Source organism: Magnolia sinica, chromosome 10 (genome assembly GCF_029962835.1).
Source record: "Magnolia sinica isolate HGM2019 chromosome 10, MsV1, whole genome shotgun sequence".
NCBI lineage: Eukaryota > Viridiplantae > Streptophyta > Magnoliopsida > Magnoliales > Magnoliaceae > Magnolia > Magnolia sinica.
Genome location: NC_080582.1, coordinates 71,264,942 through 71,337,030, shown reverse-complemented (window position 1 = coordinate 71,337,030; position 72,089 = coordinate 71,264,942). Strand labels below are relative to the sequence as shown.

Below are 72,089 nucleotides of genomic sequence, written 5' to 3'. Positions count from 1 at the left end.
GAAGAATTGGATAGTAGCTCATGCTCGAAAAATGAATCTCCTCTCCCATGGTAAATAACGATAGTAAAGAAATGTATCTGATGTTGTTGTAAACTTATAAGTTTGTAATTAGAATATTTTTCCTTTTTATTTTGTAAGTTTTTTTTTTTTCGTGTTATTGATTGAATGTTATGTACAAGTACAACCTTAAACTCGAAAGCTCGACCTCAATTTCGAACTCATTTCAAAAACTCAATTCAAACTTGAACTCGAACTCAAACTCAAACTCAGTTCAAACTCGGCTCGAACTAGACCAAGCTGAGTCAACCTCAAGCTGGGGGTGCCTACTGATCGAATCAAGCTTAGCTGAGCCCAACTCGACTCGGTTTGACTCGATGTCCAGCCTATTAACGATGACCATTCCGCTACCTACATTTTCCAATCATTCAACTCACTTGAGTTTTAGATCTGCCTCATTTTTCGGACCATGGTCTAACATGATCTGGAAAAATGGATGGACACAGTGAATTTCTCACAAACATCATGGTGAACCCCATCTAACTTCTAGTCACACAGCTCCTATGAATGGCACAATCCAATCATTTAATTTAACGGACATGGATTTTCTTAAAAGACTTCCCAAACAAGTTCTTGTGTTGGGATGCTAGGTGGGGCTCACGATGATGCTTGTGAGAAATCCACCCCATTTATCCATATTTAGTGCTCATTTCAAGTCATGAGACCAAAAATGAGGTGGATCCAAGGCTCAAGTGGGGCACACAAAAGGAAACCTTGGGAATTCAATGACCATTGTTGCAATATTCGCATTACCACAAAAGTTATTTATTTATTTATTTATTTATTTTAAATCCGGCTAAGTTTTTTGTGTTTACAGTTCATCTTAGTCAGAATGACTTTATAAACAGTTTGGATGACATATAAACAACAAGGTGGAGCCATGAAGGTTTTAACTGAACACATTTCCCTCTTGTGTGGCTGATCTCCTGAGTTTTGGATTCGCCTCATTTTTTGTTGCATGGCCTAAATTGAGTTCGCAGAATGGATGAATGGTATGGTTGATCTCACCTAACATCCTAGGGCAAGAACTTCCTTGAGAAAGGCTTTTAAAAGAAATACTTTGAGCTTGGTCTTGGACCAGGCTGGGCTCGGGCTGAACTATTTTAGCTCATTATGGGCTTGACTAGTTTTGGGCTTCCATAAAAAAAAAAAAAAAAAAAAAATGTGGGCAGCTTGGCCTGGCATAAGCCGGCCTGTTGAGAGGCCTAACTGAGGCCATTTGCACTAAAGAGACCAAGAACCACTGACCTATCTTAATGAATACAGACCCGAAGTCATCATTATCTAACTTAAAATTTTTCATGTGTTGGACGCTCCATGATCTGAACTGATTCCTTCTTGGAAAATAAATTATCACGTCCTCTCTCAACCATTTAAAAGAACCCTTGGGAGCCTCTTGGGTCCACAGCAGTTTTGGATGATGTTATCCTTTCATCTAAGTCTATGTGACCTTATGAACAAGTTGGAGTTGGAAATAAATATCACTCTGGCCCTAGGAAGGTTTCAATGGCGGGCATATTTTTCAGAACTTACTGTAGTGTGGTCCACTTGAGCTCTTGATCTGTCTCTTTTTGGGCACATTCTAAAAAATGACCTGTAAAAAGGGATGGACAGCATCGATAAAACACATACACAAAACCACTGCCAGGACCGTCCGTCTCTAACTAGGTCCTGGTGGGACGCAGTTTGGATAGTGATTCTGCAACCAGGCTAGTGGTCGGTGCTATGTGGACCCCACCATGATATATGTATTTTATCGATGCCATCCATCCATTTTGAAAGATAATTTTGGGGCTTGATATAAAAAATGAGGGAGATCTAAATCTCAGGTCGACCACACTATGGGAAAACAATTTTGATTGAATATCCACCATTAAAAACCTCCTAGGGCCCACTGTAATGGTTATTTGACATCTAACCTATGGATTAGGTCATACAGACTTGGATGAAAGGTAAAAAAAAATATACATCCACTTGATCCAAAACTTTTGAGTTCCCAAGAAGTTTTTAATGGTGGGCATTCAATCAACACTGATCCACATGAGATTTAGATCAACCTCATTTTTTAGCTCATACCATAAAATGATATGTAAGAATGGGTGGATGGCATGGATGAAACACACAGATCATGGTGGGGTCCACTGAGCACTGACCACTAGCCATTGGCTAGTGGTAGGGTGAGTAGCCAATCCGTTCCCATTCTGGTGTTGTAGATCTAGGGGTGTACATCGAGTCGAACCAAGTCGAGCTAGCCTCAGCTCAACTCGGCTCAGCCATTGGCTGACCTCAGCTCAAACTCGACTTGGCCCTTGAGCCTGACTGGCCAGCTCAACTCGGTTCAGTCAACAACTCAGGCCAATCAGGGCCGAGTTCGAGCCCAAATCAAGCCAAGTTTGCCATTAAGGCATTTCCACAAACACCTTGACTGCACCTTCAAAATTCCTCTGTATATGAAACAAAAACAATGGTTTTATAAGTATTTTATCAAACACCTTCTAAGCAATATAAAAACCAAGAAAAACCAAGAAAAAAGGGTATTTATTTCCTGTACCCACTTTCCTTGCCACCAGCCACACTTCGTTGAGTCATTTTATCACACACTTGGTGAGCGACATCAATGGCAAAATAACTGAGTCACCGAACTGGTTTGATTCGAGCTGGATTCAAGTTGAATTCGATCCGAGTCGAGTCGAGCTGAGGCCTGCTCGAACTCGGCTCGACTCATTTTCGAGCTAAAAAAAATCAACCAAGTTGAATCGAGCTTTTTCAAGTCGAGTCGAGCTAGCTCGTTTCGTATACACCCCTAGTAGCTCCCAATCCCGGTCCCAGTATACCCTCATCGCTGGCAATCACGTCGATCAACTTAGACACCCAGGCTGCACCGAACTAGCACCCTGCACGTGATGATCTCGGGCTCAACTATTATGTTATTAGTCAACTTGGTGGGCCCCACGTTCACAAAAGCCAACGAATTGAGACCCGAAACGAAACAGATGCGAGTATGAAGCCAGAACGTCTCCCTTCTGTCGAACCGACTGCTCCTAAAGTACAAAGAATATTGTAACCATGATGTATTGGAGCCGAATCACATAGCACACGTATATGAGAATATGACCGTTCATCTGTTGGACCTTACGCATGGGACAGCAAACACGAATTTGACTTTGGGGAGGGACTTAACCTCCTGATTGGGGGATAAACCACATGCATCATAGATCCAGTAAAGCTACCCACATGCCGGGATGGAGCTCTGTGGGGCCACCGTGATTTATATATTTTATCTATGCATGTCCATCCGTTCATCCGTTTCGCCATATCATTTTAGGGCATGAGCCAAAAAAAAATAAAAAGGACAGAGATCTAAGGTCTCAAGTAGACCACATATACCATAAAAAGTAGTGACAGTGACAACCATTGATGAAACGATCAGGCCATTGTGATATTTATTTGCCATCCAACTTGTTTATATTATTAGTTTTGGACCGATTGAAAAACACAAATATCAGCATGAATAAAATTTCTACTGCTTAAGGAAGGTTTTTACTGATGAGATTTTGAGCCCAGATTTTAATCCCCATTGGCTCAGACAGATAACGTAGATAAAACACATAAAACACATACATCATAGTAGGCCTGTCCAGATGCTGTACGCCATCCCTGTTCAATTGAGTTGTTTTTATAGCTGAGCAATGCATTTTAGAATGACTAGCATTAATTTTAAAATACCTAGAAGCAAGTCGATTGGAAGCCCATATAGCATACTGAGTAAACTATGTGGGGCCCACCTTGAATGTTTGTGTTTTATCAACATTACCCTTTCCTCTTTCTAAATCATTTCAGGGCATGAGCTTAAAATTGAAGCTTTCCTAAGCTCAAGTGGACCATATATTTTTTTGTACATGCACTTATGTCCCTCACTCACATATGAAATCACACTAGATTGGCTTTTTCTTTTTTTATATACCATAATGGGAACTTTAACTATGACATTGTGTTGAAATTCTCGTGAGTCAACTAAAGAGGAATTAGAAAGGAAACGCACAAGTGGACCTTACTACAGGAAAAAAAATGGGAATATGATATCTAGTATTGAAGCTGTTGATGCAAAATTTTAGTTCACCCTTGCCGAGCTCCGAGCACTCATGTCGAGCCTTATAAGCCTGCACAGGAGAAGAACAAAGGAGACCTTGAATAGAGCAGGGGACCCTCCGATGCCAAAGTCAGGCTAGGAATCTGGGTCTAAGTAGTGTAGCTGGGGGCTTAAGGTGTGAAATATTGCGTACCTGTTTATGCCAATGAGTCTCCTATTTATACATTTTCCTTTAGATGAACGTGCCCGTCAATCTCGACACGATCCTTGTTGTTGAACGAGAATGGAGAGTGCACTGATGTTGACCGTTAGCAGTAGATCGTGTGCCGAATATCACTCCAGACATGCGTTACTAGAGTTGATTCCTAAGCATAATTATTGAGCGTTCCTTTGTCTGAGCCGACCCTCACAATCCGACCCCACGATCAGGTTGGCTTTAGTCATTTACTGGTAAGGGTTTGATTGCGATGATCGGACAAGGCATGTAATAGCTTCTTCATGATTCCAGGTAAGTGTCAAGGCTCTACAATAGAACTTGGGAACTCAGCCTAAATTGTTATGACAAGGTCGGTGCGGACGAACTATTATCAATTTGAGGCCTTGCTCGGCTCATCGGCCTCTGTTGAGTTCGGCTCGGATTTTTCCATAACAGAAGCCCCCTACTCTCTAGGTCCGAACTCGTACTTAGGGAGTAAATGCCTGAGAAAATGAACCATCGTTCCCTTCATGATGGTAAGTCGGCAAGATTGAAATGAACAGCCGTAATCATGGCTCTTCCCTTTATGATGGGTACGAGCCTGTGATTGATGAACATGTGGCGATGATTAAGGATTTGAATTGCTTAGGCGAACAGGGCGCTGCTGCGTGGACATTGGGAGGTGGATGGTCGCCTGCACATTGAATGTTATTCAGTGCTCAGCTCGGAAGGTGTCAGTTCAGACGAATGGTTTGCCACTACGTATACAGCAGGGCTCGGCATCATGTCGTTTCAGCTTCAGAGATAGCTGTCCATCATGATTACAACCGGCCGACTAAGGCTATAAAACTTGCCTTCTACTTCCATTTGGATCCTCCTGCATTTCATTTTCTCAGAGAGTTTGTGTTGTCAACCCTCCTCCAGAGAGCGATTTCCTTTGAGTTTTCTCCTTCACAAACCCTTTTTCAATTTCCTCTAGTCTCATTATGTTGAACGGGTCAGACGAGGTTCAAGCAGTAGGAGATGAATCTGAGTTAGAAAGTACGGACTCCGAGCGCAGGGGCTCGGAAGGTCCCTTTGAGGTGATACCCCTCCAACCTCCAGAAAAGAATGCCACGGGGCCTAAAGCGAAGGGTCGCACCAAAGGATCAAAGAGAATACTTTGGAATCTAGCTGGAAGGGCCATGGTCAGGCCTTTGGGAGGCCGGTCTGGGGTGGTAGTCCCCGAGGGCTCAATCTTGGTTGAGTCCCAGATGGCCCAAATCCGTGTCGAGTATCAAATCCTCGACTCTGTGCACATTAGGGCTCCTTCCCCCCTCGACTCTCTAGGAGATCCAGCTGATGGAGAAGTGGTTATCTTCATCAGCGTCCTCCAGTATGGGCTCTAGTTTCCCACTCATCCCTTCGTGCGTGTGATGACCGCATGTCTAAACCTAACGCCGGGTCAACTGGTTCCTAATGCCTGGCAAATCCTGGTCTCCTCATACATCATTTGGTGTCAACTTAAGAACCAGGACTTGACGCCTAACAAGTTTATGTCTATATACCAAGCTAAGCACGACTCAGTCGAGCCGTGCTGGTATTATTTTTCAGCAAGGGCCCAATGTACCCTGGGCCTCATAGCCAGACTCCCTTCTTCCAATAAGGATTGGAAGGGTAAATAGTTCTGGGCCTCAGGAGAGTGGGAGGTGTCTACTTCTGAGCTTGGCAATCTGCGAATCAGAGTGCCCACTAAAATTTTCAATCCAAGTTGAGTCCTCTGAGATCCGTGTTGCACTTTATATTCCTGGCTTGTGCTTTATTCTGATCTATGTCTTCTATTTATAAATTATCTAAAAGATCCTCCCGAGCTGACCTCCTTCTTCCGAGCTCAAGTTGTTAGGGCTCTGGTGTTTAAAGAGGAGCAGCGTGTCTGGCATAGTATCATCAATCTGGACAACCTTCTATAATCCGAATTTTGTAGATTCAAGCCTCTTCCCACTACCCTAGGTGAGTCTCGCGGTTTCAGATATAACCTTGATTTTCCTTGTAGACATATTTCTGAGCTAACCTCCTTTGGTCAGGTATGGCTGAGGCTTCGGGGTCTAAGAGGAAAAGGGCGACAGTGCCGCGTCCCCCTCTTAGTATAATAATGGCTTATGAGCCACGTGTGAAGATCACAGCTAAGAAGAAGAAGACCACCCCTGCTGCGGAGACTACCCCTGTTGCGGCCGAACCCGCCACAATCCCTGCCTCAGCACCCGAGGCTCTTCCAGTTACTCCATCTAACCCACCCGGGATCGAGAAGGAGGTGGTCGGAGAGACAACCGGTATGAGTGTCTCCCAGGATAGAGACGTCTTGGACGAACCTATCAACGTCAATGTCAGCCTTACTGGTGCTGAGGTTGATTTCCTGGCTGGCAAGACGGATGTCCTGGTCGGGAATGCAGCTATACTCGAGGTCGAGCCTCACGCCTCAGCTACTAGCGGCGTCGAGGGGGCCGCTGACCCAATTCCTCCCTCGGGGTCAGCGGTGTTTGCGCCCGGTTATCACATGTCTCTCCTGAACGACTAGGCAGCCAAGCACGCGACCAAGACGTCGATCGCCAATACTCTCTCTCGCCTTCTTGAGTTGTTCGTCAATGACTACGCCTTGGTCTGCTATAAGGTAAGCTTTCAAAGTAACATGTTGGCTTCGAATGTCACCTTTTATTTTCTAATCCCTTCTCTCTCTTTTTTAGGCGTTGTCGATGTTTCTCTTAATCTGGGAGAGATTAAAGGCGATGACCAGGATAGAGAAGGAGAAGGCCGAGCTGGAAGGGCTCCTTAAGGCCTCAACCGCGAAGCAAGAGAAGTTGAAAGGCCTGGTGGGAGAAGGCCAACTGAGGGAGCTGATGCTTCAAGGGGAGGTCAATGGGCTTCAGTCTCGTTTGGATTCAGCTAAGTCTGAACTGGTGAACTTAAACGCTCTCCTCGACCGAGTGAAGGAGGATAATGCGCGATTATCGACCGAGGTTGGACAGGCTAGACATGGCACAGCTGAGTAGCTGGCCAAACAACATGCTGAGCTTGAAGCCTTAGCCACTTCACAAGCTGTTGTGGCCGTCGAGGAGTTCAAATCTTCGACGGAGAGGTCCACTGAGCTGGATAGGGTCTACTACTACGCCTATAACGCTGCCTACACTTCTCGTTTGGGTGATGTCAGGGGTCTCTATCCAGACCTCGACCTCGACAGTCTAGCTACCGATGAGGCCAAGGATGCTCCTACTGCTGCTGAGGCCGAGAACGCCCTTGTCATCGCTGAGGCCGAAATGGCTCTAGATGCTTAACCTCCCAACTCCGCAGTCGACCCTCCTCCCTGGAGAGAATGAATTTTTTTTGTAGTAAAACTTTATGGCGAAATAGTGGGGATTTCACAACTTATAATTTTAATCTCTTTTTAGATGATGATTTAATTGGTTGATTATGGATTGCTTTTATTGAACTTGTCGAATGATGAGCCGACCTCTTCAATAAGGGTTCAGCTCGCTGAAGGATCTCATTTCTGCACATGAGAAATGGTCCCTCATTGCGTGTTCAGATGGTGAGGCAAACATCCTTCAGATGGTCAGCTCATCACTGGGGTCTTGCTCATCGGGAAGAATCCCATGTAGACTAACTTCATGTAAGAAAGCATTCTTTATTCAAAAAGTAGAAATAACAGGCAGTCCTATCCCTTACATTGTTCCCATTTATGGATACTAGATTTTTAAATGCTCGAAGTTCCAAGGATGCGGCAATGGTCGTCCTTCCAGATCCTCCAGGTGATATGATCCTAGTTTAGCTGAGCCAACTACATGGTAGGGCCCCTTCTAGTTTGGGCCTAGGGCCCCCACCCCGGGTTCTATAGTATTCTGGAACACATGGCGGAGGACAAGATCTCCTTGTCGGAATCACCTTGTTTTGACCCCGGCCTTGTAAAAACGGGCGATCTGTTGATGCCGAGATGCAACCTGTAGTCTGGCAGTGTCCCTCAACTCTTCAAGCAAGCCGAGGCTTGTCGCGACCAGCTTGGTATTCTGCCCATCTTGATAGTTTCGTACCCACATGGTGGGAAGCCCTATCTCGACTAGGATGAAAGCCTCTGAACCGTATGAGAGAGAGAATGGAGTTTCTCCTGTAGATGACTGAGTCGTGGTTCTGTATGCCTAAAGAACAAACGGAAGCTCGTCGGCCTAATTACCCTTAGCTTTCTCCAGCTTAGTTTTGAGATGATGCTTGATGATTTTATTCACGGCTTCCACTTGGCCATTGGACTGAGGATGGCGAGGCGACGAGTAAGTGTTGACAATGTCGAACCTTCGACACATACCTCTGAACCTATCGTTGTCAAACTATTTCCCATTGTCGGACACAATGGTGTGTAGGATGCCGAACCGGCAGATGACATTTTTCTAGACGAAGTCCGCTATCTTTTGCTCGATAATCTTTGCCATAGGCTCAGTCTCTGCCCATTTGGTGAAATAATCCACCGCCACAATCGAATACTTAATTTGCCATTTACCTTGAGGTAGAGGCCCAATGATATCAATCCCTCATTGAGAAAATGGCCAAGGTCCACTCATGGTGGTCAGTTCTTTCGATGGCTACCTTGGGATAGCAGCGAATCTCTAACACTTATCACATCTTTGGACAAAACCCTTGGAATCTTCTCAGATTATTAGCCAGAAGTACCCCTGACGAATTATCTTTTGTGCTAAGGCGTGGGTGCTGGAGTGATTCCCGCAAATCCCTTCATGTATCTCTCAGAGCACATATTCTGCTTCATCGGGCCGGAGACATCTGAGGTATGGCTGAGAATATCCTTTTTTTGTACAAGGTATCACCTATAATCGTATACCAAGCTGCCCTGACTCTCAGACATCTTACCTCCAACCTATCTTGAGGGACCTCGCCGCTCGTGAGGTATCTGACTATAGGGTCCATCCAACTCGCGACTGTTCGCACTGGATTGATGGTCTCCTGGTCGGCTCGATCGATGCTCGGTGTATCCAAGAATTCCACAGGGACAATCCTCGGAATGCTCCCTTCAGTTGCTAAAGCCAGCTTTGCGAGGGCATCAGCCCAAGAGTGCTCACAGTGCATTTCTTGAACTTCCCCTCATTTTAAGTAGGCTATTATCCTTGCCTCCTTCGCATCGTACTCTGTCGACACCTAGTTCATAACGAGTTGGGAATCGCATCGGACATCGATGAGTTGGATTCTTAAGCTGACGGCTAATCTGAGCCCAGCCAACAGTGCTTCATACTCTAAATCGTTATTCGATGCCTTGAACCCGAGCCTGATCGCGTACTGAATGGTGGTCATGTCGGGTACGATCAGGACAATCCCCGCTCCACCTCATTTTGAGTTGGACGACCCATTCACGAACATGGTCCACTCATTGGTCCCCACTTTTGTGCCGGCGTCGTCCTCAGAGGGTGAAGGAACTGGGAGAACTGCAGGGATCATCACAGAGTTTACTGTTACCTCTCAACCAATTCCTCCGAGTCCACAGTTCAGAGTAGTGAATTATGCTATGAAGTCAGCAACTTCTTGGCCTTTGATTGTAGTCCTCGGTCGATACTGTATGTCAAATTCTCCGTGTTCAACAACCCACTTGGTCAGACGCTCGGATACTTTAGGTTTTTGGAGCACTTGTCGAAGCGGTGAATCTGTGATGACAATAATGGAATGTGCTTGAAAATATGGACGTAGTCTCCATGCAGAGACCACCAAACTCAAAGCTAGCTTCTCCATACTCGGATACCATGTCTCTGCTGGAAAAGCGCCTTGCTAGTATAATACACAGGATGTTACCTGCCTTCAACTTCTTTGATAAGAGCCGAGCTGACGACTGATGCAGAAACTGTCAGGTAAAGGAGCAAGGGCACTCCTTCAGGTTTGGACAGTAGTGGCGGTGACCCCAAGTATTACTTCAATTGCTGAAAGGTTTGTTCGCAATCCCAGGTCTACTCTGCTTTCTTGTGACCTTTCAATTGTTGGAATAAGGGGAGGCACTTATTAGTGGCTCTGAAGATGAAACGGCTGAGCACAATGACCCTTCCAGTAAGGCATTGGATCTCCTTCATTGTTCGAGGTGAACTCATGTCGAGGAGAGCTTTGATCTTATCAGGATTTGCTTCGACACCCCTCTGACTAACTTGAAAATCGAGAAATTTGCTTAACTCCATGCCAAAAACACACTTGGCTGGATTCAGCTTCATATGGTACCTCCGCAAGATCGAAAAGGTTTCTTGGAGGTTTAATATATGGTCGGATGCTTTGATGCTCTTCACAAGTATGTCGTTAACATAAACTTTCATAGTTCGGCCAATTTGCCGAGCAAACATTTGGTTGACCAACCTCTGATATGTTGTGCTAGCATTTTTGAGGTTGAAGGGCATGACCTGGTAACAGTATAGCCCTTTGTCCATGACGAAGGTCGTCTTTTATTTATCTGGAGGGTGCATTGCTATATGATTGTACCCGAAGTATGCGTCCATGAATGTGAGAAGCTCATGCCCGGTCATGCTGTTGACAAATTGGTTGATCCTGGGAAGAGGGAAGCTGTCTTTGGGGCAAACTTTGTTCAGGTCCGAGTAATCTATGCAGACTCGCCATTTTTCACTAGCCTTCTTCACGAGCACTACGTTAGCGATCCACTCTGGGTAATGAACTTCTTCGATGAAACCAGCACAGAGGAGTTTGGTAACCTTATCGGCTATTACAGCATACCTCTCAGGCTCAAAGGCTCTTCTTTTTTGCTTAACTGGCCTATGTTTCGAGTCAACGTTTAGCTTGTGAACCATTACCTCGGGGGCGATACCTGGCATATCTTGATGAGTCTAAGCAAAGATATCTCTATGCTGCTTCAAAAAGTTAAGCATCAGCATCTGCTGGTTGTCGAATAGCGACAACCCGAGCTGAACTATCTTGGTCGGATCCGTGTCATTGAGAGGGAGGACCACAAGGTCCTGTATGGAATAGCTCTCTGAAGCGACCTCTCTAGGGTCCAACACGTCGACTGTAAGGGCCTGTTTTACCACGCCCCTCCTAACTGCCAAAGAGTAGCATCGCCGCGCTTCCCGTTGATCTCCTCGAAGGTATCTAATTCTCCCCAGCGTAGGAAACTTCATCAATAAGTAATACGTAGATACTACCACCCTCATGGAGTTGAGGGATGGTCGTCCGAGGATGACATTATATGTTGAGGGCGTGTTTACTACCAAGAAGTCGACTAACAGGGTGACCTGGTTCTGACCTTCTCCAACTGTGACTGGGAGAGAGATCACTCCCTCTGAATTTACTTTATCACCCACAAAGCCATGCAATGGGGTCTAGATGAGTCGGAGGCGTGATCTATCGATCCCCATCTTGTTAAATGCTTCAGAATACAAGATGTCGGCCGAGCTCCCAGTGTCGACCAGAATTCGGTACACCTTTCGATTAGTTATGGTCATTGTAACCACCAGCGCATCGTCGTGGGGGTGCTGAATCTCTCGTGCGTCGTCTTCCGTGAATGTCAGACTGCGAGGGCTCATTCGAGGCTCCTTGCTCGGTCTGTCGGCAAGATAGACATAATGCTTGGGGTCAGTATTTCGAGCGTGGGCTCTTCAAGCCTGATTTGAATCCCCACCTCCTGATGGTCCCCCATATATCGTTCGGATCTCGACGACCTCGTCCGCTACTCGACTTGTCGATTCTTCCTTCCGAGGTTGTTTCTCCTCTTTCAGATACTGTCGCAGATGTCTTTTGCGAATAAGATTTTCGATTTCTTCTTTTAGATCAACACAATTGCTGGTATTGTGTCCATGGTCGCAATAAAAGCAAAAGTACTTGGGCTTATCCCGTTGGCCCGCTTTTGTCTTCATACAGCTCGGCCAATGCAGCAACCTTTTATCCTGGATATCTAACAAGATCTGCTCCGGAGACGTGTTAAGGGGGTATACGAGCTGAATTTGCTTTCCGGCCTTCTGTTCGGCCTCCGATCATGAGGGTGAAATTGCGGTGAAGACAACTTTAGTTGAAGTAGGAATATGTCAATATGTCCTAGAGGGGGGTGAATAGGACTTTTTAAAGTTTTATGGTTTATTTAAAATCCTATTACACTAATCCTAACAATAAACACAATTAGGATTACTCAAAAGTAATTCTACTGGCTTCCAAGCCTGGTAAAGGATCTAATCACAAACAATTTAAGAAGTAAACAATATTCAAACTAGTTTATGATGGATATGACTGTGTAAGTGTGTGAGGTGTGATCACAGAAATTCAGATATGAAAATATTAAAACAAATCACACAAACAAAAGATAACAATCTCAAACACGGTCATTTTTATAGTGGTTCGACTACTTGTCTACTCTACTCCTAGTAACTGTACTCAACCCTTGAGTACCGGATTTCACTAAGGAGGTTTCATAGCGGTTCACCTCAAACCTAAGGTTTTAAATCAGGTTCACCTTCAACCTTTACAACCTACACCGAGGCTGACTGTTTATGCTCTCACGAGCAAGGGTCAACACGACGCACCCACTTTTAGGCACACTGGCCAAGGATCTTCCATAAGACCCTATCAGAGGTTTTACACGGTTTACCTCAAACCCAAGGTTTTAACTAGTTCACCCTTAACTAGATGTTTATGCTCTCCATAGAGCAAGGGTCCACACAACGCATCCACCACGTACACTCCCGCCGGAGGCCTCCTTCGAGGGCTTGCAAGGGTGAGAAACACCTTAGACCCAATCCTACAGAGGAATGATCAAAGGGTCTTCTGGACTCTAGTTACTTACAGATAAGTGGATGAGTCTCATTCAGCACGTTGATGAAGATCTCCTCCTTTGTTGATGAAGAGTCTTCTGCTTCCTTGATCCGTAACTCAAATGATGTACTAATATATGACAACGAGTTGGGTCAAGGTTATGATGAAATTCTACTCTTTAAATATTTTTCTATTAGGAAGATAGAGCGATTCCAATCATCTATGCATTCAAGGCATCCCAGCTTGATGATTAGCCATTAAGGTAATAGCTGGAGGATCCTTGAATGCGGAAGTTCATTCCCCAATCCGCTCTATTGAATATCAATGATGATGGTGGATTGGAGGATGAACTCCCTTGAGAGAAAGGGCTTTTAGTATATGATCTAAGGTAAAACACTTAAAAGCACTCTCTTCTTTCTCTACCAGCAACAATAGACAAGCTCTCTTTATATAGGCAAAAAGGTTCCAACGGATATAAAACGGTCACATTTGTGACAGAGTTTGATATCATCGAGTAGGGTCGATATCATCGAGCGTATACTCTTGATAGCATCGACTAGTCGCTCGATAAACCAAACTCAAATGTCATACGCTTTTGAAACCTTTTGCCAGCTGGTCGAGGGAATCGATACAAGCGTCGATGTCATCGGATTTCGAACTCTGATATTATCGATACTAGGATCGATTCATCGATACATGAAAATGAGAGATACTTGCTATGAAATATTTCAAGTTTACAAGAATGATCGAGGGACCTTCGAGATCATCGAAATTTGAATGTCGATGATATCGATAGAGTGTCGAGGCATCGATAAATCCAAAGGATTTTTGTTTAAGCTTGCTGGACAGTTTCTGTCCCTGTTCGATGCCATCGAAACTGTACCGATATCATCGATATTTGAATATCGATTCTATCGAGTGTCCCTTGATCGCAGATAAATAATCCTGAAATAATTATTGGAGAACTTAGGCGCCCATGACCGATAACATCAAGAGTCTTCTGATATCATCGAGATTTGAACTTCGATGGTATCAAGAACGACTTCGATATATCAATGCACATGTGATTTTCTTTAGTAAAAACAGGGGCGCCGGAGATCTGTCTGTCGATATTATCAAGTCACATTTGATGGACTCAAGATTCAAATGTCGATGATATCGATACATCGATAAATTAGTCCAGATGAGTATGTGGTTGCTGGACATATTTTGTCCTCATTTCGATGATATCGTTTAAGCATCGAGGACATCGACAGCACAGGTCGAGCATATCGAGATGTATATTGATACAATCGACAGAGCAAGAAAACTTGAAGATTTTCTGATTTTTGAAAAAATTTCTCACTTATAAACCCTATAATGTTCTAATTTGTTTTAAGGGTTTTATATACCTGGTGTTTTGGAACATGGGATGTGAGGCTTAGATTTACCTAAGGCGAGCTTGCACACATCCCAGTTGAGGCAGACGCTTGAATTGATCTTCCTATGAGGGTCTACAGTCTGTCCGACTCAACACTCTCGTTAATTGACAAACCAGGGCACTTTCAGAGGGGTATTGTCATCCGACCTTCTTTTGTTTGCTTATGGTCACACTTCATCCTTTTGCCTCTTTTCTTTCGATGAATGCTCCGAACCTTGATTGCTCTTTCGCAAACTGAAGAATTCTTCCGCATACGTATACTTCTGAGCCCGACTGATGAGTTCTCCAAGTGTAGTTGGCGGGTTCTTCCCTATTGAGAAGAGGAACCTCCCGTCCTTGAGTCTGCTGATCATGGGAGTCAGAGCCATTTGTCAGAATAATCATCCACCTGCAGAGCCTCCTCGTTAAAGCGAGAGACGTAATCTTTCAGTGACTCTCCGTTCTTTTGCTTGAGGGTGAGTAGGTGAGTCGATGACTTTTGACTCTTCTTTCTGACAATGAATTGTGTCAGGAATGCCCTACTGAGCTCGACGAACGTGCTGATTGACTTCGGCTTAAGCTGTCGGTAACGACTCCTCGCTGCCCCTATGAGGATTATGGAGAATGCTCTGCACATCATTACCTCTGATGCCGACTAGATTTGCATCTAAGAGCGGTATGATTCCATATGCTTTGTCAGGTCCCAAGAACTCGAGTATTGAATGATGGGAGGCATTCTGAACCTCGGGGGCTTGCCGCGCTCATGATGTCACTGGTGAACGGAGGTTCGGTCTCCTCCATCATTGCCTCCACTGCAGTCGGAGTCTGTGTCTGCTGATCCCGTTGCAGACTTTTGATCTGGTTTCAGAGTTCATCAAGTTGGGCTTCCCATGGATCTCTGTTCTCAGCAACGGTTTCTCGAGAAACTTTGACCTCGGGCATTTTGCTCCTTCTCCTCCTTTCCAGCTCATAGCAGAGGTCAGTCGGGGCTAATGCTGAGGTCTCAGATACGTAGGTCGGTGCTCGAGTTGTTGCATTTCGTGCAGGATTCGGAGCTTGAGCTGACATGCTCTAAGAAGCTCCCACACGCGAACTTACAAGAACAGGTTACTCTGCTGCCATTGGGGTAACCACTTCCTGATCAGGGGGTGGTTGTTGTCCTATCCTCTACTGCTGCTTCATTTTGGTTTATTTCGTCAACCAACGCTTGCACTTGGATCTGCAACGCATGATATTTGCCTCCTCGGCTTCGAGTTCGTTGAGACGGTCCCGTTGAAGCCAATTTAACATGAAGTATTGAAGATAAGCGTCGTTGCCCGGTAGGTTCAAGTTCTTTCGTCGCTACTATAGGTGCTTTCTTCTTTCCCCTATCCATTTCTGGTAGAGTTATCAAGACTTTTTGTTCGAATTTTTCCACAGATGGCACCAAAATGTTGATGCAAAAATCTGGTTCACCCTTGCCGGCCACCTGAGATTTGAATCCATTCAATTTTGGGCTTCCTTAAATAAGTTGTAAAGTGTAATAGTCCGACCCCAACAGTAAGATATTGTCCGCTTTGCCCGAGTGTGCACGGTTTTGTTCTCGGGGCTAGCCCATGACTCGCCCCAAAACGTGTCTTACCGTTAAGGGTCGAGACTCCACTTATAGCCCAAATCGATAGGCATTCCCTTTCCGATGTAGGATGAGCGCACTACCCTCAACTAGCTGGAGCGCTATTTTCGAAGCCTGACCGATCCACATAAGGACCCAGATGACAACCCACGCTGGGACCGCAGCCTGGCTGGGCAGGCACCCACCCCCCCTCGGGAGACAGAGCGCCCCCGCTCTGATACCATCTGTAATAGCCCAGCCCCAACAAGCACCAGGCTGTGGTCCCAGCATGGGTTGTCATTCGGGTCCTTATGTGGATCGACCGAGCTTCCAAAATAGCGCTCCAGCTGGTCAAGGGTAGCATGCTCCTCTCACATCGAAAAGGGAATGCCTATCGATCTAGGCTATAAGTGGAGTCTCGGCCCTTAACGGTAAGACACGTTTTAGGGTGAGCTATGGGTTAGCCCCGAGAATAAAACCGTGTGCCCTCGGGTAAAGCGGACAATATCTTACTGTTGTGGCCGGACTATTACAAATGATATCAGAGAGGAGGCGATCTGTCTCCCGAGGGGGAGTGGGTGCCTGCCCAGCCGAGCTGCGGTCCCAGCGTGGGTTGTCATCCGGGTCCTTATGTGGATCAGTCGGGCTTCGAAAATAGCGCTCCAGCTGGTCGGGGATAGTGCGCTCGTCCCACATCGGAAAGGGAATGCCTATCGATCTGGGCTATAAATGGAGTTTCGGCCCTTAACAGAAAGACACGTTTTGGGGCGAGCCATGGGCTAGCCCCGACAACAAAACAGTGCGCCCTCGGGTAAAGCGGACAATATTTTACTGTTGGGACCGGGCTGTTACATAAAGATGGATGGAGATATGCGATAAATACATTAATGTGGGCCATGTATCCCAGAAAAAATACTATTCTGTTATTCATATTTTTGGATTTTTAGTTTTCATATTTTACAGAAAAAATGCTATTATGTAAAATTTTAATAATAGCACCTAATCCTCTCCGTAGTTTAACTGTACCCACCTCCTCGAAGCTGTGTAAAGTACCCAACGTCTGCTGGGCTAACGGTGACATGCTTTGATCTGTAAATCTACTCGGTTCATCAGGTGAGAAAAACAATGTAAAACTACTTACTAAAACATGCAAGTTCACGTGGCGTGGCTCTCCTCTTTCTTGGATTAGAATGATTTTTTCTTTTTCATCTCATCCCGGTGAAAATTACCCGGTTAACGGGTTTGATGAAAATAGACGCACCACAGTGGCTCCACATGCAAGCCTATGATTGGCATCCCATCCAACGATCCCCACTGGTGTGGACCGTCTGATCAGTGGATCTTGTTAATTTTCGTCCTTAGATGTTAAATTTGATGATATAACCTGATGGACGGAGTGGATATCACATATACAACATGGTGGGTCCCACAAACTTGGGTGCTTTACGCACACCTACAGGAGGATTAATGTGGAGTCACTTTAATTTATTGATTTGATACACACCATCCATCCAATTTTCCATATCATTTTAGGGTATCATCCTGGGACCACTCAATGAGGATTCAACGTTTACCCTTGGAAACTTCTTCGGTGCCACGAAAGTTTTGGATCAAGATGACATTTAAAATTTCCCTTCATTCAAGTCTAAGCCCATTTACGAAGAGGGGCGGATGAAAATAACGATGTGCCTTAGGAAGGATTCAACGGTGGGAGTCATTATCACCACTGCTTCCTGTGGTGTGGTCCACTTAATCATTGGATGTGACTTAATCTTGGCAATATATTCTAAAATGATATTAAAAAATGGATGTACGGTGTGGATAAAATCCATACATCAGGGCGGACTCTAAGATATCCTGCCTGTGTCAAGCTGAGGACAGGCAGGGAAGTATGCGTACCGTTAACTCGGACTCGGATTCGGTAGTGGCTAGAGCTGGGCATCCAGTCGAGTCGGATTGAGTTAGGGCTGATCTGTCTCGATCCAGTTTTGAAATAGGCCTGACCTGAACTCGAACCGACTTGGTACCGAGTCCAGCATGCCTGACCTGATCTAAATCCAGGTCTGGCCTGCACTAATCCAAACCAAATCATACCTGGTCACAAGTATCGAGTTAGGTTGATTCGGCACCGAGTTGAGTCGGGTGCAACAGGTATTCACGGGCTGAAATCACCACTCAAAGCCTAGATTCACTTGCCAGAACTGCAGCCTTTCCATCAGCTACGTCAAATCTGAGTTTTTTTTTTTCTTTTTCTAAATATATATATACGAGGCAAGTTTCAGATTGAGTTGAGTCAGTACCAAGTTGGATTTCGGGTCCAGTCGAGTCGAGTTACTGGGTGACTTGAACTCAACTCGGTTTGAGTTTGGATTGGACAAAGTCAACTCGATTCAGATTGGCTCACTCACTCAGTTCAGATCGAAAGGGATGCGAACGAGTTGAGTCGTCCCGTGCCCAGTTATAATTCAGATTGGCTCACTCACTCAGTTCAGATCGAAAGGGATGTGAACGAGTCGAGTCGTCCTGTGCCCAGTTATAGTAGTGACCCCTCTGGCACTAGGTCAATACCGATCGGGACTGGAAAAGCCCTACCAGATGTATGTGTTTTATCCACGCCGGTAATTCATTTTGTTAGCTTATATTAAGAGATGTTGCCAAAAATGAGGCAAGGAAAACATGAAAATTAGATTGATCTAGAACTTCTGTGGCCCACAAGAAAATTTCAACGGTGAGTATCAATTCCTATTGCTTCCTTTGGTGTGGTCTGATTGAGCTCAAAAAGTGAATGAACGGCGTAGATAAAACGTATACCTCACGATGGGTCTCAGAGAGCTTTGAGCAATGCGGCAATTACCGAATCTGAGTCCCGCTAACTCGCCCATTTGGTACGGACTCACTCAGAGCTAAAATTACGGATCTCAGACCCCATTTAAATCCAGCCCAATCTACAGAGAGGTAAAGGGCAGAAAATACAGAGAGAAGAAAACGGAAGAGAGAGAGACGACGATATCTATCAAAACCCTAATCATTTCTATCAAATCGATTTTCATCTCTCGTTCAGATTCCAAGGAAGCCAATCCTCGTTCCTCCTTCTCCATCAGGTCAGTACGCGATCCATCATCTCTTCTCAACTCGAATATATTTTTTCCTCATTTTATTGCGATTTTTCTGTGAAAATTGCGGAATCAGCGTCCGGAATGGAATAAGCATTTCTCTTTTAGGTGTCACTGTGTGGGCCCCACCCCACCGCATCTTGTGGAATAAGCATTTTCCTATTATCTCTGGTAGTCAAAATCTCTCTTCTCCTACCCTGAACAGAGAGAGGGGTAATTTTTCTAGGAAAACAAGGGCAATTTCGTCACTACTTGCTTATATATATTCCTTTTACTTTCTCTCTCCCAAAACCCTAATTCTAATCTTTCCATGGCGGCTACTGAAGACGAGAAAACCCTAATCGAAATGCTCGACGATCCTTCTGAGATTGACCCCAACAAATACATGAATTACGTCCGTGCCCCTCAATCCGGCGCGATTTCAACCTTTGCTGGCACGACACGCGACTCCTTCGAAGGGAAAGTTGTCGTCGAGCTCCATTACGAGGCCTATGTTCCGATGGCGATCCGACGGCTAAGGTCCATCTGCTCCTCCGCCCAATCTTCATGGAAAATCGACTCGATTGCTGTGGCCCACCGGCTTGGATCCGTCCCAGTCGGTGAGACGAGTGTGTTCGTGGCGGTTTCGGCAGTGCACCGGTCTGACGCGATGGAGGCGTGCCGGTACGTGATAGACGAGATAAAGGCGTCAGTGCCGATATGGAAGAAGGAGGTGTATGCGAATGGAGAAGTGTGGAAGGAGAATGCAGAGTTTCTAGAGCGGAGGCTGGGTTTGGAGATGGGTGCGCACGATAAGGGTGGTTGTTGTGGTGCGAAGGTCAAGGTTGGGAGTATTAATGAGGAGGCGCACGATAAGAGGGGTTGTTGCGGTGCGAAGGTTAAGGTCGGGAGTGTTAATGAGGCGGCTCACGATAAGGGTGGTTGTTGCGGTGCGAAGGTTAAGGTTGGGAGTGTTAACGAGGAGGCACACGTTAGAAACAACCGCGAGGGTTTGTAGAAACGGTGGGCCATCTGTAGTATGAGGCCTCCACATGTATCAGGCAACTGACAATCACTGTCCATTGTCTCATGTATTATGACTTCTTAAGTAAGAGTATTTCAACGGAAATGAATCAGAATGATCTTTTGCAAGTCTTGTCTACATAATCATTTCTCAACTCAGCATGTAGCTTGTACATTTGGTGGGCCATCGTTCCCCAACAGATGACGATTAAAAATGGAAAAATAAATAAAAATTCAATGATCCTATTTACTTGAACAAGTGTCCAAAAATCAGAGGTTAGGATTGCCCAGTCAATTTGATAGTGGGCTTGTGGCTCATCAATGTTGGATTCCACAGTTTAGTCTGTTTGACTTGAATTAATGTGTGCCACGTGGACCTGCGTATCAAGCTGCTTGAGAATCATATAGTTGGAAAAATTACTACCATGGAATGGATGTTGGGCCATGACAGTCCTAAAAGGACGGTTTGGATTTAATTATTTGTGCATGTGAATCCTGGGCTGAGCTCGGACGGTCGAAAAGTCAGCCCAGCCTAGCTCTACTTCTTAAACACTGTTGGGTAGGGGTTACACGAATCAAGTTAGCTCGGTTAGCTCACTCGACTCGACTCGAAAAAGCTCGATTCGACTCGATTCGAAGTCGAGTTCGAGCCGAGTCGATCTGATTTTTTGACCTCGAAAAATTTTCGAACCGAGTACGAGCTTGCCCGAGCTCGACTCAACTCGGATCTAACCCCAACTCGAATCGAACTCGGATTGAACTAGTTTGATGACTAGGTTACTTCGATATTAATATTGCTCACCAAGTGTTTGATGAAGTGACTCAATGAAGTGTCAGCTAGTGGTAAGGAATATATGTATATGAGACAAATACCATTTTTCTTTGATTTTAATGTTGCTTATAAGGTGTTTGATGAAATACTTGTAAACAGTTGCTGCTGTTTTGCATATAGTGAGAAATTGAAAGTGCATTGCATGTGTATGTGAAAATGCTACAGAGGCTCAATTTTGACTCAAACTCGGCTCGAACTGGCCCGAGCTATTGACCGAACTGAACCGAGCTGGCCAGTCAAGCTCAAGGTCCGAGCCGAGCCGAGTTCGAGTTGGGGTCAGCAGTGGCTGAGCCAAGTCAAGTTGAGGCCAGTTTGACTCAGTTCGACTCGGTGTACACCCCCACTGTTGGGCTAGCTGGACTGATGGTTGTCAATGGGTTGGAATGAAAATTCAAAATCCGAGCCGAGAGAACCAGGGCGCGCCCGTTGACAGCCACAGTTGGACCAAGGGATCCCTTTTTCTTAACTAGTGTGACTTGTGTCCTTAACTCATCGGCCTCGGTATCAACGGCCAGCTTGGCCCTGACCCCATAGAAGTGGACCAGTTTGAGCCCATAGCTTGGCCAACATGCCAATAAAAAAATAAAAATGAGGGACTCACCTAAAGGTTGCCTGGTTTCAAAGGGAGAGGCTCTTGTGTCGGAAACACGATCAAAGTGTCCGACGTCTCGGAATCGCTCCCACAAGTAGACCCCAAGAATCCCTCCGTCGCTGGCACTGGCCTTGGATTTTTTGAATCCAGACCGTTGAATCTAGCATTCGAGGCACATGTCATGAGCATGTGCCATCTTGTAGCGATAGCCACCACCCCTTATGCCCAATGTGTGATCTGTGCGGCCCTCATAAGACACATGAAGAAACCGCTCAGTTGAACGGTCGAACACACCTACACAAAATAATATGTATTTAATTTTTTTTTAAATACACATATATAAGGATTTACTTCATAAATTAAATATCTAAAATAGAGAAAACTACATTTAGGACAGTTCAATCACTCGATCTAGACTGTTCATTAGGTCAACACACGTTTCATGGGCTACCATGAGAAAATTGGCGCCATGAGAAAATTGCGCCAATTTGGACGGTTCTAACGATACTATCAATATCTTATAAAATGGATGGTCAGGATTGATTACATAAAAATATGTCCAATCAAAGCCGTTTATTTGTAGGAAATCATCATGGATGCTTATGCATCCAAAGAATCGATCTTATCAGTCGATCTTAACCATCTGGTCCGTACTTGGAAAACGGACAACTTACGAATGGATCTTACCATCCAATCTCCATGATCTTTTCATGGTAGCCTATGAAGCATGTAATAGACCTCATGAACAGTCCATATCAATCAATCGAACTACTCAAGTGTCCAAATGCAACCATGAGCACCATAACTGGCCAGCTCGGTTCGGTCAGCAGCTCGGACCAGTTCGAGTCGAGTTCGCCTATGAAACATTTTCACAAACACCTAAACTGCACCTTTAAAATCTCACTGTATGTAAAATAGTAGTAGTGGTTTCACAGGTATTTCATCAAACACCTTGTAGGCAACATCAAAAATCAAGAAAAAAGGATATTTGTTTGATATACATCCCTTCCTTGCCACCAGCCGAAACTTTGTTGAGTCATTTCATCAAACACTTGGTGAGCAACATCGATATCAAAGTAACCGAGTCACCAGACTGGTTGGATATCGAACCAGGTTCAATCCGAGTTGAGTCGAGCTGAGACCAGCTCGAACTCTGCTCAAACTCATTTTCGAGCTCAAAAAATCAGCTCAGACTCGGCTTAAACTCAAACCGAGTCGAATCGAGCTTTTTCGAGTTGAGTCGAGTCGAGCTAGCTAACAGAGCTAACTCAGTTCGTGTACAACCCTACACACCACCGACCTTGGTGGTGTGTTGACGTCACCAAGTTCTTTGAACTACCATGATGTATGTATTATATACACACATTGTCCATCCATTTGGTGAGATCATTTTGGGCCATGAGCACATATCTAAATCTAAAGTGAACGACACCACATAGAGAAGTGGGGACAATGATTCCCACCAACGAAACCTTCTTAATAGCCACCCCAATATTTATTTGTCATCTAACCTGTTCGCAAGGTCACACAGACCTGGATAAACGAAAAAAATAAAAATCAATGCGATACAAAACTTTTGGGGCCCAACAAGTTTCCAATGGTAGACATTCAATCTCCCATGCTTTCTATTGTGTGGTCCACTTGAGATTTGGATGTTCTTCATTTTTGGTCTAATGCCTTAAAACAATCTTGTAAAATTGATGGACGGTGTGGATATAACAATGACATCATGGTGGGGTCACAACTCGAACTGGGTGACATCAACTCAACACGGAGGTCAGTGGTGTGCGGTACACCACGCGATCCGTTTCCATTCCAAATGCCCCCTTTTCCAGGAGCGGATTAGGTGAGACGTCCGGATCCACCAAAGTGGATGAGACCTGACGGTTGGGCTAACAGTGATGTATGTTCGTTAAATCAACACCGTCCAACCATTTTGAAAGATCATTTTAAGGCATGTACCTGAAAATAAAGTATGCCCAACTCTTAGGCGGGCCACCCCAGAGGAAACAGTCATGATTGAATCTCCATTATTAAAAACTTCATGGAGTCCATCAGAATCTTTATTTGTCTGAAGGAAAAAACAAGTATCAGTTTTTTTATCCAAAACTTTTGCGGCCATTAAAGGCCATACACCACTCTTTCATATAGTATAGTCTACATAAGAATTGTATATGCTTCATTTTTAGGTATATGCTCTAAACTAGAGCGGTACATGACTTGAACTGAGTGGAACTTGGCTCTGTTCGGCATCTCAGGCCAGTTTGAGCTGAGTTCCAGTGTGTGCAACATTTTCTCGAACACATAAAATGCATCTTCAATTTCTTACAGAATGCAAAATAGTAATAATACTTTACATGTATTTTATCAGACACTCAGCAAGCAGCATTAAAATCAAGACATGAGGACAATCTTAGTATTTTTTAAGTGCATGTGTATCATCCATCATACAGCCAGAGTATAAAACTTTTCCCATTTGGAATTTTAGTTATTACAAGTGAAACGTCCATTTCAATGCTCGAAAATGTTAATATTATGGTCCCTAGTGCAAAAAAGGGGCCATTACCTGAAACAGGGGCCCACTTGTGCAAACTTTTAAAAAATGATTAATTAATATAACTAAAAGTTAGAATGCGTGTAATTATAGTTTATGGTGTGAATCAAGCAGAGGGAAATAAAGCAAAGAAGAAGAAAAGCTCACCCGTCTTTGTAAAGATGCTGAATGTGCCCTTCCATGCATTTTTTCCTTTGGTGGAAGAAAGAAGCAACTAAATTCAACTGCCTTCGATAGTCAGCCACAACAGCAACTTATTATATTTAGATAGAGGGTATATGTTGAATCTTACGCTAATCCTCTCCGCCGTTTTCCCGCATTCTGTCTTTGAATTCATTGGGCATGGAACCCACAACCAATTTCTTGAGGATAGTCACATGTTGCAGTCCTGGAAGCATCTTTAAATGATAGCAGTTCCAAATCAGCAAATGTAAAAGCCTTGGCATCGCTCCTTCCTCTATTATCCATTCTTCTAATTCAGGTAACTGTATAACATGTAAGGATTCGAGTTGAGGAAACCCTTGTGCAGAGCAGACCATTTCCTTTCCCATGTAAGAATCAAGAAGCAATCTGAGAATCCGAAGGTTGGGCAGTTTCTCTAATGTTGCCATCGGGTCTACCATTAACTTGGACAATTCCAAGGTAAGCTTGCTGAGGTTAGGTGAGAATTCATACCACTCGGGTGGCTTCTCTAACTTTCCCCTCAAACACATCTACTTCAGATGCAAGTGATGTGAGAAAGGCATAAACACTGGAATAGTATGCCTCCATCCCAACCTCAAAGACTGGAGGTGGCCCAATTTGGGAAGATAGCTGGACAATCCATTTCCATGCCTACTCCAGATGATCCCCCATATTCTTAGTTTCTTGAGATTAGTTAGCTTTCCCAAACAATCCTCTATCCAATCGCCAGCTTCCACAACTTTTAGAGTCTGAAGATTAAGTAGACAATCAAGTCCGACTGATGGACGCCCGACTATTCTTTTAGACCTGAAACGGTTACTTTTTATAATTCCTGAGGAAACATCCATATGCCTTAATTGTTGCATCTTCCAAATACAACTGGGTATGACGATGACCCATTGACCTTCTTCTACATGCAGTGTTTCTAGACTGCGAAGATTGCTTATGGATGATGGGAGGCTTCTTGTGAATTCACTCACCCTGAAGCCAAGGTATCTTAAGTGGATCAGTCTACATATTTCGTTTGGAAGCTTTACATATGATGGGTTAGATACATCTAAATGTAACACCCTAAGCAAACTGAATCCACTGTAAAGAAACTCCTCTTGCTTTTTTCCAAGCCATTCACTGTCTAAAGTGAAGGATGACACAAAGCGAAGGTATTGGTTGGCATGATTTAAAGAAGTGTACCTGCTAATGGCATGATGAATAGCAAGCCGGCATGCTTTCGATGGAGAGAGAGGATTTGTATCTCCACGATGAACGTTGAGGAATTTATCTTCCTTTGCTTTTGAAATTGAGAGTTCAAGTAAGAGATCATGGATACGGCAACTTTTTACTCTGCCAATGAAATTTCTTTTCACTACTTGAATCAGACTTCTATGGATCAGTTCCTCAAGGCAATCATCTGCAGCTTCCTCCACCGTTTCTTCCCCTGTTGGCTCTATAAATCCTTCGGTGACCCACAAACGAATCAATTTCTTAGCACTAATCTCATGGTCTTCTGGAAAAATGCCAAAGTAGAGAAAGTATGGCTTCAGATGGTAGGGTAGATCTTCATAGCTTAATATGTTTGTGATTCGAGATTTATCATCAACAGATTGCGTGCTAATTCTCTGGAGTGCTTTCCCCCACTCGTTTGGATCCTTTGCTTTTCTTGATAGTAGGCCCCCATTGACAACAATAGCAAGAGCCAAACGACAACATTTTTTCACAATCTCTTCTCCAAGCTTCTCTAAATTTTGCGGATAATGAATACCTTGCTCTAAGAATGTTTTGTTACAAAACAATTTCCATCCCACTTCATCTCCTAAAAGCTGCAACTTCTGGGGAGAGCTCTGTGGATCTGCATATGAAGCTACATCTCTGTTGTGGGTGGTGAGTAGGACTCGACTTCCCTTGTTCATATCTGGAAAAGCAGCCAGTAAAGAATCCCATGCTTCAGTATTCCATATATCATCCAACACCACAAGAAATCTCCTCTCCTTCAAATGATTGAAAAGCTTTTACCTCAACTGAACATCATTCATTTTCTCCACCATCTCAAGCTCTTCTTTAATAAGAGTCATTAAGTCTTTTATAAGGCTTTGCAAAAGATCTCTCACCACATGTTGTTGAGATACAAAAACCCAAGCACAAAAATCAAAACGTTTCTTAACAGCTTCCTTGTTATACACTTTAATTGCAAGAGTGGTCTTGCCGAGACCTCCCATTCCAACTACAGAAACCACACAATGTCGTGAATCGCCATCGATCAACCGTGCCACCAGTGTCTTTATTTCTTCATCAAAACCGACGACATCCGTCACTCCAAATATAGAAGTCTGCCTTTGCCCTCGCCTTCATAAACTTTCACCCACAGGACTACTTCTCCCACATCTTTAATGCCATACGTCAGCCTACTTGCAGAGATCTCCCCTATTTTATTCTTTATCTGTTCAATTTCATTGCGGATCTTACGTTGAGCCAATAAATCGATGGACGGGCACCATTTGAAGAAACCAACGAACCCACTTCTCCTATATCGTTCTATTTCGAGTATGAAGGTGTCGATGACGTCTTCTGCATTGTAAGCGACATCTCTTATGTCTGCCACCCAATTCTTCACTCTTGCATCTCTGCTTTGTTTTGTGTCTGTGTCTTTCAAGAAGCACGGCATTCGCCTCAATTCTCTCTTGACCCACTCGACCTGATCACACGCTCCATAGAGCGAAACTGCCTATTGGAATAGGAAAAAAGCTGAGTTTTATTACTGCTGATGAAACAACGGCTTCAGCAGACATCTTAGCCTTTCTCCTCGCATCTCTCCTCACAAGAAACTTCAATCACTTGTTCGAAACTCACAGGTGCAGAATGAGACTTAGCCAACAACTCCCTAGTTTAAAAAAGAATGCATGACACTGCATCGGCTCATTTCCTTTTTCTTCAATCACCTTCTCTGACTATAAATAATAATAATAATAATAATCCTAGCCCTCTTGTTTCATACACTGAGAACCATGCACCTAGTTGAGTGGACTTGCCCAGTTTGTTCTGTATGAGTACCTACCAATGTTAAGCAATCGAAGCCATTCATCAGATGGTTGATATTATGGATGGAGATTTCAAATTGGAAAATCATAGCACCTTGAATCTTATCAATGTTTTTGATCAATTAATCTTGGCCCCATTTGCATGGAGCTGAAAGCCCAAACGTTAATATACTCTCTGACCTAATCAACGGGTTGGATGGAAAATAAATATTATTGGGTAAACTCTGTGCGGCCCACAGTGATGTGTCTTCTCCACATGGTCCATTCTTCATTTTAAAAGTTCATTATAGAGCATGCGAACATAATTGAATAATATCCAAAGTTCAAGCATACCACAATAAAGAAAATAGTGGCAATTGATTGCTTATTGACGCAGGGAAGGACGTGAGGTTGGATAAATATTCCGAATCCACGGAATTTCCGTCTCCTCGCAGAGATTTCTGGAATTGGGGCTACTGCTTTGCTTTAGGAACGGTTCTAGGCCGTTCCTAATTAGAAACGGTCTACAACTATACCTATTCCTGAATGGTGTTCACTAAGTGCCGCCGTTTCTTCTCATGTGGCCAACTTCCGTGATGGATACACCTCAGTTTTGGCCCCACGTCCTAAAATAAGATAGTAAAACGGATAGACGGGGTGGATTTCTCACAAACATTTTGGTGGGCCCCACCTAGCATCCTTGCGTTGGAACCTCCTCCGTAATCAAAACCGCGTCCGGGCCAGCTGGAAACGGACTGGATACTCCCTTATTATCTCTCTGAAGTGGTCTTAAAAGTCCACACGCACCCTATTATCTCTCTTCTTTTTCTTCTCATTCCAATCGCTCACCTCTACTCTCCCAAACCCTTCTTCAAATTCACAATCTTAAGTTTCTCCCCAATGGCACCCAAGGCCGAGAAGAAGCCTGTTGTAGAGAAGTCGACGGAAGAGAAAAAGGCAGAGACAGCTCCTGCAGAAAAGAAGCCAAAAGCAGAAAAGAAGCTTCAAAGGAAGGAGGATTAAACCGAACGATGGTGGAATGGCGTCTTCTGATGTTTCTGTCAAGGGGAACGGCTGTGGGGAGAGCTTCTCTTCTGGCTATAGTGAATCGAACGATGGTAGAATGGCAAGGAAGAGCGTTTTAGCTTCGCCAGCATCTGGAAAAGGTAAGTTCGACAGTTTTAGCTAGACATCTGAACGTCAAGGTTCAGATTCAGGCACGTCGAGAGGAGATCTGGTTCTGATTTTAGTTTTTCAATGTGTTTTAGATTTGGAGGATGCTCTTTATACCGAGCTTTGGCATGCTTGTGCCTGTCCGCTCGTCAAGGAGATTCAGTATTCTATTTTCCACAGGGCCACAGAGCAGGTATTTTTTCTCCGAGCATGTCTCAGATTTTTCTGATTTTCTGATTTATTGTTGTCAGTTTTACTACATGTTCTGCGGAAATGGATTTCTCGAAGGGCTTTGGGTCTTTCTTGGTTTGCCTGGGGTTTGATTATGATTTTCTTTTTGGAGTTTTGATCTAGGTTGAGGCGTCCACAAATCAGGTCGCTGATCAGCAGATGCCTGTTTATGATCTCCCATGGAAGATCCTTTGCCGGGTGATCAACGAACAGTTGAAGTTATGGGCTCGATCTCTTTCGCCTGAGATTAGGGTTTTGCTTGTTACTGATGAGTGTTTTTCCTTCATGAATAGGCCAAACTGGACACTGACAAGGTTTTTGCTCAAGTGACTTTACTTCTGAAGAAAAGGTCTGTTGCTCTTTTTTCTTGGTTTGTGAGGCTTCAATTTTTTCAACCGCCTACTCAGGAGTTGGCAGCCAAGGATTTGCATGGGACAGAGTGGTGATTCCGCCACATTTTTCGCGGTAGTCACTAGTTCATGAACTGTGTAATGTTAAAATTTGATCTGGAGCGCAGATTAGAAGAATAGAGAAAGATCTGTTGTGCATTGTGTTTTTTAGGAGCATGCACTTTTGCATCCCACTTCCCTCTGCTAGCAGAAACTGATCCTCATTGGAGATGGATGTGATTCATCATCAATTTAGATAATTTTGCATTTGGGAGCGGTTGTGGATAGCTAGCTGTAGCATGATAGGAGTGATCTATTTTTAATTAACCTTGTAGATCTTAGATTTATCTGTCTTCCTAGCTGTTTTTTTTTTCCCCAGTTTTCTTCCTAGAGCTGTGCCAAATTTCTAGTTGTTGTGCTGCTCTGCAAATTGAAATCTTCCATCTCCTTACTGTTTTGACTCTGTTTTTTTGTCGTTGTTTCCAATAACTATGATTCTGGCCTGTATGTTTGTTTTCCTTTAAGTTTTTCCATCTGAGAAGTCACCTTGCCATAAGACATGAGGCATCCATGCAAGCCTAGGGTACATCTTCCCAATAACTTCATCAAATTCTTTCTAGAATATGATAAGCAGATGAGCTCTTGTTGCAAATTGTACTGTACAAGAGACAGAGATACTTCATCTGGCAAAAAGTAAAAAATCATACTAAAATATTGGTGCCTTGACAAGCCTCCAGTGATTAAATAATGCTTGAAAAGAGGTGGTGGTAAGGGATAAAAAAGCTGAATCATTCTCCAAAGTTTTGAATTGTTTCCCTCTTTCGAATTTCAAGGTTGAATGTGCTGATATTTTATCAGATTGGAGTCGGGATTCTGTGGGGAGTTAAATGAACAGTGCATGCTCAATGTGCTATCCTTCATTATTACTTTTAAGTTTCTTGCTATGAATGACTTTTCTAATTCACAATGTTTTAGCTTTCGTTTTATTTGAAGTTATTATATTGTTTGTTGTAGGCCAATGATAATAATGTTGATGATGACTTATATTGCTATGAATGTCAGGTCAACCCAGGTGGACTCGATAGACTAATCAAACTTTCATCTATATTTAATGAAGACCCATCTGTGTTACAAGAGGTACATTGAGAGATGAGTTGTGCCAGACTTAAAAGTTGAATGCACTTGCAAATCCATTACTTTGTTTTATGAGAAATGCAAAAGGGACCAGCCTGAGTGGCATTCCAAGGGACTCACGGCTGACAATTGCTAGTGTGATGCACACAATTGCTAGCCACTCAAGGAGGCCTTACTGTCTCAATGCCCAATGCCATCAACAAGAATCAGGCCTCTCTGCTCATCTCATGAGCCACACCTGACAAGCAGACTTGAATATGGATCAGTTGTGTATGTTTTAAGCATCATTTTCTTTTGTGCATATGTGGCCCACCTGATGAGCGGACTTGTCTGAGTTTTGAGCTGGAGCATCAATAATGAGGAACTGATGAACAGCTTGTATCTTGTGTGCATGTGCGGCATTAGTGCATGTGAGCATAGAGTCCTGTTAGCAGGGCTCTTGATTTATTAATCTGATGGTGGATGCTAATTGAAATGAAATTTTTTTATGGCACAGATTATGTCTATCATCTGCATCCTTTCACTAAGATCCCCAGAGGATGCAGCCCGCACAATGGAAGCAGGGGCTGAGGACTTTGCAATCCAAGCAATGCAGAAGTTTCCTGCTGCGTCCCAAATGCAAAAACAATTGTGTCTCATGATCTGGAATCTTGTTTTCAAGAACTCAGAGAACAGGTTGGCCTCTGCAATTAATGGATGCATTATCTTCCGTGGTTCTAATGTCATAAGGAGTCATATTTTTCAGTTAATACCAGTCTGTTTAGATGTTTTTTTTTTTTTTCTTGATATTTTTCCAGAACTATTTTGCTTGGTAATGGTATTGAGAAGATCATAAGGAAGGCCAAGCAAAACCATGATAACTGCAAGGATGATACTGCTGCTGCATTGAGGGATCTAGGGCTCGACGACTACAACTCATAGCCATGGCTTTCACCATTTGCTTTCTGGTATGGTTCTTGTTTTTTCTCTTGGCTGTTCTGGAAGGTTGCTTTGGTTGAAAAATGGAAACAATTCACTTGAGTTTTTTACCAAGTATGATTCTTGCATGGAAACTATGTCGAAGTGAGTTTCCCCTCCAACTATTTTTTTAAATCACTTTCATTGATCAAGAATGATTCACTATGCATTTGATTATGTACTTCATTTTCTAATGCTAAGCATTGGACATGCATGTGTTTTGCTTTTTGATAGTGTTCACCACCCCAAGTATAGGGTTGTGATGTAGTAATAATCTCGGTAAGACCGAGGTCGAATCCACAAGGATTGAACCTTGTACGTAATCTGAAAGTAACTCGAACTAGAACTAGAATAAGATTTACTCTAAATTAGAAGAAAGTAAGAGAATAATGATGAATTATGAAACTAAAACTTGTAAAATTCAAAGGTGGGAAACTAGGGTTTCCAAGGATCCACTTGTAGAGATCAGGAAGATCTACGCTTGATTCAAGAACACTACTAGATTCAGAGTCCTATCTTCATCCAATTGGAAGGTAATTCATTAAAATTCACATCTGAACTTCCTTTGATCTAGTTTTTAATGAATGATAGGTATGAGAATTAGAATTGATTCCATCACAAAACCATGCCCATGAGACAAAGTAAACAACAAAATTTAACTAATTCATAACCAATCTGAGAGTTATGAATGTTAGGAAGAATTCCATCATCCAACCATGTCCATGAGACGATGGTGAACAACAGGGGTCCTACGCTCACAACCTCTATACATGCATAGAAAATACTCAAAGCTATCGCAGATCCATTGTAATTTAAGTCATAACAAACCATTAAAAACTATGAATATTCCATATAATCAAACTATAATCAAAGAGAGATCAATAAACATGAAATAAAGCCGTAGAAAACACCCCATAACGCTACAACCTTCACCTCTTAGCCCTAGCTAAGAGGTTTAGCCCATCATCAGCATGATGAAACTAAGCTCTTAAAGGAAAAATATAGACAAAGCAATGAAACCAAAGAGGAAGGAAGATGGTTGCGCCGCCCGAAATTTCCGGATTTCCTGGACGTGAACCATGCACACGTGGATTCGCTGCGATGCTCGGTGGGCCCCACAGTGATGTTTTCGGAGAAATCCACCTCGTCCATTGGATTCCTGATGAAATTTCGGTTGGAAATGGGTGGTTTTGGTTGAGTTTGGTGTGGCCCAAAGGATCAAATCTTCCCGCTGTTCATCTTGTGTTTTACGGCGATCTACGTATGTACACGTGCATGAGACCAAGAAATCAACATGGGTACGGTCGGCCCCCTCCCTTGGATCGAATGGACAGTCCCGATCGTCCATCGGGACCATGATGGTGGCCCACTACACTTCCCCGGCAAGACAGCGTGCGGACGCTATTTCTTGGAAAGAAGAGTCGGGTCAAGGACCCTTTGACCGGTCTGCCCGGTCCGATGTGGTGCGAGAGTGCACCGGTTGTGCACTCGCACGTCCCCCTGCGTGGTCCACTGTGATGTTTCTGATAAATCTACTCCGTTCATCCACTCTTCCATCCAATTTAAGGGGTTGAGACCAAAATTGAAGCATATCTAGGTATCAGGTGAGCCCCAAATCGGTGGTTTTGTGGCTGATCTCTCCGTTGGGCCACTTCCACAATGATCTAAGGGTTGAATTTCGACATGTACAGTTAATTTAGGGTCTTCAAGCCTTTTATAAAGTTTCGAGCCAAACGGATAGCGGGAACCCTGTGATATTGCATTTAGGGTGATTTTCAGGCCTCTTTATCGTCAATCACTTGATTTTCTCGGATCTTTGGCATATGAATTCTTCAATCTCGATCTCCTAAGATCCGTCCCTTGCCTTGGTAATTCTTGAGCATCAAATCCATGCTTTTAGTACTCTTTTCAGTCCAAGCTCTTAAATTCACCTTGCAACACAAACATGATTAAAATAGAGCGTTAAGCATTATCATGTACGTAAAACCAAGTAATAAATAGGGTCTAATATGCAATATTTAACCCTCAACACAATCCCCAACCAGCATTTTGCTAGTCCCGAGCAAAGTATGCAAAAAATATTTTAAGAATTACAAGACAATTTCTATAAACTCGAGTCCGTACAAAGACCCGAGTACCACCTCAGGCAGAAATCACCCAGGACCAAATCCTTTAGAAATTAGGTTAATATTAGCAAGTGTTAAACTAGAGTGCTTATGAAATTAGCACTAATCACTTTAAATTTGATCTGCAAGACCCAAAACATGCAGAATCATTGATGCTACATTACCCTGAAATCTAGAATCCATCTTTAAACCTAGTTGCTCTCGGGAGCATCTTGAAACTCCGTATTGGACCTGGACCACACGTCAAAAGTCTGATTATCCCAAAACTATACAGTTATGACCAAATTACTGGACTTGACAACTCCCTCGGAAATCAATTCCAAACTGTGTATAGAAATGCACAACTTGTGCCCGGAGCGAAGAGTGTGAGAAATGTGAAACTATTTAGAAATAACATTTAAATTTAAGTAATTTGAGTCGTGTCGCTTACGGACTAAATATAAGGATTCAGACTGTCAAAATTTGACCCAAATACACCCTCGGATTAGTAGAAATGTCCCACGCATGTCAATGTACTTGTGGCCCTGATAGAGTGACCGTGACTGCTGAACTAAAACTGGTCCACCACGGCTGATCTGTAAATCCGATCGGAACAAAAACTCAGTCTGACATAGATCCATGGTCAGGGAGCTTAAGTCCGACCGCACGTGGAAAAGGGGCCACCAGAAGTGCTCCGTTGGACCGAAATAGACCCGATTTGGTTATAACCTAAGTATACCTTGGCCCTGGGGCTAATTCCATCAATTTTAGGCCTATATAAAGACCTTAAACCCTCACTCTCAAATTCCATACGAATTTTCCAAACCCTAGCTAAGAGAGAGAGAGGAAAGGAGAGAGAAAGTGAGAGAGAAGTTGGTGAATCATCTTGGAATTCTTTCCAATTACCCGGCGTACCTAATCCATCGCATCTGAATCATTATTCCGGTGATTCTAATCTCATTTTTGGGTAAGTCAATTAAACCCTAACCTGTTTTGGAACTTAGAATAGCTTAAGTGTTGATGTAGCTAATCTAATTCATGCCTTAGGTTACCTATTCGCCGTCGACGAAGACTTATCGTCTAAATCGAATCCGTTGCGCAATATCTGGTTAAAGGTGCGGACTATATTCGTATAGGTTATGGTTTTCAAGGCTTTCAATGTCGGTTAATGGTTTATTATTGTTGTGGGTGCAATTTCACATGCCAAATGCGATGTTTATATTGCGTTTCTGATATATATGAACTATATTGAGATTTGTGTATTCCATGTATAGGTAGAAAGTATCGTATACATATGAAATACGAGCATGTGTTTACCATGATTAATTGTCGTGTGTTTGTGCTAGTTGTATGTGTATCAACTCCTTGGTGAAAGGAATTGTCCTAATGTGTACTATCACCAACATACGTCATGTATGTTGGAATATGTAGTCTAAGTGTTTGTAGAAATGTCTGAATGATCAAGTGTGTAATATATTGTACTGTTTATGGGCGTTGAGAAGAGATTCTCAACTATCTTAACGATGTGTATGATTTCCTACATGCAACTTACATTCTTTGTTTAATTTAGGTATTACTTAAGTGTGAATTCATGTTAAGTTGAAATCCATCAAATGCTCACATGCTTGTATGATTGGAATTGTTGATCTATTACTGTTCTGAATTACTGGTATGAATATCTGTTATAATTGAAGGTGTTTGGGACTATGAAATAGTCCAAGAAATCGGTAACGAGCTTTGAGTTCGTGGCTGAGGTCGTTTTCGCCACGTAGGATGTGTTTGACGAACCCGAGTCGTATTAGGGTTGTCGGCAGTAGTTGGCCATACGGAGTGTTTGTGCACTTCATGTCATTCAACTCAACGTGCGTTCGTGCTAATCGAGCTCGTCAAGTAACCTGATTGTCCCGGTGGATGTTCACCATGTATGGACGCTACTGTTTGAATCTAGGGTACCAAACTTACCAGTGCAATCCCGTTAACTATGGTACCTCGATTCGCTAAGACTCATGAGCCAGACATGGTGGTATGGGACACCGTGGTCGAGCTGTCGGCCTATGCTAGGATGACGAGCCTCCCCGTAGTGACCAGTGAGCAATCCAGACTCGTGAACTGATTATGGTGGTATGGGACACTATATTCATGCTGTCGGCCTACATTGATTGGTGACAAGCCCTTTATAGTGACCTCGAGCATACCTTGATACTGCATTGAGGTGACGAGCCTTATTGTAGCAACTAAGGTATGATTAGGCATGCATTGATTGGTGACGAGCCCTTTGCAACGACCTAGAACCATAATATTGTATGAGATTGTCTAGAACTGACGACGCTAAAATGGATCACCGTTTGAGAATTGATATAAGGTACCTTAGCTTCCCAATTCTGTTGTATGAAAAGGACTAATAACAACTTGGTAATCATGTTCATGCACCACATTGCATGTGCCTTGGCGTTGTGGAGCACTGTGGGAGGTTGTCATGCGTACCGTAAGATGAAGACGCTGAGGGAGTGCAGGCGAGGGCATGCATCATTTCTACATATATCCTTGCATTAACAAGAATACTTAGGATATGTTTGATTGTATTGCTTTATTATTACTGCTTGACTGAATTGATAACATGTTAACTTTTACTATATAGTTCCATTGAGTTGATCACTCACTCCCACATTCTGGGACGGTGTTTAAACACTAACCAGACTCTGTCTTAGATGCAGATGATGATGCGACCCACGAGGCGGAGCAGGAGTATGAGGATGACGAGGAGGCGTTCTCCTTTATGCAGTTCTCAGGCAGGTTCATGTGAGTCGTGTCCGGAGCTACGGGGATTCGAGGTTATTATTGTAGTGGTTTATTTCATTTTGATACTTGTATTTTGAGACAAACACTTGTAAATATTAACTGGCACTGCACACATCCTTTGGGGACTTACACTAGTTCATATGTTCACTTCAGTCTTCCGCTTGTACATTTCATCTGTCCCTGGATTATGTTTGCAGTTTGGCTTAATCTACTCCATGTTTTATGCACTAATATGCAATGTTTAACCCTCAACACAATCCCCAACCAGCATTTCGCTAGTCCTGAGCAAAGTATGCAAAAAATATTTTAAGAATTACAAGACAATTTCTATAAACTCAAGTGATTTTTGAGAAAACAATCTAGATACTAGAATTTTAAGATGCATTAATGTTGAATATTAGTTTCTCCTAAACTTAAGCGCACGGTAAACTTCATGGTCAAGTTCAAAGTATTAATCCATCGATTGGAACAATTCTAAACATTGAGTTCCATGGGCGTATAGTGCAACCTCGACTTATCACAATTAAAGGTCCAATTCTCAACTTTCATGCTATCATTGGTAATCAACAAAAGCATTTCGAATAGCCAAACCGAAACCGAAACTTGCCTTACAGTTCAGCCTTTTTATTCTTCCAGCTTTTGATTTTTCCGTCGATGGCTTCACGCTGTGTCAACCTTTTTAAAGATCTTTAACAAGTAGCCGTTTTCGATGACAACTATTTTTTTAGCTGGATATTTTTCTCTTCTTTTAATTTTTTTTTCAAAGAACATGATGGACAAATTCCCCTGGCTGGTTCCTTCCATGCTTAGTGATTACCAAGTTAACCCTTCAATATCGAACCGAAGCTTTAATGTGTGAGCTAGATGTGACATGTGAAATCATGACACAATCAATGTTTAAAACTTTTAATCATGGATTACTAACTCGAACTTAACTGTGAAATCTAACAAGCAACTGAATCCACGAGTCATAAATCACCAACATTAAGTGTCTTATACTTCTAAATTAAAGATGGCCATCAAAATCGCTTTGAATTTACAAAAATTTCCAAAAACTTTTTAAAATTTTTCACAATTTTTGCTCAAGACTAAGAAAATACTGATTAGGTAACCTAATCTCCCATCCCCAACCTAAAATCTACATTGTCCTCAATGTAAAAGATATAAGCATGTAATGCATATGAGGCAGCGAAAGTAAAGGAGAAGTGATAGAAAGATAGTACCTGACGAGGAAATTGAACGGCTTTTTTTTCAAGAGATCTCAACGTGAAGGTGGGTCAGTACAAGAGTCAAACCAACAAAAGCAAACTATCTTAAAACAACTGGAAAGCAAACCATCCTTACAGCATAAAGCCGACTATCCTAGAACGACAAAAAGCAAACTACCCTAGTCTTATGAAAGCAGTAAACCTACCTATACCTCCATCAGACTAGGAGATCAATCCTGGTAAACAGGATCATTCAGAGGCATGGACATGTCCTCTGAATCAAATTTCTCAACAAATGGCTTTAATCGATGTCCATTTACTTTAAACTCATTGCCATTGTTTGGATTCCGAATCTCGATAGCCACATGAGGATAAACATTGATAACAGTGAAAGGGTCGGTCCAACAAGATCGAAGCTTACCCGGAAAGAGATGTAACAGAAAATTATACAAAAGGACTTTCTGACCTGGCGTAAATAATTTTCGCAGAATGTGTTGGTCATGAAACGCCTTCATCCTGTCCTTGTAAATTCTCGAGTTCTCGTACGCATCGTTCCGGATTTGTTCAGGTTCATTTAACTGAAGTTTGCGTAGTGAGCAAGTGTTGTCCAGATTGAAATTCAGATTTTTGATTGCCCAGTAGGCTCTATGTTCCAACTTCACAGGCAAGTGGCAGGCCTTCCCATAGACAAGTCTAAAGGGAGACATTCCAATAGGGGTCTTAAATGCACTACGGTAAGCCCATAAAGCATCGGTCAATCGGATTGACTAATCTTTACGGTCAGGGTTAGCCGTCTTTTCCAAGATGTGTTTGATCTTCCCATTGGAAATCTCAGCTTGCCCAATTGTTTATGGGTGGTATGGAGTGCTTACCTTATGAGAGATACCATATTTCTTCATTAAACTCTCGAATGGCCTATTACAAAAATGTGAGCACCCATCACTAATGATGGCTCGAGGCGTTCCGAACCGGGAAAGGATGTTTTCTTTTAAGAATTTAATGACCGTTTGATGGTCATTGTTCCGGCACGGAATCGCTTCGACCCATTTAGCGACATAGTCTACGGAGAGCAAAATAGATTTCCAAAGGATTGGGGGAATGGTCCCATGAAATCGATGCCCCAACAATCAAATGCCTCTATGATAAGAATGAGGTTCAAGGGCATCATATTTCGACGAGACAATGCTCCCAACTTCTGACAACATTCACAAGCCTTGCAAAACTCATGAGTGTCCCTGAACATAGTAGGCCAGTAAAAGCTACACTGTAGAATTTTGGCCATGGTCTTTTTAGCAGAAAAGTGACCACCATAGGCCTGAGAGTGACAGAAGGAGATGGCACTCTGATGCTCATTGTTTGGCACACATCTTCTTAAGATTTTGTCTAGGAAATATTTAAACAAATACGGATCATCCTCGAAGAATTTGCGCACCTCAGTGAAAAATTTCTTCTTATCTTGTGCGGTCCAATGTGTCGGTGTGAAACCTGTGGTAAGATAATTAGCAATATCAGCAAACCAAGGTGACTAGGAGATTTTGAACAGTTGTTCGTCAGGGAATATGTCATTGATATGTGTCGTCTTTGGGGAATTAGGGAGATCAAGGTGAGAAAGATGGTCAGCCACTACGTTCTTTACTCCCTTTTTATCTTTTATTTTTAAATCAAATTCCTGGAGTAGGAGGATCCATGTTAGCAGGCGGGGCTTAGCATCATTCTTAGAAAGAAGATACTTGAGCACCGCATAATCTGTGTAAACGACGATCTTGGATCCAATCAAGTAGGACCTAAATTTGTCCAAAGCAAACACTACGGCCAAGAGTTCCTTTTCCGTAGTTGAGTAGTTCACTTGGGCAGGATTTAGAGTTCTACTTGCGTAATGGATAACGTAGGGCTTTTTTTCTTTTCTCTGGCCTAAAATCGCCCTAAGGGCATAGTCAGACCCGTCGCACATAAGTTCAAAAGGAAGGCTTTAGTCGGGTGGCTACATGATAGGTGCAGTGGTCAACATGCCCTTAAGCTTAGTAAAAGCTCATAACATTGCTTAGTCCACTTGTATGGTGCATCCTTTTGAAGTAGATTACATAAAGGACGAGATAGGAGACTAAAGTCCTTTATGAATCGTCTGTAAAAACTGACATGTTCTAAGAAGGATCGCATGTCTTGTATGTTCTTGGGTGGAGGTAGGTTAGAGATAAGATCAATTTTAGCCTTATCTACCTCGATTCCTTTGGAGGAGATGATATATCTAAGGATAATTCCCTTACGAACCATGAAATGACACTTCTCCCAATTGAGTACCAAATTCTTTTCTTCACATCTTTTCAGGGCACATATAAGACTCTCTAAGCACTCGCTGAAAGATGGACCGAAAACAGAGAAATCGTCCATGAAGACCTCTAGATATTGCCCCACCATATCAGAAAAAATACTCATCATGCCCATCAAGGAAACAATAATAGGAATGACCAACTAGCCTTTCCAAAATTTGATCAATAAAGGGCAAAGGAAAGTGGTCCTTCCTCGTGACGGTATTCAACTTCCTGTAGTCAATGCACATTCTCCAACCAGTAGTAACTCTAGTTGGCACAAGTTCATTATTGGCATTAGCTACGATGGTGATTTCGGACTTCTTAGGAACCACCTGAGTTGGACTCACCCATTGACTATCGGATATAGGGTATATGATACCCACATTTAATAGTTTAAGAACCTCGGCTTTAACCACTTCCTTCATGTTTGGATTTAGTCTACGTTGTGATTGCTGAGAGGTCTTCGCATTATCCTCAAGATAAATGCGGTGAGTACAAATCGAATGGTCAATTCCCTTGAGGTCCGCAATCGTCTATCTAAGGGCTCCCTTATGCTCAATGAGAGTAGATATGAGACTCTCCTGTTCTTGCTCAAGGTGGGATGAAATCACCACCGGGTATGTCTTATCTTGACCTAAATAAACATATTTCAAATCAGATGGCAAAGGTTTTAGGTCAAGCTTCGGTGCCTTGAGGTTAGATGGCAGAGGCACTTCTTCGGTTTGGGACAATTCTTCAAATTGTGGCCTCCACCGGTTAACTTTAAGTACCGGCACAGTATCAAGCATGACAACCATCTCCTTAATCATGTCATCATCAAAATCATAGGAGTGGGCCAGGCACGTGTCTAGAGGGTCAGAGGCGTTCTATCTTCCACAAAAGAGTCAATTATGTTAATGTCGTGGAAATCCGCATCATCCTCTAACCGTCTACTCGTGTTGAAAAAGATGTTTAACTCCAATGTCATATTCCCGAAGGACATGCTCATGACACCATTCCTAGAATTGATGATTGCGTTTGAAGTGGCAAGGAATGGGCAACCAAGAATGGCGGGAATTTAAGTGCTCATGTTACTGATGAGTTCGATATCCAGGACTATAAAATTTACAAGGTAGTAGAATCTGTCAACCTAGACCAACACATCCTCAATTATCCCTCTCGGTACACAAACAGAGCGATCAGCAAGTTGTAGTGTGGTTAAGGTGGGTTTTAATTCACCCAAACCTAACTGTTTGTAGACCGAGTAAGGAATCAGATTTACGCTAGCTCCTAAACCAAGAAGTGCGTGCTCAATGCGTTAATTCCCAATTACACAAGTAACGGTTATGCTACCGGGATCTTTGAATTTCTGTGGCACATTTTGCTTTAGGATGACACTCACTTTCTCAGTTAAGAAGACTTTCTTTTGCATATTTTGCCGTCTTTTGGTCGTATACAAGTCTTTCAGAAATTTGGCATATGAAGATATTTGTTTTACGGCATCAAGTAGAGGAATATTGACCTTCACCTGTTTCAACACCTCTAGAATGTCCTGAGAGTTAGAGAGAGGTTTTGGTGCCACCAACCATTGGTGAAATGGAGCAACCGGCTTCCCTTGAGGTTTCGGTTCTAATTCTTGTGGGGATGGCTAGATCCATCCTTATTGTCCTCTTCTGGTTCCATAGGCTTTTCAGCCCTAATCGAAGTAGTTTTGTCAATGGTCTTCCCACTCCTAAGAGTGGTGATAGATTTAGCTTGCTCCATTTAATTTGAAGAGCTCGAGTCGCTAACTTCATATTGTGGGTTTGGATTGGGAAGAGTTTGAGCTGGAAGGCTCCCCTTATTCCCAATTGCACTTTTAGTATCAAGTCCTTGTATGGCTTTTGTGAGGTCTTGAAAGGCTTGTAGCATACTCTGATTGAAAAATTCTTGCTTTTGAAGATGTTTTAGAACCGGGTCCTCTTGAGGTTTCTCTTAATGTGGAATTTGATTGAAGAAACCTTGAGGGCTAGCAGTTTGTCCATTCCTCCAACTGAAGTTTGGATGATTTCTCCAACCAGGATTTAATGTATTGGAGGTAGGTCCATTGAAAGGTCTTTGGTAATTGTTCACGGCATTGGATTGCTCATTCAACACCTCTTGAAAGGCAGGTATTGTTGGACAGTTTTCAGTTGTGTGAATGTTGCAAGCATAAATACCGCAAACAGTTTACTTAGCCTTATCCTTCTTTAATTCCATGGCCTCGAGTTTTCTGGTGAGATTAGCCACTTTAGCACCGATATCATCGTCCTCTTTCAGGAAATACATTTCACCCCTCCTTTGATTGAGTCGGCCTAGACATGGTGCTTGGTTTGGGGGAGATGTCCCATGATTGTGTGTTTTCAGCAAGCTTATCAAAGTAGTCCCACACCTCATCGACACCTTTATTCTTAAACTCCCCATTACACATCCTCTCAACTAATTGGCGCATGGGAGAAGTCAGTCCATCATAGAAAAAGTTCGTGATGAGCCACATTTCAAAACCGTGCTATGGGCATAAACTGACAAGATCTTTGAACCGCTCCCAACATTGGAAGAATGTTTCATCTTCTCTTTGGGCAAAGTTTATGATCGACTTTCTAAGGGTGTTCATCTTATGGTATGGGAAAATTTTCTTTATGAACTCCCTTGTCATGTCATTCCATCTACCAATAGATCGAGGACGTAGTGAATGTAACCACGTCTTAGCTTTCTCTTTCAAAGAAAAGGGAAAGAGTTTCAGCCTGACCGTGTCATTAGACACATTAGGAAAGTATAGTGTGGCTATGATCTCATCAAACTCTTTCAGATGTAAATATGGATTTTCTGACTCAAGCCCATGAAATTTTGGAAGGAGTTGGATCACCCCTGGCTTGATATCCATGTGTCCCGTATTCTCTGGAAAAATCATGCATGAGGGCGTACTCACCCCTGCCAATTGTAAATAATCTCGTAAAGTATGAGGCGGGGGTACTTAATGCACCTCATTCTCATCCTGGACTTCCCCAACCCAAGGTTGAGGTTGTCCTTCTGGTTGATTGGCCAATTGATTTGTGGCCATAACTTCAATTAACTTTGGAGATCTCAAGCGATGTCTACTCCTGCGATGGATAGTTAACCCCTCAACCAATCCTCCTTCAGTCAAGAGACGTCGAGTGTTATCACGGACCCACTTGGGCATGAAACACTCGCAGCCCTCAATCTCAGATTCTAACCTAAACTTAAAGAAGAAGAGAAATAGAAATCTAGAAATAAAGAAAAAGAAGAATTGAAAAGAGGTTACCAAATCAGAAGTTCCTAAGTTAAAAACCTGCAAAACAAAACAAAACAAGTCAGTTTTTAAAAATAGAAAGTAAACTAGTTTCTAAAAAAGGAAAGTGTCTAAAAATAGAAAGTTTCTAAAAAAAATAAAATAACTTAGGAAAGTTCTAAAATTAAAAATATATAAAAAAAAAGTTAGTTTTTAAAATTAAAAGAAACCCTAGAATTAGAATGTTTCTAAAAATAGAAAATAAAACCTAATCTAAAAATAGAAGATAGAAAAATTAAAAAATTAGAAAATTAGAAAGAGATTACCAATTTAGAAAGTCTATATCAGGGTCCTACAAAACAGGAAAGTTAAGTTAGTTTCTAAAAACAGAAAAACCTAAAATTAGAAAAACCCTAATCTTAACCTAATTCCAAAACTAATTAATCTCAAAAAAACGCAACCGTCAATCCCTGGCAACGGTGCCAAAAACTTGTTCACCACCCCAAGTATAGGGTTGTGATGTAGTAATAATCTTGGTAAGACCGAGGTCGAATCCACAGGGACTGAACCTTGTACGCAATCTGAAAGTAACTCGAACTAGAAGTAGAATAAGATTTAATCTAAATCAGGAGAAAGTAAGAGAATAATGATGAATTATGAAACTAAAACTTGTAAAATTCAAAGGTGGGAAACTAGGGTTTCCAAGGATCCACTTGTAGAGATCAGGGAGATCTACGCTTGATTCAAGAACACAACTAGATTTAGAGTCCTATCTTCATCCAATTGGAAGGTAATTCATTAAAATTCACATCTGAACTTCCTTTGATCTAGTTTTTAATGAATGATAGGTATGAGAATTAGAATTGATTCCATCGCAAAACCATGCCCATGAGACAAAGTAAACAACAAAATTTAACTAATCCACAACCAATCTGAGAGTTATGAATGTTAGGAAGAGTTTCATCATCCAACCATGTCCATAAGACGATGGTGAACAACAGGGGTCCTACGCTCACAACCTCTATACATGCATAGAAAATACTCAAAGCTATCGCAGATCCATTGTAATTTAAGCCACAACAAACCATTAAAAACTATGAATATTCCATATAATCAAACTATAATCAAAGAGAGTTCAATAAACATGAATTAAAGCCGTAGAAAACACCCCATCACGCTACAAGCTTCACCTCTTAGCCCTTTAGCCCATCATCATCATGATGAAACTAAGCTCTTAAAGGAAAAATATAAACAAAGCAATGAAACCAAAGAGGAAGGAAGATGGATGCGCCAGCCGTCCATGCTTCTTGCTCGTGCGCTCCACATCCAAAGATGCCTTCTCACGTCCCTTTCTTTCTCTTTTTATAGCTGGAGTGGGTCGGTGCAATGGCTGGAGTCGGTGGGAGTGTTGTTTACGCACAGCAGCGTGCATAGCTTTTACGCACATTACGCAACAGAGAAACGCAAACTCCTTGCATTTGGATGAGTTTTTGGGACGCTGAACGCCTCAGCTCGGAAATCTGGCATCATGGCTATGGTCGTGGCCCCCTGGTGTGTCGTCTAAACAGTCCAGATTACTGATCCCATCACAGACAGTGGGCTACAACCGCCGGGAATTTCTGGATTTCCCGGACGTGAACCATGCGCACGTGGATTCGCTGCGATGATCGGTTGGCCCCACAGTGATGTTTTCGGAGAAATCCACCCCCGTCCATTGGATTCCTGGCGAAATTTCGGTCGGAAAGGGGTGGTTTTGGTTGAGTTTGGTGTGGCCCAAAGGATCGAATCTTCCCGCCGTTCATCCTGCGTTTTACGGCGATCTACGTGTGTACACGTGCATGGGACCAAGAAATCAACATGGGTATGGTCAGCCCCCCCTCCCTTGGATCAAATGGATGGTCCCGATCGTCCATCGGGACCATGATGGTGGCCCACTACACTTCCCTGGCGAGACAGCGTGCGGACGCTACTTCTTGGAAAGAAATCGGTCGGGTCAAGGACCCTTTGACCGGTCTGCCCGGTCCGATTTGATGTGAGAGTGCATCGGCTATGCACTCGCAAGTCCCCCTGTGTGGACCACTGCGATGTTTCTGATAAATCTACTCCGTTCATCCGCTCTGCCATCCAATTTAAGGGGTTGAGACCAAAATTGAAGCATATCCAGGTGTCAGGTGGGCCCCAAATCGGTGGTTTTGTGGCTGATCTCTCCGTTGGGCCACTTCCACAATGATCTAAGGGTTGAATTTCGACATGTACGGTTAATTTAGGGTCTTCATGCCTCTTATAAAGTTTCGAGCCAAACGGATGGCGGGAACCCTATGATATTGCATTCGGGGCGATTTTCAGGCCTCTTTATCGTCAATCACTTGATTTTCTTAGATCTTTGGCGTGTGAATTCTTCAATCTTGGTCCCTTAAGATCCGTCCCTTGCCTTGGTGATTCTTGAGCATCAAATCCATGCTTTTAGTACTCTTTTAGTCCAAGTTCCTAAATTCACCCTGCAACACAAGCATGATTAAAATAGAGCATTAAGCATTATCATGTATGTAAAACTAAGTAATAAATAGGGTCTAATATGCAATATTTGACCCTCAATAGATAGGTCCGTGATGGAAAATTGATGGTGAATGGAGTAATCCAAGACGAAGATTTCATTTTAGAGCCAATTGAATATGAAATGGATCCTGTGGTAAGTTCTCCTTTTGAACTTTACAATATATATAACTTAAAACTTGGCAAGAATTTTCAGATTGTCTCAATGATTAAAAAAAGAGAGAGGAAGAAACTAGATCAGTTGGTGGTGTGTTGCTCATGAATTCAGGAAGCAATGGTTCTGTGCAGATTGATTAAAAAAAAACTGACGAGCTGAAATGCTTTGAAACTTTTGCTGATTTCTTGTAACTGATCCTTGACCTAACATGTATGATGACTGAAGCAATCATACTGCTGAAATGCTTTGGAACTGTTGCTGATGTCTTGTAACTGATCCTTGACCTAACATGTATGATGGGCAAAGCAATCATACCACCTAAACGCATTTAACTTGTTTACATGTAAATGTGTTAGAAACTAGTGATGATAACTTCCAACATGGTGGATACATTGGAATTGCCTTGTGGCACTTAATAATAAGACTTCTTATGGGGCATGCATGTCTTCTATTAAGAAAGAGCTGCAAAGTGTAGCATGAGGTAAAGAATTTCATGGCAAGCCCATGAGAAGAAATTGTATTCAACATTGAGTGGAGGTATTTAGGTGGGATAGGAGACCTCTCTTTTAAGTGAGTTCAAATAGCACGTGAATCTCTGATGGCCCTGGTTGTGGGAGGGGCCTTATACTAAATTTCTCTTTGTTGACACAATCTAAAGCCTGTGATCAGGGACTTGCAGAAATACTTGTAAGAATGGTAGCAACTGTCTTCCTTCAAATGGAAAAGACTAAAGGGAGAAGCTAAAAATTTATAAATTCAAAACTTGCTTGTCCCGAAGGTTAATTGTAATTTGGGGGTGAGTGTTATGCTGGTTTGGATTCGTTTCCATTAAGAAGGAGAGCTGGGTTTGGATTTTGGTAGAAGTGGTTGGCTACTTTTCTTGCCTCTCTTCGGTGTTAGAGTGGTGGTTGCGGCAAACTGTATTATTTTTACGTGATGGTAATTGATGGAAAGCTTGCATCTTGTAAGCACCATACTGCATGTGTGATTGCACAGGCTCCACATGAAATAGATGGTAAATGAAAAGTTATTTTTCTTATGTTTTGAATTTATTTTTTTTTAATTTTAATTTGAATTCAGTGTAATTGGTGTGAAATATTTTTTTGGCACTTTTTTTTTTCCAAAGCATGGAGAATCCCCACAAGTGACAAGGGTAGGGTGTCAATGGGCTACTAATATGATATATACATGTGCTCACTTGAAGAATTCCAACTGTTTATTAGGTACATAGCAAGAATCACACATATATACATGAGCTCTTCTCGATCCCAGTGCTGTAGGCTCAACACAGGGCACTCACAGTGACAGAAATAGATTGGTCTCATCACTGCTTTATTTTAGTTCCTGATAGTTTATACCATTTACAAGTTTTCATTTATTCGATTTCTTATGGAGTGCATTGCTGCAAAGTGCACAATTAGGAAGTCTTCCTTGCCACCTGTGATATAGTCTTGTTTATCATTTAGGTGCTGTTAGGTGAGATTTCTGGTGAATTTGTCTTGAACTTGCCTACTAAAGTTGATCTGTTGGATTTACAATTTGTATGATTCACTATGAATTCTAAATAACCTAACAGATATAGACTGATTTTTTTTTTTTTTCTTTTATTCTAAATCAGGTACAACTTTATACATATCAAGTATGAGATCCTTCTTGCATTTAATAGGTTCTGTGCCCGTTTAATTATCTGTTCTCTTTTCTTTTCTTTTCTTTCTTCTTTCTTTCTTTCTTTCTTTCTTTCTTTCTTCTTCTTCTTTCTTTCTTTCTTTCTTTCTTTCTTTTTTTTTTTTTTTTTTGACTTGGTGTTGTTCTCCAGATTTTTAGGGGCCTAGCTTTTATTCACAGTTTACCTGAGGTTTGTCATAGGGATGTGAAGCCTCAAAATATTCTTGTATGTGTTTTCTTTATTAGGGATGTTTACTGAATTTGTTCTGTTTGGGAACTACAACTGTTTATCTTACTTGGTGAATTTTTGTGCAGGTGGATCCTCTCACCCACCAGGTCAAGCTTTGTGATTTTGGAAGTGCAAAAATTCTGGTACATGCACACCTTTTTGCTTTTTATGGTGTACTTTCATGCTTAATACCTGACCAGTGGGAATATATCAAGTTCTGCATATCATCACAAGGGGAAAGCGAACATATCATTTTAGACTTTTAGTCATATTTGTTTCTCGATTTTGGCTCTTAAATCTGTGTTTTTAATTATTATAACAGGTCAAGGGAGAAGCAAACATATCATACATATGCTCTCGCTACTACCGGGCTCCAGAGCTTATATTTGGAGCAACCGAATATACTACGTCAATTGATGTATGGTCAGCTGGTTGTGTTCTTGCTGAAGTGCTTCTTGGCCAGGTCAGACTGTAGCCAAGACTTACGAGGTTTTATATATATATATATATATACACACACACCTGCACCTTGTGGAATCCTATTGAAATTGCTGTACTTGTGGAATCTGTTATTTTAACTTACTGACTTCTTTTGATTTACACAATTTACTTGCAAATTTATGTTAATGCTGACTCAATGTCTGGAATATTGAGGAAATATGTAGTTATTAGCATTCATATTATATAGGGCATAACTTTTTTGGTTTGTAATCTTTGTTTTGACCATAACTCTTACGATTCTGGTTGCCTGTCCGATCTCAGGGGGAAATGGTGTTTCTCATTCAGCCGAGGTTGCAGATCGAATGGGATTGAGTAATGCTGCTCGCACCAGAGTTCAAATGCAATTTAAATTAGCAATCAATAAAAATTTGGGTGCTGACAATCTTCTGATATCACATGCCATCTACCTCATTTGCTCCTTTGGGTGTGTCCAGGAGAAATGCCATAAGCACAAAACCAGTGTTGCAAACTGAAGCTGTACACAATGGTCTAGGAGCAGGCAATACTGTTGGATCTTCAAGTAGCTGGCTTCAATCATTGCAACGCAATTCATCAGCCAAATAATTGGTAGGGGCACTCTTATCTGATTCAAACTCTCTCTTCAAAAATATCCTGCATTGTGCTTTAGAAGACTATATGATTATCTGCTGGAGCTGTAAACAGGGACCTGATCCCAACTGGATTATTCATTGGACCCATATCTGGGTATGAGTTGGACCAGGTCTGTGGGTCATGGGATCAACCCAACCCATTGATTCTCTAGGGGTGCAACTGGGTCTGATCTAGGCAAATCAGATATGCAGATATGACCCTGGTCCAACACAATTTGATATTAGGGTTGTCCCAGGACCCACAGGAACTATCTGAACATAAGGTGCGTGTTGTATTTTTTAATCCTTTTGTGCTTAATGTGCTTTATGTTTGATGCTTGGATTGTAACCTTGTACTGAACCTGCTTTGATTGCCTTGTATTAAAATAATGTATCCCCCTTTTTTGTAGTGATAATTTATTTTTTACTTTACCAGCTTGTGGTTTTTGCCATCTGCAATTTAAATGGGATTCACAATGTAGAAGGCGAAAAGAATCATGATGCCTACTTATCACATGCACTTTTTGATGCGCACCTTACTCCTCTGGGCTGGGACCAGGTAATAAATACCATGTGGCTTTTACAGTCTCCTGCAACCTGCAAACTTCTACTCCTTAGATACTTTACCCTTATTGTTTCAGTGGTCCAAGTTCTTACTCTCCTTTTTTTTAGTGTTTATTGTACAATGTATTATACAATGCTCGGGGCCAAACGGTGTACAACATTCAGTTGTGCCAGTCCACTATATACAAATGTCTTCTTCATTGCAAATTGTTTGAAGCTGAAGGGACTAGTGTATTTGACCATCTTATTCAGATGATTGGTTCTGCAATTGAGGTAATTGAATGTTGTTTATACAAATTTCTTATTTATTTGACTTACAAATCTTGGAAGCATCATCTAAATAATATCCCATTAGACAATTCCATTTTCTGAAATTGTTTATGTATTTTTGGTGGCGGCTCTATCTTTTTCCCATCATTTGGATTGGAAATGGTTTATGTATTTTCTGCATGCATCTTCCATCTATCAGTCATTTCAGGTCATGCAAGTTGTATTTGATCTTTTCTCATTAGCTTTTGTTAAATACCTTATTTACATAGGAAGCATCGGTGATAATGAGGCTTGTACATATGGGGCTTGTACAACACTACCATAGATCTCTTCCTTCAGGTTTGACTACTATATTCCCTTTTCTTGTCTTTGATGTTATTGATTAAAAAAAATTGCCTTGTTTGATCAACCATTTGGAGTTGCAAAGTCAGAAATTGTGCATTTGTGCATGATTTTTTGTGCTTGAATATTTTATTTATGCTTGCTTAAACATGCATGTTTGGTTGCAAATGTTCATTTTGATATGTTGTTTTGATTTGAGACCTGATCTTTTGGTGTTCCATTGCAGAGGAACATGATGCAAGAGGCAATAACCTTCTTATTAGATGTTTTGAAGCCAAATTTACCGGAACATGCTTACCTCCAAACCAAGGTTACCATTTTTAGTAGATTAACTTTGTATTTTCTTTCTTTTCTTTCAATTTTGTTCAGGTCTATGATGTCAAATCTATAATAATTGATAGCCCTATTAGGAATCCAGAGATCCCAGATTATATAAAGCCATTTAGATAGTTTGTATAAAAATTTCATATTGTAAAACAACATTCCTAATTATCTAATTTTAGTCTATATGGAGAATTCATCTCTATGACATTGTTTGTAACTTTATATAGCATATCATATCCTGTCATTTGTCATTTTAGTTCTAAAAATTCTGTCTCTCATTTAAGCATGCTCAGTTTGAAGATAACTGTTTGTTGAAAGGTGTAACTAGATAATAGAGTCTGTTGCATATGACCAAACTAATTCTACTTATCCCTCATTTTGTTTCCTATCTCCCAAGCTCCCTCAAATGCATCCATTAATTCTATCCTTTCCCGTCTCGCCACTCATCCACACAAGATTCTCATTTTAGCTACACTTATCCTAGAACATGTTCCTCAAGCACCCAACATTTGTCCCACAACTCCAAAAACAATGACTATATTATCTTATTTTGAATCCAATATATGCAAGTTTATTCTTTTGTAGATCTCAAGTATGTCAAAATCCATCCATGTACTTGCAGACATGGAAGAGTTGATTGATTATGTTTTGAAGAGAACAGAGGTAAGGGGAATGGATTGTTTAATATTTCCTTCACAATATATTCGGCTATCTTTTCTCTTTCCCCCCCCCCCCCCCCCTTTCATTTTGCTTCAATATCTTTTATTTTTATTTTTATCTTTTCTTGAAAGACAAGTAATTTTATTAAAAAGGGAAAGAAGCTACCAAAATGAAGAGCATAAGCTCTAAAAAAAAAAAAAAAAAAAACAAGGACACAGAAAGAAAACAGAAAAAGAAGAGGGGAAAATAAAACATAGGCCACACATTTTCATCCCCACCTTCTCATTCTAGGTGGTGGATGCATGGGCCTGCTTGTATTTTTTATGTTTTTTTTCCATGATATTCTTGTCTATTGGAGGAAGTAGCATATCACGTGTAGACAAAGTACAGACAAGTACCTTGTTTCAGGGGATTGCTCTTCTAATTCAGTTTGAACATGAGAACATAGTTCAATGTCTTAGTACAAACAAGGTATTGCTGCTTCATCTTGTTGAATTTTCTGAAAGTTGCTGGATTGCACTAGATATCATGAAATTTGATGGTTATTACATGATTAGTCAACCTAACCTGTTGTAGAATATCATAATATTTCATGAACTTTGGTGCTTCCAAACACACCCTTAGATTGATCATGAAATTTCATTATATCTAGTGTAACCAAATGAGCCATGTGGAAGTTGTTTATAAGAGCATTTTGAGACATACAAGGGGCTAAGATTAAAGAAAAACTTGAGTATTTCCACAGTTGTAAGCAATACTTATACTCCTAATATTTTAGTTTTTTTTCTCTGTTACTCTGAATCATTTGCAAAAAAAAAAACGTAACCTTAGATGGTTTATCAGCGAACTAAGGAGCTTGATGTGTCCTATTGATTTCACTCTCATTCTATTACAATGATAATTGAGATCCCCCACTTGGTTGCAGATATTGCGTTTCTTTTTTGGTGTTGTACTAAACCAGTTTGGCCTGATTAGAAACATCATAGATGTTGAAATTCTCTCAGAATGGGGAATCCTTTTCTTGGTGAGTTGAATTCTCTGTTTCCTTTTGCTTTGTTCATATGTTAGACGTTGAAGCTAAACATGATCCCTTTTGTTTAGTGAGTTCAATTCTCACCAGGTGGGCATTCCTTTCCCAACCTGTGATCTATATAAACAGAGAGATTGAAATATGGTTAAGTTCTCAAAGCAGTTTGAAGGACAGCTTGTTCCTGAATGGAAAGACACATTTGTTGATTACTGGCAGTTGAAAAAGGATCTGAAAAAAAATACAGCTTCTCAATGAAAAGAATATGGTCTCCAAGCAGGAGAAACCTTGTCTTATACCAATTTCTTCTTCTCACATTTCAGGAATTTCTCCCTTTGGGGTCATGATCATAGGGACCATGGTGTCATTCAGGCATATCTTTTACTCTCTCCTTTTGTTTTATTAGTTGTACTTGATAATTTAATGTTGTTATATGTTGTTCTTATTTATGTTTCACTCTCATGGTTAGTGTAATTGTCATTTCCTTATTTGGGGTCTAAAAATTGAAAAAAAAAGAATTTGAAATTTGAAATAAGAAAAAATACTGTTACAAAATTTGCGACGGTTTTCAACCGTCCCTAATTTTTTTCGATGCGGCTGTCAGAAACGGTTTTCAACCGTCCCTAATTTTTTGCGACACCGTATATCAGAAACAGTTTTCAACCGTTCCTAATTTTTTGCGACGCCATACTTTACCGTGGTCGAAAAGTGTTCCTAAACCATTAAAGTCCTAACGACCAATTTTGGTGCAGTGAATCTATGAAAAAAAAAGCAAGTAAAATAAAAAATAAATTCTATAAAATTTGAAATCAATTGATGAATAATTGTCTAATGTGTCTCCTTACACCATTAATAAAGAAAATATAAAACAAAATTCGTAATTATCAAAAATAACAAAATTCTAACTCTAATAAAAATCCTAATTCTAATAAAACCATTATAAAGCCTAATTTCTAAAAATAAAAATTTCAAATAAACTTTTGCTAAAAGAGTCCTAATATAATTAAAAGTTATTTTTAAACAAGAAAAAAAAATTTCTGAAACTCTAAAAATAGAAAAATATTAAAAAAATAGAAATTACTAAAAATAGTAAATTTTTCCTAAAATTTTGTTTTTGAGCTAAAAGCGCGTGTTTTTTGACGCAACGGACCCGTTTCAAAAAAGATTGATAGGTTGTGCGCCCCGTAACGATACCTGGATCAAAAGTTACGATCAATTTACAGTCCACCTTCTTTTGGCCCAATCATGTTGGGAATGTATCTGTGACACGTTCTACATCACTTAACGGTTGAAAACTTTTTACGATCCACAAAAGTTTTATACCAAAGATAATTTCTTTTTTTTTTGTCATCCATATATCGTGTCACGCTCCGAACTCGGAAACCAGGCTCACAGAATTCCTGATCGCCGAATCCGGCACCGACAATCTCCGTAGAACCCCATTTTCGGCTCTCGACACCCATTCACCAGGTTCCGATCCTGCGATACTACAAGGAGGATTTCAAGTCATCAGTCTGATTCATAATGAGCATAACAAAAGCATAACCCACAAACAATAACCACAAGAACACCACTACAAAATCCACTATGATAAAAAACTTTTGAGTACAATGCGATAGAAAAGGGAAAATACAATGTAACAAAAGAAACAAAACTCCAGAAGCCCGGCTGCACGCTCCAACTACAGCGAGACTATGGCTGCGACTGCGTCCTGGCGTCACCTGCACGCATCAATCGTGCATAAGCTTATAGAAAGCTTAGAGGGTGGTGTGAGTATGTGCGCAATATAAACGTGCTCAAAATGCAAGGTCAGAGTAATGCGGAATCATGGTGATGAGCACATGAATGCAGTCAGCCGTACCAAGGCTATGCGGTACAAGATATGAATGCTGTCGGCCATAATACGGCCATGCGATGCGAGATGTAACTCAAGCATGTCAATCCTCATCATGTATCAGTACAGTTCTCATCCTGGATAATCACTGGGGTTCAATACACTCCAAATGGCACTGTCGCTCTCCTAGCCGCACAGTCCAAGTGAGCGTAAGAAACCTCACTATCCGCCTAGCCAATAGTCTGCCAATACCTATCCGGCACGTCGATAGCGGACCCATTCGCGAGCTCGTCAAACTCAGCCTAGTATTGCCCCCTACCCTCGGGCGAGTAAGGCCACACTCCTTTCCAACCGACCACGACACAGTGGGAAACGCGGCCTCCTAGTATTCGGCCCTCATGCGCTCATATATCCACTCGGTCTCGACGTTGGAGTCATCCTCTGGTACCATCGGGTTTAGGGACTTTCACCCAGGGACATCTATAGCGCCCGTATGCTAGAACCAAACATTTTCGGTATCCAACCCAGCCATCCACGATGTGTCTGTGGAGGCTATGACCCTGATGTCGCTAGGGCATATAGTAACTACAATCACACAAATGCAAGTGCATGAATCACATTATCAGTCATGCAACAGTCCTGTATGTATCATGCACTTATATGGGGCAACTCCGCCTATCAAGGAGCCCATAAACAGTCTGCCCAAAGGCATATGCTATGATCGGTCACTCCTCACATCAGGCATACATATGATGCGAATGATCATGAATCATGGATCTATACTAAACATGTTATGTGGTAATGGGCTTTGATCAAAATGAAGATGGGCCTGGACGGCCTATATACTACAGGTATGGGCCTATTAATGGACCTTAGGGAGAATCGTAATGCGGACATTTAACCAACATTATCCTCACAATGTGGACATCAAACCAACATTGCCCCCAAGGGATGGCCTTCCATGAATCACACATTGTAATGAGCCTTTTGTACATCTAATTGGGCCTTGACCCAAGGACCCAAATACATCAATGGGCTACATAACATGAGCCCCATATCTTTATCAAGGTGGGCCTCAACAAGGACCACTAATACATGAAGATGGGCCTCCACAATGGGCCTTAGATTATCTTCAACACAGTTGGACACTTGGATGAAACGCATACATCATGATGGAGCCCACACTATTAGAGGGCGTGGTTTACAATACATACATAGGCGGGTCTCAAGTAGGACTCACCATAATGGTTGTTCTCCACCCGGCCTAGGGCCCAATATAATATTTATTTTCCACCCAACTTAGGGCCCATTATAATGTTTATTTTCCACCCAACTGTTCATAAGGTCATGTGGACCAGGGTAGGGCCCACTAAAATATTTATTATCATCCAATCTATTCATAAAGTCACGTGGGCCTGAATAGGGCCCACTGTAATGTTGGTTTTCCATACAACCTGTTGATAGGTCGTGTGGACCAGGGGCCCACTGAAAATATTTATTTAACGTCAAACCTGTTCACAGGTCCACGCAGGAAGGGAGGGCCCACCGAAATGCTTATTTTTCATCTAACCTATTGAGCAGGTCACGTGGGCAGGGAGCCCAATGTAATTTTTATTTGCCATTGCTCATAAGGTCACTGGACCTTGGGAAAATTGGGGCCCACCGAAATGTGGTTCACAAATTCAGCCCATTCATTGTGTGTGTCCCACAAATGTAAGGGTCCCATTCAAGTTTCAATTGCATCCAAAACTCAGGTAGGTCCCACCAACGATTTTATATGTTTTAGGCATGTCTTCACATGATTTTAGATGGTATGGCCCGCCTGAGTTCCGATTTCGGCTGAGTTTTTGGATGAACGGTTGGTCCGAGGGGACCCATCAAATGCATGGTGCGGATGGCCGAAAAACATCGACGTGGAGCCCATAGTTGGGCCGTGAGGGCCTGCTCGGTCCGTCCGCCAGCCCTCTGACAGCGGCAGCAGCAGACGCTGGTGCCTCTGGTTACATTTTTTTTTTTTTTTGAAAATCAGTGATCCGGTGGTTTTTGATAGATGGGGCCCACCATAGACGAATCCATCCCAGCCATTGGCCCCTGTGGCTCGATACAAACCCATAGAGTCCAATATTGGACTATTTCAGATATACAGGAGCATTAGGGAGTAAATCAAAGGTAAGAAACTCATTCGCTATGCTATGGCCCACCATAAGTTCAGATTGAGATCATTTTTCGGCTCAACGCCTAAAATGATCTGTGAAATAGGGTGGTCGGCTTGGATTGCATGAAAGCATCAAGGTGGGGCCTGCATGAGTGGCCCACCTCTCCCTTCTCTTTTTTTTTTAAAAGAACACAAAGGGGCTCGCCCGTCCAGCGTCCAGTGACGCTGGACGGTGTGGATAAACACATGCCTTATGATGGGTCCCACATGGACGTGGCCCACCAAATATATATATATATATATATATACAAAAAAAAAGTACATTGGGCCCATCCAAACAGTGGATAGTGTGGATCATCACCTGTAACAGAGTGGGCCACACCATCTGATGTAGATGGACGGGGTAGATGTAACACATTGGTGGGATCCACACCATTACAAAGAAAGAAAAGGAGAGAGATAGAGAGAGAGATATACGGTGAGGTAGAGGAACCCCGCCACTATGGGCCCTCTAGATTAAATCACATACATCCAAATGGGTCCCACCAACAAGTGGGCCCTAAAATTTAAAATAATGGAAAATCACCCACCTTATCTTCCTTCTTCTTGGTCCCTTAGACTCCAATGTTCCTTAGCTTCAACTTTGATGGAGGTTGATGTACTTTTGATGGTGGGGACGAGAGATGAGAGGGTGTAGATGGAGGATGGAAGGTAAGCTACACTTGAGAGGGAGAGGAAGCTTGGACGTTTAAGGCTTGGGGTTGCTTGGAGATTTTGAGAAATGAGGGAGAGAAAGAGGATATGGATGGGTGAGGTAAGGTGATGAGGTGATGAGTGATGGGTTGGGTTGAAATTTTTGAAAAGGGGTATGGTTGTTGTTGAAAATGAGAAAAAGAGGAGTGGTGAGGTGGAAAGAGGGTGGACTTTTGAAAAAAGAGGGAATGGGTTGATGTACTTGAGGTATGGTTGCATTTATGGTTGATTGATGGGACTAATTGTGTAGAAATTCCCTCGAAATCCGCAACGCGCGGTATTTCTTTGGAATAAACGCTGATCGGCATCTTCTTGCCTGGGTATCGGTTCGGTGCGCAAGTCACGGCGTTGGAACCGCAGCGACGACGCGATCGCCAACACATAAGTTTCGGATCGAGCCGACGTCAGTGTGCGGGACCTGGCTTAGGATCGTGCGCAAACGCCGGATACGGTGCGAAGGTTACCGAAATTTGATCGGAAGAACTGCGGAAGGCAACGGAACGGTACGAACTAGGACACGGGTCTTACATATCATGACCCTACAAACAGTTTGAATGATAAATAAACATTACTATAGATTCTAAAAAGGTTTCAATAGTGGATACTGTATTTTCATTTTTTCTTGTAGTATGGTCCACTTGAGCGGTTCCTTTCTAATGCCTTGACTCACAAGAGTTTCAACACAATGTCATGGTTTAAGTTATAGTATATAAAAAACAAAAAGCCATGTAGTGTGACTGCATAGCTGTGTGATGGATATAAGTGCATGTAAAAAAAAAAAAAAAAATGGTCCACTTGAGCTTAGGAAAGCTTCAATTTTAAGCCTATGCCCTAAAATGATTTAGAAAAAGGAAAGAGTAATGTTTATAAGACATACATTCAAGGTGGGCCCCACATAGTTTACTCAAAATGCTATGTTGTGTTTTTGTAATAAAAATAAATTTCAAAAATAAAAGTTATTTTTAGAAAGTAAATTATAAATATATTAATTATTTAAATTTTTCATAAATAGTATATATATATCAGTCAGTGAGAAAATGGGTTTTTGCTTATGCAACCAGGGTTCAAATCTCCTCGAGGACGAATCGCACCATCTGCGTGCAGTGTAGGTTGCTTGGGCGCTTTATTAGGTACACTTAGCACTTCGCACGTGCGCATCGTCGCAAGGAGCAAAAAGAGCTTTAGTTTTTTTGACACAAAGTTTAAACTTTTTGGGTTATGGTGCAACCCTAATTGAACTAGGGTCTACCATGATGTTTTATTACCTTTGTCTTGATTGAGAGTAATTGTGACATGATTGTACATGTGGCACCTATGTCACATGTCGCTCATATGGAAACAATATTATACTGTTGGATGGCTTTTTCTGTTTAAAAGGAACAAAAATAACTTCCATAGGACGAAGGGTCATTTCCTTTCATGGAAGAATGTTGTTTACTGCGAATGGGTATGGATGTCTTGAAGAGGCACATTGGTATCTCTTCAGGAAGAACTCCATGACCATTCACTTGGTATAAATCCTGGATACGATAATCCAGAAATTTTATTACATTCTCTCCATTTTCAGATATATCATTCATTATGAAGATCTCTCAAATCTAATCTCTTGATGTGTTTATTTAGAATTTTAAGGCATATTAATGTTAAAACTAGAGATTTGTTTAATACTTAAATGTGCAAATTTTCGTGTTGAAATTCAGATTAAGAGTTCATTGTATCTTGAAGACAATTTGCAGATTTCATTTGTTTGCACTTGCTGGAACTACTAGAAAAAGGACAACAAATCTGTCTTGAGAAATTGACTATTTAAGTCGAGCCTTGAACTCGATAGATCTGATCATTTCATTATCTTTTTCATCTATCCTCTGTTGTGTACTATATACTTTGATTTCTAACATGTTATATGGGCTTCCAATCTACTTGCTTCTGGTCATTCTAAAATGCATTGCTCAGCTATAAAAGCAACTCAATTGGACAAAGATTGCATACAACATATGGACAGGTTCACAATGATGTATGTGTTTTATCTACGTTTTCTATTTTGTTGAGCCGCTAGGGATTAGAATCTCATCAGTAAAAACCTTCCTTAGCAGTAGAAATTTTGATAAAGTTGATATTTGTGTTTTTCATTTGTCCAAAACTAACACTATGAACAGGTTGGATGGCAAATAAACATCACAATGGCCTGAAAGGTTTTATCAATGGCTGTTACTGTCACTACTTATGGTATATATGGTCTACTTGAGACCTTATATCTCTGTCATTTTTTTTTTTGGCTCATACCCTAAAATGATATATATATCGAAATGGATGAACGGATGGACATGCATAGATAAATACATAAATCACGGTGGGCCCCACAGAGCTCCATCCTGGCATGTGGGTAGCTTTACTGGATCTATGATGCATGTGGTTTATCCCCCAATCAGGAGGTTGAGTCCCTCCCCAAAGTCAAATTCGTGTTTGCTGTCCCATGCGTAAGGTCCAACAGATGAATGGTCATATTCTCATATACGTGTGCTATGTGATTCGGCTCCAATACATCATGGTTACAATATTCTTTGTACTTTAGGAGCAGTCGGTTCGACAGAAGGGAGACGTTCTGGCTTCATACTCGCATCTGTTTCGTTTCGGGTCCCAATTCGTTGGCTTTTGTGAACGTGGGGCCCAGCAAGTTGACTAATAAAATAACAGTTGGGCCCGCAGGACGAGATGATCACGTGCAGGGTGCTAGGTCGGTGAAGCCTTATTTTAGGTAATGCAACAAAAAATGAGGCGAATCCAAAACTCGGTGAGCCACATAAGAGGGAAATGTGTACGGTTAAAACCTTCATCGCTCCACCTTGATGTTTATATGTCATCCAAACTGTTTATAAAGTTATTCTCACTAAGATGAACTGAAAACGTGAAAAACTTAGCCTGATTTTTTTATTTTTTATTTTTTAAAAAACACTTTTATGGCTATGTGAATATTACACTTTTATGGCTATGTGAATATTTCAACAACGGTCATTGAATTCCCGGTGTTTCCTCTTGTGTGGCCCACTTGAGCTTTGGATCCACCTCATTTTTGGTCTCATGTCTTAAAATGAGCACTCAATATGGATAAATGGGGAGGATTTCTCACAAGCATCATCATGAGGAACTTGTTTGGGAAGTCTTTTAAGAAAATCCAAGTCTATTAAATTAAATGATTAGATTGTGCCTTTTGCAGGAACTATGTGATTAGAAGTTAGACAGGGTTCACCATGATGTTTGTGAGAAATCCATCGTGTCCATCCGTTTTTCCAAATCATGTTAGACCATGGTCCAAAATATGAGGCGGATCTAAAACTCAAGTGAGTCAAATGATTGGAAAAGGTGGGTAGGGAAATGACCATCATTGATAGAGCTGGACATCAACTCAAACTGAGTTGAGTTGGGCTCAACTAAGCTCAATTCGATCAGCAGGCACCCCTAGCTCGAGCTCGAACTTTCGAGCTGAATTTGAGTTTGAGTTCGAGTTCGAGTTGAGTTTTTGAGATAGGTTTGAAATTGAGGCCGAGCTTTCGAGTTAAGGTTGTACTTGTACATAACATTCAATCAATAATACAGTAAAATTAAAAACAACTTACAAAATAAAAAGAAAAAATATTCTAATTACAAACTTATAAGTTTACAACAACATCAAATGCATTTCTTTACTATCGTTATTTACTATGGGAGATGAGATTTATTTTTCAAGCTTGAGTTATATCCAATTCTTCAAATATGTACTCGTTCACCTTTCTTAAATTAGAAGGTAAAGAAAGTTTTTTTTTTTTTATCGTACTTTTATATAGTTTGAATTAGATAGTTTAAACTTTCTTTGTGAGCATATTTATATGTACTTCCCAACACCCTATAAAATGCATCAAGAATTGAGAGAAACTAAGATGGTTTGTTACTTCTTTTTTTTTTTTTTTTAATTCATATAATTTGATCCTTTTTTGGCATCATGTTATCTTGGAGGACATCGTTGATGTCTAGAAGCCTCTTCCATACTATGTTTCAAGGTGAGTTGGAATTATTTTTCTTCTAATGCTAATAATCTGGCTTCCCCTGCCTTAGAAAGTTTGGATGTGGGGTGGAAGGTTTTTTATTCGAATTAATAAGGGCTTGAAAAAGAAGTTAAATTTCCTTTGAGGCTTTAGGACACGTTTTTGCATCTTCACCCTAACATGATAAGTGTAACCAGAGCCAATTAATTTTGTTCACAAACTTGACCCCACACATATGACACAAAATTTTCAATTTTTTGGACTTTGGAGAGTGAACTAAGGAACTACAGTCCCAAACATCGGTCAATGATTCAGTTAAAGACATATCTACATTTTATATGTTAGAGAAATTAATATTTTGGCAATAACGAAATATGAAAAACAGAAGCAAAAAATAAAATATGATAAATAAAAGAAATAATGAAATATAAATTATAACATATTTAATTATTAAAATATGAAAACGAAATAAAAGTCATTACTGCAGCACTTATAACATCTATCAACATTACATACAAGTACATATTACATCAGTTTCACAACAATCATTTTTAACATAACCTCATTCACGTTGTTGTTGTTGCATATGCAGTCTCGTCTTGAGACTTGTTCTCTTCCTCATCCTCCTCCTCAATATCAAAACTATTACCTCTCTAAATTGGACGTAATCAATCTTGTGTACAAATTGATGCTTTAACTGTTTTTGGTGAAAAAGAGTTTCAATGCTTGCTCAGGACCCTACTTCACGTGCTAAAGGTAGATTTTGATGCCACCATTGAAATTGAAATTGATATTGAAAATATGTCTCATGCCATCGCCGATAGTATAAAGTTTTTTTTTTTTTTTTTACTTCACTAACTCTCATATTCACCCACTCCAAAATATCAAATTCTGAATCCTAATGCCTTATGTTGGCTCTTTGAGATATAAATCTAACCCTGATTCTTTCGTCTCATTATCTGTTTCATCTTGTACTAAGAAAGACATATTCATCGTTGAGCATATTGGCATTTTTTGTAAAAATACTAGGAGCTCTAAATTTTTTATTGCTTGATGTGGTTGTCGACGCAGTGTACAATTCTTCGATTGTGTCACGAACCTTGGAGGTTTCGGTTATCATCTTTTTATCAAAATAAATTTTCATAAAAATGAACTTAACATAACTTATCTTGCATCGAGGGTCAAGAACAACCGTTAAGACTATTAATAAATGACATTCGTCCCAGTATTTACCAAACTTCATTTGCATACCAAACATTATTAGTTACAGAAAATTTGGACCCTCACTGACACTTTTTCTTAGGGCTTTCTTGATCTTCCAAATAGATGGAAAAAAACACATCTTCTATGAGATACTTATTTATAGCAAATATCTTTGTGCAATCATAAAAAATTTTGAGAAACTTGTGAACTTCTTTTGCTTTACTCTAATCATCTTCAGTACATAACCAATAATACGTTCTAATTAATATTAGCAAGTCAATGGCTTTGTCAATACATGGTCGCCTAGCCAACCCTTCTATTTGTCTGTATGGACCCGTTAAACTATATGTTCAAGAAGCCAGCACTAACAAGCATAATTGCAAAGTGGCAACTGCTACTCTCTAAGTTCGACATCATCTGTCATTTTAAAGGCAATCATGGGGCAAGCATTGGTTGACCTGCAGCACATTCCATGTATGATTACCAACCTTTGAAGACGTTCTTTCCTGACGAGGACATCCTCCTCATCGAGGGAGAAGAAGAAAGAAAGGCAGGAGAATGGACCCTCTTCTTCAACGGAGCAGGCGATAAGCTAATTCAAAGCGGAGTGGAGTAGGAGCAATTCTCTACTCTCCCAACGAATTTCCAATTCCTATCTCTAGGCGTTTAGCATTCAACTACATAAACAATATGGCTGAGTATGAAGCATGCATTGCCGGTTTGAAGGAAGTCGTCATCATAAGCGTAAAGAAGTTTGGGTCTTTTGAGACTCGTAACTCATCATCAACTAAACAAATGACGAATGGAGGACCAAAGATGAGAAACTGATCCCCTATCACGTCTATATCGAGAATCAAAGTGAGGAATTCGATGATGTCACTTTCTTGTATATACCTCGAGTTAAGAATCAGTCTGCGGATGCACTTGCCACCCTTGTGTCAATGCTAGATATTCCCAAGGAAGCTTCTGAGTGGGAACTTACGGTGGAGCTTCAAGAAGAGTCTTCTTTCTATTTGCAAATCGAGGAAGCTAAAGCCTCTCATAACGGTTGCCCCAGGTATATCGATATCAAAAGATATTTGGAGCACTAAGAATATACGGAAGAAGCTTACGCCAACTGACCACCGCATCATCTAGCGGCTGGCGACCCAGTTCACTCTCAGCGGGGGTATCCTCAACAAGCGATTATTCGATCAAATCCTCCTTCGTTGTGTTGATGAAACTAAAGCAATCAAGATCATGTCAGAAATTCATGACAGAGTATGCGGCCTACACACGAACGGTCAAATGATGACAAAGAAGATCCTATGACTCGGCTATTATTGGCCAGTGATGGAGACAAATTACTGCCAGTACGTCAGGAAGTGTTTTAAATATTAGGAATACACAAACCAAATTCATGCACCTGCTTTCAAACTTTACAAACTGAAAACACCCTAGCCTTGCTCTATCTGGGGTCTCGACATCATCGGAAAAATCAACCCGAAGGCTTTAAATGGTCACGAGTATATACTAGTGGCAGTTGATTACTTCACAAAGTGGGTAGAAACAATATCCTACACCATCATTGCAACATCTTATGTGATAAAATTTATGAAGAACAATATCATTAGCCGGTATAGAGTCCCCCATGCCATCATTACAGGTGAACTTTTATCAATAAAAGGTTGGACGACTTCCTTGAGAAATTCAAGATTCAACGTCATCAGTCAAGTCCTTACTGCCCTCAAATGAATAGTGGGGTCAAGGCCGCAAATAAAATACTTATTCGAATATTTAAGAGGATGGTCAAAATATATCACGACTGGTACGAAATATTCTCATATGCACTTTGGGCTTATCGAACATTTGTATGGTCTGCTACGGGCACAACTCCTTTCGTGCTCACATATGGAATGGATGCGGTTCTGCCAGTTGAAGTCAAAATACCATCTCTGTGAGTATTGCTGGAACAAAAATGAGGAAGACGAGTGGCAGCAAAATACGATCAATAGCACCTAGCATATGAAAAGTGCATGCGTGTGCTAAGCCACTCATAATGTTACTAAAAAAGGATCCGATGGGCCTACAATAAGAGGGCCAGAAAGAGGAGCTTCAGGGTAGGCGACATTTTAGCCCGACCTAGCCCTACGTCATACCTATATGTGCTCTATCCTACCAACATGTTTTACAATCATTACGCAACACATGCATCTTACATGCAGATGATTGGTTTTGCTTTTTTAAGTTTTAATTTTTTGTATATGTGCAGCCCACTTGATCAACGAATAGATTAGGAACATTCTTGTGGGAAATAGGGATTTGATCAATTTTCCAGCTAGATCAGGTTAGAGCGGGGCCCAATTTTTTCGGCCTAGGCATGAGCCCACTCTACTGGGCCCATGAGGGGCTTGATCGCAGGCCTGGCTGAACCCTGCCCAACGGCACAGCCTCATATATGCTGTATTATAAATTTAATGGGCTGAACTAATGACCAATTTTAGCCCTGAAGGATGGGTCTGGGCTTGGTGTGACCCTCGCTGAGCCCATTCCTGGCCCATCGACAACCTTAATGATTTTTCTTTTTTATTTCAGGAGGTTGACAAGCAATATTTTCCATGATTTTTGAGACAGAAAAGATTTCTGAACTGTATACAGTAATCCACCAAATTCCCAACTGATTATAAATTTCCATCTGTAGGCACCATGGTCGGTAAAAAATCCTAGATACTCTTATTAGCGAGTGCAAATAGCGATGAACTAACAGCCTTAATACTCTTTGATTTTAGAAAATGTGAGTAGTTTCCATCTTCTTCTTCTTCTTCTTCTTCTTCAGTAATACTAACTAGTAACCTATTCTCAATTCACAACCATATTTCTATGAAAGAGTTAATATGACACAGTGCATTTGATGGAGTCCCATTAAGTTCCCAATGGAGCAATGCAGTGATTAGGACCATTCAACAAACCATTCAAGATGATATAAATCTCCAAAAAAACATGAAAGTTGTTAAACTTCAATTACACATGCAACAAGCCATTCAAGATTATATAATCTGATGGATACTACAGGAATCACAAACTAGAAGTGGATGTAAGTCATCATCGTTCCATTCAACCACCATAAGACACACCAGTGTATGAAGAGATTGGTAGATAAAAATACAGATGTCATGCTAAATTCTGAAAATACAGGCAAATAACTTACACCATTATCCATTACAGAGTATGAAAACCATATAAAGGAAATGAACTTTCAGGCCAGCAGTCTGTACGTCAACATGTTGGCAGGTCCTGTCGCTTTGCATCCACCACAAGATTCTCCTACCAAAGCAAGAGTCTACAAATCAAAACTGGGATTAAAATTTGATAATGTACTGAGATTTGATTATTATTATTATTATTATTATTATCAAATCTAAACAAGTGGTTGAAGCATATTTACACCAAATCATTGCATAAAAATAAATACCAAATTCAGTTGATGAAGCAAAATAGAAAATGAAAATGAAAAAGATTGATACATTGCATTAATGTATCTTGTATTCTGATTTACTTGATCCACTGATGCACCCTACATCTAGTCATGACTGGCAGAGCCTGAGGAATTTCAGGTATAGATATTATATAACTTGGTTTGAGTAGGATTAGGGTAAAGCTCATGTAAAATTCATTTAGAGGTGGCTCTTTATTGTACTATAGAACTTTTACAAATACACTGTTATTTGTAAAAATAAAATAATGATTTTATTTAAAACTAACAGAGAAATCCTTTCATAAACTATAAAATTTGTATTAATAAAATCTTATAATCAGCTTTAATGCATGTGTATGGACCCACTGCTTAATAGTCCATTTTGATTCATAGGTCAGGGGACATTCACAATGGCTTCACCTGATGGATGGCTTGATCTTGCACATGAGTACCACATTAGATGTGAAGCGATGTCAGAGGGACTGGGATCTATATGCTTGTAGAATCAACCGACCTCCACCATCATGACATGCATAATAATCAATGGTTAGAATTGATCACTTAGGCAATGTGGCATTTGCTTCACTATCATGCAGAATTGCAAGTACCTAATTGTTATAACTATTTGATGGAGTTATATATATATATATATATATATATATATATATATATATATATATATATATATATATATATATATTCCAGGCACCAATTTGAAGGATGGTTAAGATAAGGCAGATTTAGTTTTAAACATTTCTTTCCTACCCACTTATCTGATGATGGGTCCCAATAGATGAAATGTTAGGACATTCGAACTATTGGGTTGTTAATTACGTGATCATGTCATTAAAAATAACATGCCGGAGAAAAGCAAACTATAACATGATAGGACTTGAAAAACTTTATATCGTATCTAGTAAACTAGAGAAAGCATTAACAACATAACCATAAACAAAATCAAGTAAAATTACCTCAATAAGATTTGGAATTCAATTAGCCATTCAAGATATATAAGAAGAAAAAAATTTGTTAAACTTGGATTGCTCATGCAATTAGAGTGACCCTTAGATTTGCAAATTAATAGATTCCAATCTATCTATCAAGTAAGAAAGTTTTTTCTCCTTTGAGAAATGACACTGAAGTGACCGACAGAAGCTCTGTCAGTGCACTCAGATTTGTATTAAGTCCATTTGTAGCATTGATCATATGACCAATATAGTCGATTCCCCTGATTTTGGGCTATGGCCCATCTGTATGATTGTGTAGGCCACTGCATATGGGACAAATTGATGGCTGGCTAAGCATGTTTTAGCTGTTCATTTGTCTTGTAGATTGCCCCATCTGATGTATCAACTGTTAGATCTGACTGATTACAGACCCAGGCCGTTGTAGGAGCAGGGCCCAACTGATGGACAGCTTGGATCTTGCAGTTGTTTTCTATCTAGGCACATGTGATGGCATGTAAATCGGTTGGATTGTAAACACTTGAGATTTTCAAGTCTCATTACATCCTTAAGCATTCAAAGAAAGGATATTAACTGTTAAGAGCAATGGAGTTCAATGGCCTGTTTTTCTACAACGGCCGTTGTGGACATTTCGACCCCGTAGCACGTAACCGTTATGACCATTAACATTAAGGGTGTTACATAACTGATTTTGAATACCTTAAGAGTTATATGAATCCAGGAGTGCAATTCGTCAACTCAACTCAACCTGACTTCAAGAAAATCCAACCTGCAACTGACCCAACCAGAATTGGAACCTAAGGTACCCAACCAAAGCCAACCCGAAATCCTCTATACTCAACCCAACTCACCCGACCCAACCCAACCCAAATACATGTGATTATTCCCAACCCAACCTAACTTGACCTGAATTTATTCAACTAGAACCCAACCCGAATTCAAATAAGGTTGGCAATTTCCAACCGATAGGACCTTGAAAACCCGACCCAAACTTGGGTTGGATTAACCTAAACCCAAGTTTTCACTCTATATGATACTCAGGCAAGCCTATGATGCATGAGACACAACCACTCAGAAGTTGTACATATAGCATATATTAACTTAAATTAAAATAGTTTAATTGTAGGAAATATGGTCGCGAAGTCATAGTTCCAAAATCAGGTTGATTATATGCCCTAATTGGATATTTTCTAATTTTAATCGTGCAAATAAATATCAACAAATGTGAGAGTCAAATAATCAGATAAGTGTTTTTTTTTTTTTTTTTAAATACATGATGCATCTAAGCTAAAACCATAATTTGGACACTTCAATTTTGGTTGCTTCAATTCCACTTACAAAATTTGTTAGTAATTTGTTAGTAGTTTGTATCATCTAAACTAAACTTTTTCCCATTTGGAATTTTAGTTAGTACAAGTGGACCGTCTATTTCAATGATTGAAAATGAAAAAAATTGGGCCATGCACCCGAAACAGGGGCCCCACTTGCGCAAACTGAAAAAAAATAATATTAATTAATATAATTAAAAGTTAGAACGTGTGTAATTATAGTTTATGGTGTGGATGAAGCAGAGGGAAATAAAGCAAAGAAGAAGAAAAGCTCACCCACCTTTGTAAAGATGTTGAATGTGACCTTCCATGCATTTTTTCATTGGTGGAAGAAACAAGCAACTAAACTCACCTGCCTTTGATAGCCAGCCTCAACAGCAACTTATTTTATTTCGATGGAGGGTATGTGTTGAATCTTACGCCAATCCTCTCCGCCGTTTTCCTGCATTCTGTCTTTGAATTCATTGGGCATGTAACGCACATCCAATTTCTTGAGGGTAGTCACATGTTGCAGTCCTTCTGGAATCATCTTTAAATGAGAGCATACCCAAACCAGCAAATGTAAAAGCCTCGGCATCGCTCCTTCCTCTATTATCCATTCTTCTAATTCATGAAACTCTTCATCATGTAAGGATTCGAGTTGAGGAAACCCTTGTGAAGAGCACACCATTTCCTTTCCCCCGTATGAAGCCCTAAGCAATATGAGAATCCGAAGGTTTGGTAGTTTCTCTAATGTTGCCATCGGGTCTTCCATTAACTTGGACAATTTCAAGGTAAGCTTAGTGAGGTTGGGTGAGAATTCATACGACTCGGGTAGCTTTTCTAACTTTCCCCTCAAAAACATCTTCTTCATATGCAGGTGATGTGAAAAAGGCATAAACACTGGAATGGTATCCTCCCAATGCAACTGTAAAGACTGGAGGCGGTCCAATTTGGGAAGAGAGCTGGACAATCCCTTCGCATGCCTACTCCAGAAGATCCCCCAAATTAGTAGTTTCTTGAGATTAGTTAGCTTTCCTAACCAATCCTCTATCCAATCGCCAGCCTCCACACCTTTTAGAGTCTGGAGATTAAGTAAACAATCAAGTCCGAGTGATGGACGCCCGACTATTCTTTTAGACCTGAAACCGTTACTTTTTATAATCCTAAGGCCACATCCACATGCCTTAATTGTTGCATCTTCCAAATACAACTGGGTATGTAGATATTGACTGGACCTGCTTCTACATGCAGTGTTTCTAAACCGCAAAGATTGCTTAGGGATGATGGGAGGCTTCTTGTGAATTTACTCATCCTGAAGCCAAGGTATCTCAAGTGGATCAGTGTACCTATTGCGTTCGGAAGCTTTCGCAATGCTGTACTAGATACATCTAAATGCAACACCCTAAGCAAATTGAATCCTCTATAAAGAAACTCCTCTTGCTTTTTCCCCAGCCATGCATCCTCGAAAGCAAAGCACGACACAGAACGAAGGTATTGGTTAGCTTGATTTAAAGAAGTGCACCTGCTAGTGGCATGATGAATAGCAAGCCGGCGTGCTTTCGAAGGAGAGAGAGGATTTGTATCTCCACGATGAACATCGAGGAATTTATCTTCCTTGGCTTTTGAAATTGAGAGTTCAAGTAAGAGATCATGGATACGGCATCTTTTCACTCTGCCAATGAAATTTCTTTTCACTACTTGAATCAGACTTCTACGGATCAGTTCCTCAAGGCAATCTGCTGCAGCTTCCTCCACCGTTTCGCCCCCTATTGGCTCTACAAATCCTTCTGCGACCCACAGATGAATCAATTTCTTAGCACTGATCTCATAGTCTTCTGGAAAAACACTGAAGTAGAGAAAGTATGGCTTCAGATGGTAGGGTAGATCTTCATAGCTTAAAGCTAATATGATTGCAATTTGATATTTATCATCAATGGATTGCGAGCTAATTCTCTGGAGTACTTTCCCCCACTCGTTTGGATCCTTCGCTTTCCTTGACAATAAGCCCCCAATGACAACAATAGCAAGAGGCAAACCATGACATTTTTTCACAATCTCTTCTCCGATCTTCTCTAAATTTTGCTGGTAATGGATACCCTGCTCTAAAAATGTTTTCTTACAAAATAATTTCCATCCGTCTTCGTCTCCTAAAAGCTGCAGCTCATGGGGAGAGCTCCGCGCATCTGCATATGAAGCTACATCTCTGTTGCGGGTGGTGAGTAGGACTCGACTTCCCTTGTTCATATCTGGAAAAGCAGCCACTAAAGAATCCCATGCTTCAGTATTCCATTTATCGTCCAGCACCACAAGAAATCTCTTCTCCTTCAAATGATTAAAAAGCTTTTCCTTCAACTGAACATCATTCATTTTCTCCACCATCTCAAGCTCTTCTTTAGTAAGAATCATGAAGACTTTTATAAGGCTATGCAAAAGATCTCTCACCACATATTGCTGAGATACAAAAACCCAAGCACAACAATCAAAATGTTTCTTAACAGCCTCATTGTTATACACTTTAATTGCAAGAGTGGTCTTACCGAGACCACCCATTCCAACTACAGAAACCACACAACGTCGTGAATCGCCATCTATCAACCGTGCCACCAGTGTCTTTATTTCTTCATCAAAACCGACGACTTCTGTCTCTCCAAATAGAGGACAAGTTTGCCTTTGCCTTCGTAAACTTTCACCCATGGAACCACTTCCTTCTCCCACATCTTTAATGCCATACCTCACTCTACTATCAGAGATCTCCCCGATTTTATTCTTTATCCGTTCAATTTCATTCCGGAGCTCACGTCGAGCCAATAAATCGATGGACACGCAGCTTTTGAAGAAACCAACGAACCCACTTCTCCTTTGTCGTTGTATTTTAAGGATGAAGGTGTCGATGACGTCTTCTGCATCGTAAGCAACGTCTCTTACATCTGCCACCCAATTCTTGACTCTTGCATCACCGCCTTGTTTTGCATCCGCATCTTTCAAGAAGCACTGCATCCGCCTCAATTCTCTATCGATCCACTCCACCTGATCACGCACTTCATAGAGTGAAACTGCCTGTTGAACCAGGAAATCGCTGACTTTTCCTACGGCGAACGAAACAACAGCCTCAGCAGCCATCTTAGCCTCTCTCTCTCTCTATCTTTCTCCCAAGAAACTTCAATCACTTGGCCTCAACTCGGCCCTCGCTGACGTTCTCACCATCTCTTGCTTTTGGTCATTCAATAATGCATTGCTGAGCTGTAAACCAAAGTCAATAGGATGGGATTGCCTCCAGCTGGGTAGAGCGCGACTCGTCTGCCACCCTGGAGCCACATATGGGTTGAGACACCGAAGCAGACTGCGTACTGATTCACTCGCTACACCATGGATTTAGGGGAATTTGAGGGGGTTCTAAATCCCTTGTTTGGTTGTCAACAGTTGGTTTCAAATCACTCCAGAGAGGGGGTTTGAAGTCCGCTGTTAGAGCTTGGATTACACCTGAAATCGTTTCTATAGTTGTATGAGTAACGTGCGTCACCGTACTATTATTCTGTTGGGCACATGACCCACTAATGATATCCAAAAACAACTAGATTATCAATTGCATCAATATAATTACTTTAATATGATGATTAGCACCATTCAAACATTGTCCATATAAATCAGCTGCTAAAAATTGTTGGTAAATCACTCGAACATGACCTTGTGCTTGTGGCACATCCAAGACTTGGAATTTCATTATTTTGAGCGAAGCATATATTTCAGCAGGCTTATTACAACCATTGTTTCTAACATGACATACCTCACTAATTAGAAATATTAAAGTTGATTTAGTAATTAAATTCAAACCCCTGTGAATGTACATGCATAGCTACTTTTAGATTAAAGTTGATTCCAACTTCCAGGCTCCCAAACAGGCCCTAAGCATATTGACTAAATTGTGTGTGGTCTACTGTGATTTTAATTTTAATTTTTTTCATTCTGCCTTTCCATTTTACTACATAATTTTTGGGCTTGGTCTAAAAAACAAAGCATATCCAAAGCTCAAGTGAACTACCATTGGAAAACGGTCTAAATTGACGGGGACACAAGTTTTGGATCAAGCTGATAGTTTTGTTTTCCCTTCAATCATTTATGTGTGATCTCATGAGTAGGTTGATGACAAATAAGCTAGAAAAATGGATGGACAACGTGGATAAATCACATAAATTCATGGCTGGGCTAACAGAGTTTACTCGATACAGTGAAAGTGCACTGAATAACTCAGTAGTCAGTCTGTTATCGTGAGACATCAGTAGGTCCTACCTCAATGTACTAAGTGTATATCTACACCGTCCATCAGTTTTACCAGGTTATTTTAGTTTATGCCTCCATTAATGAAGTAGATATAAAATTCAAGTGGACCACACCACATGAAATAGTGGTTATTCACCGTTAAAAACCTTTTGTGGGCCACATAAGTTTGGACCATTAAAACCCTTTATGGGCCACAAAAGTTTTGGATCAGGCTGATATTTGTTTTTTCTCCCTTTCATCATGGCCTATTTGACTTTAATAATAGGTTAGATAGTCAATAAACATTATGGTAGACCCTAGGAAG

General features: G+C 41.2%; 2 protein-coding genes, 1 long non-coding RNA gene and 1 pseudogene across 4 annotated transcripts; 2 read left to right on the top strand and 2 right to left on the bottom strand.

The window, feature by feature from the left end:
* Positions 1-19,036: 19,036 nt before the first annotated feature.
* Positions 19,037-20,333, top strand: LOC131216954 (molybdopterin synthase catalytic subunit-like). Its single transcript, XM_058211602.1, has one exon. It carries the CDS (start codon positions 19,517-19,519, stop codon positions 20,201-20,203), a length of 687 nt encoding a protein of 228 aa, XP_058067585.1. The 5' UTR covers positions 19,037-19,516; the 3' UTR covers positions 20,204-20,333.
* A 4,146-nt stretch (positions 20,334-24,479) lies between these two features.
* LOC131217584 (disease resistance protein RPH8A-like) lies at positions 24,480-27,028 on the bottom strand. The gene is made up of 4 exons (XM_058212520.1): positions 26,710-27,028; positions 26,475-26,650; positions 25,350-26,354; positions 24,480-24,899 (listed from the first exon to the last, which is right to left on the bottom strand). Exons 1-4 carry the CDS (start codon positions 27,026-27,028, stop codon positions 24,480-24,482), a joined length of 1,920 nt encoding a protein of 639 aa, XP_058068503.1.
* A 19,887-nt stretch (positions 27,029-46,915) lies between these two features.
* On the top strand, positions 46,916-49,188 carry LOC131216953 (uncharacterized). Of its 2 annotated transcripts, none has more exons than XR_009157117.1 (5): positions 46,916-47,308; positions 47,459-47,533; positions 47,623-47,679; positions 47,859-47,999; positions 48,472-49,188. It is a non-coding gene; the product is annotated as an uncharacterized LOC131216953 (long non-coding RNA). The 2 variants fall into 2 exon arrangements; XR_009157118.1 differs by lacking the exon at positions 48,472-49,188 and adding an exon at positions 48,299-48,413.
* Positions 49,189-64,764: 15,576 nt separating this feature from the next.
* On the bottom strand, positions 64,765-70,681 carry LOC131216952 (putative disease resistance protein At1g50180; annotated as a pseudogene).
* Positions 70,682-72,089: the final 1,408 nt, after the last annotated feature.

Bases quoted from the DNA above. Each gene is read 5' to 3' on its own strand.
- LOC131217584 (XM_058212520.1), bottom strand. From the start codon at position 27,028: ATGCCGTGCTTCTTGAAAGACACAGACACAAAACAAAGCAGAGATGCA. The intron at 26,651-26,709 runs GCGAGGGCAAAG...GTTTTGATGAAG, and splicing joins GTGGGTGAAAGTTTATGAAG to AAATAAAGACACTGGTGGCA. The intron at 26,355-26,474 runs GTGAGAGATCTT...AATCATTTGAAG, and splicing joins TTGTATCTCAACAACATGTG to GAGAGGAGATTTCTTGTGGT.
- LOC131216954 (XM_058211602.1), top strand. From the start codon at position 19,517: ATGGCGGCTACTGAAGACGAGAAAACCCTAATCGAAATGCTCGACGAT.